Genomic DNA, 60,948 nt, shown 5'->3' with positions numbered 1-60,948 from the left:
AAATCCCTGGGCCCAACGCCAATCCTAAAGCTGTCTCAGAAGAGGCATCGATGTTATCACTCCTCGATGTGCACGCACGTAGGAGCTTGGTCTCCCTGGAACGGGAGCGGATCTGCTGACTCCAACTTTCCTTCCCAGCCCGCCTGTGGTGGGCTGACAGAGGTTTGGCCGCAGCCATCTCCCACTCCCACTACCCTGGGTTCACTGAAGTCAACACAAGGATCTGATTTTTGGATCTTGCACGAGCTCTGGTGAAGCATCCTGGGGTGCTGGCTCAGCACGAGCTCAGCCCCCAGCAGCCTCCCGTACCTGTTGGGGCTGGTGAGGCACTTCCCCAGGAGTGAGGTTATTACGGAGCCCGAACGTTTGTGTTGAGCTCAAATCAAGAAAAGAACTATCAGGGTGCGAGCGACACTTTCCTACTCATCCAAGATGTTCTCGCGGCCTTACTTTCAGGATTGTCCAGCTTCAGCACATCTTTCCAGCAGATCCTGCAGGAATGTTGCTGATTTTCAAAGACGAAATGTCAAATACTAAGGAAATTTACTTCCAAACATGCATACATGAAATGGAGAGAAGAAATCCTTTCCTATTTCATGTGCCCATTTTCATACACCAGTGTCTTAATTAGCCTGAGAGCATCTATTCCTAAATTCCTATCTCCTAAAACTCCTAGCACTGTTCCAGTAAGTTCACTCTTGGACAACGAACAATGAGAGACAAAAAACCTACATGCTGCAGGAGAAAAGGAGAAAAAAGAGAAAATCTATTGATCCTTAAAAAACCTTTTATTTCCTTTGCACCGAGGTGATTCTTTATGAAGGTGAATAATTAAGATGATGGAATTGAGAAGATCTTTAAAAAAAGATGATGAAAGAAGCCATTCATGGACTAATTAACAAAATGCTAGAAGCAAATGTTAACAGTTAACTGATTGAGTATTTCAAGGTGTGGTTCATTTAAACCTAGCACCTGATTGCTTGCTTACTTTAACACTTGCATGCTTGCTTGCAAACAATTGCAGTGTTCACTCTGCTTGTTTTCTTCCTCCCATCTCCCTGTGAGCTCTTGAATGTCCTGAGAGGGAGGGAGTCCAGTAACTTGCATTTGTGTCTATTCTGAGCTGTGCAAACAATTTAGGATTCTCCAGGAGAGGGGTCTCTGCACCAGGGTCTGCCTGTGCCCAGGTGAGTATCTCCTGAGATCTATTTGGAAGATGCTGAGAGGTTATTGGACTGCTTGTTGTAACTGTTAATCCATTATCTATTGCTGGACTTTAGTGTATATGATTTTAAAATGAAAACCACTTTAATGTTAATACTTGAAGGTGTACAGAACTATCAGAGCTGTTTGCAAAGTCTGCAAAAACTAAATACTCCTGTAAGAGCAGAGAAGGCACCCAGAGCAGCGTTTTTCTTATCTCCCTGGCCTTTGGGTGAGAGCTGTTTTCTCTGCATGCATCCCACCTGTCCCCTGCCCTGGGGCTGGCTCCTCAGCAGAGCCTTCTCCCACAGAAGATGCCATAGTGTACAGCTGTAGGCTCCAGCACATCTGTTAAGAATCTAGTGAATGTAGCTAACAGGATTTTTCACCTTAAATGAAGTTTCTGTAAACTAATCTGCGTGTTTTTGTTTGTGACCCTCCAGGTGATGAGGGAAAACCTAGCTGCAAGGCTTTAATGTCTATTGCACCCTTATCCCAAGGCGCTGAGAGGCCTAATTGTGTGAGATGTTACTCTGTTAAAGCAGTGCTTAGATTTTAAGTAGATTTAGATTTGCAGTTAAAATAACAAAGAGTACCAAAAGGGAAGGTTCCAGCCACGTTAGCCTGACTGTGTTGCATATCCTGTGTATTTTTTTATGATGTGAACCCTAATACACACGTTTTACTGAAACCCCCTGACTTTAATATCGGGTTGCTTGTAAAAACGCGTTCCATATAACATGAGTGAGGTGAGCCTGGCTGGCAGGGGAGCGTGGCTCCGGCAGTGCTGAGGTCCCCAGCTTGCATCACAGCTGCTGGGGCTCTGGCACCTTGCTTTAGGAAGCCTTGGCACCCACCGGGCTGAAGCACCATCACCCTCCAGCAGGCGGGTTTGCTGCTGCACAGATCTGTGTGCAGATATTATCTTGCTCGGGGCTGCTTCCAGCCCCCTGCAGAAGTGTACCAGAGGTGACTGGATTTGGCACCTCAGCTCCTTGTCTGTCCTGTTTCACCACCCTAAAGCACTGCTGGAGCACCAACTGGTGACGTAGGTGGTACTGGTGACAGTCCAATAGTGGTGATGGTAGTGGGCATTCACAGGATAAAGTAATGAGGTATAACAGCACAGGAGTAAAACTTCATCTCTGGCAATAAGATTTGTACTGGGGAAAGGGAATAGCAATATTTTTTTTTTTAAGAGTCACTATGAAACTTAAGAGTTTCTTAAAATAAATTACCTCGTCCTTCAAAGAGACTGACTTAATTTTATTTTTACTTTTTTAATAATGCAATAATCAATAATAGATTAAATCTCCATTCCCTTACAAATCCTCTTGCGCAGTAACAACAGAGGAAAAAAATCTCTGGAGGTACATTAGGAAAAGCAATTTGAACACAAACCTGGATGGAGTGAGTTTCGTTCCAGAGGTAGCAAGAGCATCCACCTGGCCCTTTTCCTTTTACAGGCTGCATGCTTGATGAAGCCCTGCCTGAAAAACTGTAGCCTGTGAATATTACCCACTCCATTTCTTTTCTTTTTTTCTTTCCTGCAAGAAGCGTGAAGACACTTCAGTGCCTGTGAATTAATTTTCACAGGCCCTTTAGTCATGGAAGCCAACTTGAGGGAGATTTGCTGCCAGCGTGGCACAGCGTGGGGGTGCCCGTGTCCTACAGCAGGGTGGGGACAGACCTACAGCCCCGCTGCAGCCTCTGGCTCCAGGGAACCTGGCATGTCTTTAAAAAACGATGTGTTTCTCTCTAGCTTCTGGCCATGGCTCATTAAACAGAGAGGTGAGGTACATGGTCAAGTGAGTTATGGCTGGGAGGTAGGGGTGAGCCTGAAGCGAGCAGAGCTCCGTAGCAGGGTGCTGGGGCTGCTGCTCTGCACTGTATCCCCTGCAAGGGCTGGGTGGGATGGGGAGGGGAGCGGGGGTTTCTGCTCAGCAGGAGGCTCTTCTGGGGTAGTCATCACCAGCACATGTAATGAGCGTGCCTGCTGGGGTGGAACGTGCTATATCTTCTGGAAGCAGAAAATTCTGCTTCTCGTGCCATCTGACTTGCATCTCTCCTGAGCATTAAGATTAGCTCGGAGAGAAGTGTTTGGGAAGGAAAATTTAAGTGCAAAACTGCTTACATGGTATTTTTTTTTTTAAAGTGCAGGGGAAGGAGGGAGTGTATTTGTGGACCTTGAGATTCTGACACATGATGATGCTAAAGTACATGTGTGATGTTTCTTCCGTTGACATCTTAAAAATGCAAAGTCAGCACTGGCCAGGATGCAGATAAGCGTGGAGCTGATGAATGCTTGCATGGGAGAAGCTTAGCTGGAAACCATATGGGCAATAAAAAGGCTGAGAGCACCGCAAGCAGGTACTTCTGCAGCAAGATCCATTTTAAACAGGGCTTTTGCTGCTTAGCCTTGGTGCAGGGGTAGTGCAGCCTGGCCGTACCCAAAGCAGCTTGGTTAATCCTTGTCTGGCTTGGCTTCAAATTGGCATTCAGTGCTCGTGCCATCTCGTATCGATTGTGTAAGATGCACAAATGATCTGCTGTTAGCCTCTGCCTTGCACAAACCCTGAGTGCCCGCTCTGCGCTGTTAGCCTCTGCCTTGCACAAACCCTGAATGCCCGCTCTGCACTGGAGCAAACGAATAATTGAGAACATTGCCGCTGCTCTCCAGGACACGTGCGCTCTCCTGGATGCAGAGGTTGACAAGTTGCATTAAGTGCAGGATGTTTTATTAATCACCAGAGTAAACTAAGACATAAAACCTCCAGAGCTCGCTGGCAGGAAGGCAAGTCACTGCTGCCCCAAGGCTGGAATAATTTATGCTCTTTTCTTTTAATGTACTGCCTTTTCCTCCAACTCCACAAGATTTAAAGCCCTTTGGAAAAGGGTGTGTGTTTGTGCATGGACTCCCAGCTCAGACAGTTCGAGCACCTCCTCTGGGGGGTCACTGTGGTGTGTATTTGCTGAAGGAGAAGCTGACATCTGTCCCTGGGACACACAGGTTTTATGTAGAAGTGCAGCCAGCTAAGCGCAGAGCAGGGCTGGCCGCTGGAGTCAATGAGAGTTTTGCCACTGACCTTGAAGGATCCAGGATTTCACCCCTGACTATACAGTAGCTGATCCAGCCCTTTTGTTCATCAATCTCCTGGAGGAGAGCTTCCCCATAAATCGTGTCTTGAAAGAGAAGAATGGACCTGACCTCAGGGTCCTCCTGGTGCTGGGCCTAGCGAGGCCCGGAGCCTCCTTGGTGCTGAGGGGCGCCTGGTGACTTGCAGCCACCTTCACCTGCCACCGAGATGCAGGAATTTATAGGTCAGCTTTTACTGCCCGTTTTGACCAGCAGGCCAGTCCGTACGTCGAGGCACCGCTTGACAAAGTGAGAAATTATTTTTAACACGTTTGTACAGGGAGGTAATAGATACGGTAGAGGGAGAGAGGCGTGCTGCCTGCGGGCAGCCCCAGAGCTCCTTGTGGGCAAAGGGGACATTTTGGGGTGCCGAGCCCACCAGGTGTGGGCTGCTGGGGCCGGGACAGACGTGCCCAGCCCCTGGGGCAGGGCAGCCTCTGCAGAACACCTCACGGACAGTGATCCTCAGTGCCGAGGAGATGGAGAGAGGGCCCCAGCAGCAGGGAAGGCTGCTCCCGCTTTGCCGACGGCGTTCTCGAGCTCTCACAACATCCTCAGAGTTGCTGGAAGTTTTTCCCCCGTTGGGAGCCCCCCGCTGACTTGTGGGCCTCTCGCTGGCAATTTGGGCAGAATCTTCTTTGTTCAACGGCCTCCTGCTGCTCTTTTCTTTCCACATTCCCCCCACCCCCTTTCTCTTTTCTTTAAAAGCTTTATTGCGAAGCAATAAGTCGTTTCCCACCTCCGTGCCTCTCCATTCTCAGACCCCTCTCCTAAGTTACAGGAGCATTTTCACCTATACATTTAGGTTGACCCCAATAACACTCACTGTTCTCGGCTTATGAAACAACTGGATTGAGAACTGGACAGTAAGGGAATCTGAAACCATAACATTTTATTTCTTTTACTCTTTAACAATCTCTGCTGGTGGGAGTGAGGGCTCTGCCGCTGCCCCTGCAGCACGGGCACTTGCCATCAATGCCCTGCGAGGGACTCGTGCTGCTGCATGTGATGGAGAGCTGGGGGCTCCAGTCCTGGTCACCCCTGTCAGGACTGAGAAAATGGTCAGGCAGAGCTACTTGAAGTATATGTATAAAATAAATCCAACCTTGCACATAATATTTTGTCCACTTCTCCGTCCAGCAGCTTAGCTCCATCGGCTGGGTGAGCCCGGCAGCAGTGGGGCTTTCCTGCTCCCAGCTGCTCCTGCCCACGAGTGCCTCATTTTAGAAGCAGATAATGGGTGAAATTAATGATGAAGCCAAGGCTTTCCAAAGGGATGCTTAATCTGAAAGGAAAAAGCAGCCATACCAGGCTGTTCTCATCTCTGGGCTTTGCTGTCTGCCTAGGGTTTGGTGCAAAGGCATTTATTTCTCAAGGCCCTGGGGGTGAAGGGAAAACACGCAAGCCATGTGTGGAGGCTGCAGAGGTGCAGAGATGATGGGAGGTGGGAAAGGAGCGGTGTGCTTCCTTCTTCTGCCCCGTTTCAGGGAGTGCTGCAATAACAAGGTGGCCAAAGCCAACGGGATGGAAGTGGGGCTGGTGTCAGGGTTGCTCACCATGGTGATCCATGGGTCTCTGTGCTGTGGGTGGGGAAGCACCTTGCTGTAATAGGGCTGTGTGTTAATTTGGGTGGAATAAATGGGCCAGTAGAGTCAAAATCTGAGTGAGTCTCTGCTATGGTGCAGTGCAAAGCAGTTACCTGAGGTCCAGGGCATGAAATCCTAAAAGCTTCACTTGCCTCTTTGCAGAGTAACCACTGCCATTACAAATCATTTGCTCCTTTCACTAAAGCTACAGTGAAAAGAAAATAGGCTTCAAAATTTCAGAGGTAAAGCACCTAAATTGGAGAAGTTAGCTGCAGAAGGTTACAGCAGCGCCCTTTTGGGGCAGTCTTATTAAAATCTCACAGCGTGTCACTTAGGACCAAGCCATACAAGCCTCCAAAAGCAGGAGGGAAGAACTAAGGTAGGCAATGCAGTTTGCACCTATTTAGCAGACCAGAAGCACTGTTATTATTTCCTCCTTGGTGAGGTCCCATTGCAGACGCAGGACTGATGCTCCAGTCTCCTCCAGGCACAGCTCTGGGTGCAGTTACATAGATGCTGATCTTTCTTCTTGAGCTAGTTCAGGCTCCTTCCCATTTGTATCCTTTAAAGGCAGTTTTCTGCATCAGTCCAAGGTGCACAAGATAACCTGCTCAGCGGGAGACATGGCCCTCCTGGGAAATCTGTGCTGGCTTCAGATAGACCTTAATTTATTTGATAAAGGCAAAAGTGTAAACAACCTAATCTCCCCTTCAGGCCTCACAAGTCCTTCTAATTATTAGCACCAGAAGGAAGCTGAGTTAGGTTCCTCCTCTACCAACCTTGGGAATTATATCAATTTCTAGGTCTCTCTCTTTTTTTCTTTTCTTTTTTTTTTTTTTTTTTTTTAACCAGTAGCATGTTTGGGTCTATTTTGGCAATCAATAACAAATCCTTGCTCTTTGCTGGGGCTGGGAGCACTACCGATGACTTCTGATGCTTTGTGGAAGTGTGTCCTGGGACCAGGGATTTTTGGCTCACTGCTTACTGGTTTCTGTGCGTCTTGGGGAAAATAAAGGATGCAAAGACGGTATGCTGAGAAACTTTTTTTCTGGTGTCCTTTTATTCCTCTTCTTCATACCTCCCAGGAGAAGACTACTTTTTTCTTTTTTCTCCCCTGCCTCTTTTTATCTCGGAGGCTTTAATATTCAGAACTAGAAAAAAGGAAGTAAATGGAAGAGGTAAATCTCCAAAGTCTGGGCACTACAAAGCTGCTGAGTAAGACGGAGCTGTGTGCAAATAATTGCAGGGGGATAAAGGAAGCCAGCCCTTGTAGCAGGGCACAGCTATTGGACACATGCTTCCTCTATCTTGTGACACTTCATGATATTCACAGAGTGTTTTGGTAGTCGGCTAGAGCCGTGGGGTGTATAGAAACCAGCTGTGTGCGTTTAGGAAATTCAGTTATCTGGACCCACAGGCCTGTACTTTTCCCCCGATATGAAAGGCTAAAGGTACATTTTCTATTGTGCCCATGGCCAGGCCCTTTTGTTTGCCCTCTGTTTTGTCTCCAGAACTACTATGGACTCCTAAAGTCAACACTGGATCCACATTTCACATAGTAGAGGCCTTTTTAAAAGGTGCCTATGGCAAATCGGAGGCTCTCGAGCAACCCTATTGCTCAGGTAGTGACATTCTTACCCCGCTCCTGTGCAAAATGCTTCCTCTCCAGTACTTGTAAGGACGCTTTCCCCTATCCTTCTTTTCTGCTTGCTGCCTGGGCAACTTCCTGCTCTTTTCTCCTCTTTTCTTGTGTGAGCCTTCATTGCACCCCTCAGGTCTGCTTTGGATTTCTTCCTAAATAGTTTATTTTTTTCTTTTTAATGTCTATTTTCATCTAAAAGCCCAAATCTAGCTCTTTATAGAAAACACAGGGAGGATTCCGCTCTCCATCCTTCTCCAATGCAAAGTTCAGCCCCCAAAGAGGGAAGCTGACAGAAGTCCACGCTTCTCGTGGAGCACAGGGCACAGCAGCACTCTCTGGGAAGGATGAAGGCAGCCGTGCCCCTTCTGTGACTTTCCCCCGGTGCACTCACAGGGCGTGCTGTGGCCTGGGCACCAGCCGAGCGCCCCAGGGGCTTCTCAGGGCCTGGAGGTTCAGCAGCCCACGTTACTGTCATCTTCCCCTCCCTGCCCCTTTTCTGCCAACCCCTGCTTCTAAATGCAGAGGTGGAGGAGGCGGTGAAGGCTGAAGAGTTTACAGTTTTTTAGGCAGGCTGAAAGATAGCAGTGATAGGCACCAAGCCTGGCTTAGGTTTAGTGACGCAGCTTGGCTGGGACCAAAAGATCCCATAACACCCAAAGGAAAGATTTCCATCAGCCTTAATGGGCTTTTGGCTTTGACCTGATGTGGAAAGGCTCCCAGTGACTCCAGTGGGATCTATGTGCTGGTTTCACACATTGACAAAGTTAATCTTTTTTTCAAAACAATAAAGAAAGATATCTTGAAGCACTCTTGTGCCTGGGCTCAAGGCAACTTGTGGCTGACTCCTGCTTTGGCAAAAGGGGCTCAAACTGCAAAGCTCCCTTGGAGAATGCGGGTACTTCAGACAAGGTGAGGTACAGCCCCTTATCCTGTGCCCATCCTGGCCGGTCATTTCAGGAGCTGCATTTGTCCGTGGCTGCTGGAAGTGGAGCATTTCCTAATATGTAACTTATTTCAGTGCTGTTCCAGAGGCTGCTGGAATGCAGGAGACTTCCAGAGTATTTTAATAAATACAAAAATTTAAAGCAAGTGCAGACATGCTGGTTCTTGCCAACTCTCCTTCCTTTCTCATTCAGGGTGTGTGTTGCTTTTATTTTTTTCGTGAAGTACCAGCTGAAGAAAGAGCAAAGCAAGATATAATGCGGGTGGGATGGAAAACTCTCTGTCCTGCTCCTAGTTTCCAGCAAGCTCCCTGAATTGCTGGTACCACGTCATTCTGCCCCGCTGCAAGTGACCGGCCGAGCTACTCCGCAGTAAGCGCCTGTGGGATTAGAGAGCAGAGATTATGTGCAGAGCGTGTTTGGTTCTCTGATCACCCCCCGAATATAATGGCCGGGTCAATCACTTGTCAGCAAGGCCGGGCATGGAGAGGACGCTCAGGGCCAGGTACCACATGTATGTAGGTTCTCCCTCCTGGAAGAGGGATGAAGCCACAGTAACATCCCTGAGCCAGAAGCTAATCCATCCCCACGCGACCAGAAACTTATGCTCCAGAGCCACAGAAATTAGCTTCCCCCCACCTCGTCTCGAAGTTAATCCTGCCCAGAGCTGGTTCAGCACAGTCTCGCTTCCCTGGTATCTATAGGCATGGAGACTCAGCCATTCTGACATTTCTGGCTGCGAATCCTGCCCTTAGCAAACACGCTTGATGCTGATACAAGGTCTCTTGGCTGCCTGTGCTCATATCCATCTGTCGCGGTGGCACCGTGCCCGCGAGCAAGATGGTGTGCTATATTTACTGGAGCATAGGTGCCAAGCGGACCAGATGTTTTCAGCAGGAACGTGAAGCGGGGAGGCAGGGTCCCTTTTAAAAGCACTGGCTCTCTTGGCAGCGCTGCGGGGCAGCAGCTCGTGGGGGCTCCTCTCCCATCCCTAAGGGCGCTTGCCAGGGGCGAGGCGATGTCGCCCCGGCCGTCCGCAGCCCGATGCTGAGCCAGCCCCGCGGCTGGTGCCTGCAGCAAGCATCCTTGGGCTGCCACAGCCTGAGGCAGGAGGGCTCCATCTTCCTGCTGCCCTTGGGGATGGCCGTGCTGGTACCGAGGTGAGGAGAGCGTGTGATGGTGCTCGGGGCTGCATTTGGCAGCCGGGAGCGCAGCCCTCAGCGAGGTCTCAGGAGAGGCAGTAAATAAGATGTTATTTTCCTCTCTGTCTGAGCGATGACTTTCTGCCAGCTGTGTGTGAGCCTTGCTGCGGTGCCTGATCACTGTCCCTTCTCCCCTTGGCTGTGCCAGGTCCAGCGTGGGCGATGGCAGCACCCGGATGGGAAGTGGCTTGTGGCCGTGGTGGCATGCAGGGCGCTGGGAAGGGCTGCTCTTCCACTGGTTGTTCTTGTTTTTCAAGCAAGCATTAAAAAAAAAAGCATCAGTATCATTTGTGAGTGTTTTGGGAACCAACTCTTTGGTATCTGCTCTCACCAGCTACAGAAAAATCAGCCCTATAGGATTACTGGCTGCTTAAATCCAGGAATCAAGAGTGTTTGAAGTTCCTCTCTATTAACAAAACCCCTGGAGTTTTTTCTTGATATCATTGTCAGGGAGATGTTGGGGTTTGAGATAGCCATCCTGTAAGTACGCCGGTTCAGCTATCAGATGGGGATCTGAATGAAATTTGTATGCCTTGAGTTTTTTTCCTCCTGCTCAAAGAGTTGAATAAGACAAACCCCAGGTAACTCAAAGAGCAGCTGCCTGTGGACACTTCCTGGCAGTAATGCCACCCTGCCTCAGAAGAAATGGGATTCTTCAGGGTTACTTACTGGCAATAGAGAAAAATGCATTTAAAGAATGAGGAAAAAAAGGCTAAAAGTTTAAGCAATTTTTGCAAAAATCTGTCGGTTCTATATTTATTGTTCTGATTGACTTAAAAACCGAACTGCATCTGTGTTATTCCAATTAAGCAGCTCGGTGCTTCTGTGGTGTCGTAGCGAGCATCTTGTCATGAAGTCGAACTCTGGAAAATAGTTTTTAAGCTCCTGGGACCAAAACCTGTATTTTTATTGCTGTTGGCTGCTGATGTTTGTGGAAGTTGGAGCAATGACCTGATAATTTGCCAATCACCACAAAACATGCGCTGCTTAACTTTTGTTCTTGGTGTCCCATGTGAAATCTGCGCTGCTTGAGATGCTCCATGAAATATAGCAAAGCTTTTTAAATTTATGGGGAGTTGTGATAGACCTGGGAAGCTGACGCTGCTGGATTTCATACAGATGAAGCTGTCTTTTTCTTCAGTGCAGAAAGCTGAACTTCACGCCTTCAGTGTTAGCTAGTGCCATGACTTATGAGGACAAAGCAAATACGCCGAGCCAACTTCAGAGCTTGCAGCATTTGTTTGTTTTTAAGTAGGGCTGGCCAGAAAACAAAGACTTTGTGATACTACTGTAGTGAGGTCTTGCGTTTTCTTACCTTAAATTTTGAAAGCCTAGGAAACTTTTTTTTTTAAAATTTTTTTAATAAAAACTGTTGAGAAATAGAGACCCATCTCCTCCAGACAGCAACCAGCCGCAGAAGCAGAGGTGCTGTGGTGGGAGAGCTGTGACCGGAGCCGGGGTGAGGGTGAGCATTTGAGCAGTGACAGGTCTTTGGGCGTCTCAGCAGCTCTGCTCTGAGCCATCGCTTCACACTGGCTCCGGGAAATCCTCACCAGAGATGCTGCTAATCTGAGCTGATGCATTCCCCCCAAAATCCCCAGTTTCAAGAGATAAAAACATCACCCGCACGCGTGACTCATCTTTTTTAATTTTTTTTTTCCCCTTTCAAATTGATCGTGGAGCCTGTGTGTACTGCTACTAAGGGAAAGCACCTCGGGCAGCCAAATGGAGGGGGCTTTTGGGGGAAGGAAGGGGCAAAAAGTCCTCAGTGAGTGAGGAGGCTGATGGGCACTGCTGGTCGGGGGCAGACAGACCCTGCTCACTGCACGGGATCCAAGTGTGACAGGCAAGGGGAGAGCTTGGGCAGGTTGGGAGGGCTCAGGAAGGCTTCTGACCTTCCCAAATAGACGAGGAAACCCCCCCGTGAGGCTCGCCCCTGTTGGGGGAAGGCTGGAGAGAGGCTAAGGGTGAGAGGGGCTCCTCTTGGCCAAACCACTGACAACCAGGTACAGCAACTCGGATCCTCGAGGTGTATTTAACGAGATTGAAGTTCCCTGTTTGCTCTCCCTTGCTCTCTTCCAGTCCTAATTAACTCCTGCTTAAGCTCCCCATACCCAGCCGTTGAGCTCCGCAGAGGCTTGGGGTCCTGCAGGTGGGTGCCTGTGGGGTGCCCCTGCCCTGAGATGAGGTACAGCAGCACCGCAGCACCTGCTCCCTTGTCTGCTGCTACTTCCATCAGAAGGCAGCATTTCGGAGCAGAGGGAATGTATATGTATGTAATATATATGTATATTTTTCCTCTCCCCACCCCTCTGTCTTCAGTTCCTCCCCTCCTCGGGGACTGGGCTCCTCGCTGTGAGGAGCACACCAGCTTGTTTTGGGGTACTTTCCTCTTGTGGCACGGCTGTGGGGATGATCTCTGACAGCAGAGAGGTGCTTTGTGCTGTCACCCTGTGCGGTGTGGGCACACGGGGACCCTGGTTATCCGTCAGGGTGTGGAGCAGCTGCCACAGCAGTGTCCCTGGAGTGGGTGGGAGAGGAGTGGTGTCCTCAGGTCAGTGGCAGATGGAGGAGACGAGGTGATGGAAGAGAAGTCACTCAGCTGTCTGTCCCCTGTGTCCCTTTGTCCCTCCCAGCAGCTGCTCATCCTCCCGCGGCTGGGACGTCCTGGGCTCTGCCGAAGGAGAAGCCACCTTTGAAGGGTATTTTTAACATCACCTTCCGAAAATGTAAAGGCTAAAATCTCCTGGCAGACAGAGAGCTATTCTTCTCTCTGATGAAGAAACTATTTCCTTGTACATCTGGTTCATATTTTTCTTTAGGTTTCTGCCAGAAACAATTCTGAAAACAAAACGCAGAGCAGAGTGAATGTATACATTCCTGAAGGATTCCTTCACCGCTCCTCTCTGACCCAAACCTACAGCCCTCCTTACCAACCTTTTTCATTTCTTTTTAATTAGTTTTCCTTTCAAAATGTGAAAACATATGGCCTGATTAGCTCTGGAACACTGCTGCCTGCATCATATAAAATGATCTACGTTTAGAAAGTAATTACAGTGAATACAACAAGAAAAATATTCTGGTGCAGAAACTGTTGTTTTTGTTTTTTTTTTCTACTTGTTTAAGCCCATTATCTCTCCAGTCAGATTTGTCTGGAAATCCTTATTAATGGCTGCATTACATGATTCTTGCTGCTCTGAAATGTTGCATTTTTCTCAGAAATCCAGGTTTTAGCCCCCAGAAGGGGAAGTGGTGCTGTTTGGAGACGTGGTTAGGCTCGGTGCGCAGCCCTGCGGCACCTTTCCTGTGCTGGTTGATGCCGCTGAAGTGCCGCGGACACGGTGCCGGGGCAGCATCAAGGGTGTGCAGCTGGCTGGGTAGGGGGTCAAAACCCAAAAGTAAACCAAAAAAAAAAAGCAACGGGAGAGAGGCATCCCAGTTCTGCTGTACCTAAACTGCAGTAACTGAGAGGGACGGGATGGGAAACGGGTGGGTCGGTACGTCCGAGCGCTGTGAGCACCTGCGCACGAGATGAGCCCCGTGGTGCTGTCATAGCACTGAAGTGCTGCCCCTGTCGCTGCTGTTGGGGAGGGAAAGCCTTTGACAGCCATTGGCCTTCCCTAATTGGGAACAGAGGTTGTGCATTAAGAAAGAAATGTGTAGTCCCAAATTATTTATGTTCCTAGTGGGAGCAGCGCGGTTGCTGCTTTGCAGTCAGCCTCTGCTCGTGTTTTTTTGCCAAGGTATCCAGAAAATGTCTGAGCTCAGACCACTCATTCTGCAGGCAACCCGACAGCAATGTTTGCAAACATCTCATCGAGTGGGGCTTGCGTTGTTGCTGATACAGAGAAAAAAGTCTGGGTGGGGAGTAGGATCCCCTCTGTCCCCCCCGAAGAGCTCTCTAATTTCTATTGGGGAAGAAATTCGGATTTCTTTAATTTCTAGCTTAGTTTCTTTGCAAAAAGAACGAGTGCAAAACATCTGTGGGCTTTGTGAAGGCGGTCTGGGCTGATCGCTTTACTGGGAGCAATCTGGTCCTGTTCTAACTCGACCTGAGGAGGGAAGGGTTGGCTCACACGTTGCAGGCGGCACGGCAGCTCTGGGTCCATCCACGGAGCTCAGCGATGCTGCAGGGTGCTGAGCCCAGCCCTGCGAGGACCGGGGACTGCTCCTGCCTCTCTGCAACTGAGAATCAGCCGGTCTGGGCAGTGGGAAAAGAGCTAATTTGCTGTTTCGTGTAGTAGCTGGGTCTCATTAGGCTCAGCTGGGCGGACGAGAGGTCAGGGCTCGCAGTGAGAGGGCCGGGAGGACCTGAGCTGCCATCAGCGGGGCTGCGGTTTCAGGTGGGGACGGAGGAGGGCAAGTGGTGGCGGCTGGAGTATGACCCCACCAGCACATTTCTGGTCACTTTTTAACCCAATATAGTTGTTTATTCAAACGTGCAAGTGCAGGGAGCTGTGCTCGCAGCAGGAGCGGGGCAGTCCTGGCTCAGACAGGGGGGCCGTGGGACGGGGCTGCTCTCTGCCACGGTGCTGAGCCAGAGCCTGCTGCCCTCCTGCAGAGAGCTGCTGCTTTCCCGCTCCTCATTGCTGCTCCCTCGTCCTGCTAAAACACTGAAACGACTGATTACAAAAACGGGAAAGGATTAAAATCGCTAAAAGCAATGCAAAGGGAAGAAAATAGATGAGCTAGCAAAGGAACGGGCTTATCGCTTCTTGAGCAAACAAACAAGTGAAAGCTAATTTTCCAAGCCAGCAATTGAATGATTAATGAACCACCTCGTGATTAACCCTTCATCACAAGCTCACCTCCTCCAGATAGCTGCTCTGCATGGCTCTTGCTCTCTTACACATTGGAATAAAGATGCAGTTTGATGGTCATAAATCTGCAGCTCAGGTTGTATTTCAAAGGACTTTGACATAGCAGGGATATCTGGGGAAGGAAGAAAACATGTTGTAAAGACGTTCCAGATGTACAACGTACAGCTTTGTCTCAAGCACCACCCGTTTGTATGTTTTTTTCCCAGCATGCCATCAAAATAACCTCTTTGACATAGGAACAACATTTTTAAAAATATGAACTTGTCTTTTTTACTGCATTTTGTTAAATGATTAATTTGCCTTATATTAACTTAAAATGAGCTCATTAAAAGATTTCTTTTTTTTTCTTTGAAAGCACTGCTCATTATACTATCATTTTAAGTAATTAAATCAGAATAAATGGCTCTGTGAAGCTATTTTAATGTAACATCTAATTATATCTGACCTAGACGCTGAACTATAATCATTAACTACATGAACTGTGTAATGTTCTGCAGACTCTTTAATAATTTATACAGGCTGGATTCAGCTGCGTGGCGTTGTAAGCTGAAGTCATTAGATACCACGCACCTGTAGTCTGCGGGGGGCTGCTGGTCAGAGGCTGATTTTTAGGCTGTTTTTCCCCAGCGCAGCATCAGGCTCGTGGAGCTGCCAGCTCGGTTTGGCCAGGCTGGGTGGCTTCTCCTTTATTTTGTGTACAAGGATGGAGCACGTGTGTCCTGGGCACGTGTGTCTTGATGTTTCCTTCTGTTGGACTCTCTAATCAAGGTAATACATTTACACCAGGTGTATTTAAGCTACATTAGACTATAGCTTAGACATTTTTCCATGTGTGGCCACAACGCTCAGTTCCAAGAAGCTTTGGCTTTTGCTAATAGTACCATTGCTGTTTCCCTTCCACCGAGGCTCAGGCTGTGCCTCCATTTTAAACAAAATTTTCTCATCTGTTTGCATCCAGACTTCTGTTCCCTGAAAGACTCGCTCACGTAAGAAGTACTCCTTAAAATAAGCGTGTGGGGGGAAGAAAGATAGGCTTGTGGGGCTCTGAACCTCTCCCTGACTCGAACAGAAAGAGGGGTTGGGTGCTGCCATCGCCACGGATGGCCCATCCATCCTCCCGTGTGTCGCCGCTGGGCTGGGTGCCTTGTGGAAGGGGACCACGAGCACCATGTTGCAGCCCATCCAAAAATTGCTGGTGCCACCTATTGGTGGAAAGCTGCCGGCTAGAACATGATTAATGCGTGCGGTTGTGCCCTCTGCATCTCGTTTCCCAGCGGGCAGGTGGGTCGAGCCAGTCCTGCTGTCGGTTTTGCCGTCGGTTACCGGTGGCAAGCGTTGCTCGCGTTCCTCGTGTACCTGGGGCGCGATTCGCAGGGCGGCGAGGTGGTTCGTGGCAGTGGCTGCGTGCGGCCCTAGGGGAGCGAGCAGAGAGCTGGGGAGGGCGCGCCGAGCAGCCGGGCTTGGAGAAATGGGTGGTTTTGGGTGTCCCCGTGAGCCTGCTTGGCTTAGAGATGGTGGGCGTTCCTCTGCCTCTGACCGTGGTCAGGACATTGGGAGAAGGCGGCGTGTTTTACCGTGCAGATGGCGACGCTCGTGCGGGGCTCAGAGATGGGAAATCGCCCCGAGACATCACCTGGAGAGGGATGCAGAGCCTGGGGGATCCTCCAGCCTCGCAACGGAGCTGAGCGAGAGCTGGATCCCTGCCTAGGGCCCTGCTTGCCGCTGCCTTGGTGCGCGAGACCTTTAGCCAAGCCCCGATAGGCAACAAAAAGGCACGCTGGCCTCCTGCCTGGTGTGCTTAAGGAGTTTTATAGCTGTCATACAGCGCAGACCTATATTAGCATCAGGTTTAATACTCCCGGGAAACATCCAGCCACAGCACTGACATCATGGACTAAAGGCTCCAAAGGTTCACTTGCTTAAGTGGCTATTTGTAACAGAGTCTTTTAATAAAAGCTCATTAAAGGGGAGCTCCTGCCTGAGCCTGGTTTCTGAGGCAGCCGGACCAGAGCACCGAGGGCCAGCCTCGCCAGACATTTTGGGAGCGTGGGGGGAGCAAGCAGGCCCTGCAGGGACCCGGTCGGGGCTGGAGAGAAGCGCTGGGTATTGTGTGGGAGCTAATTCCTACTGCTGGTGTTGGAAGGGCTGGTGGGAGGGAGACCAGAAGGGCTCAGGCTCATCCCCAGTTCCTCCTCCCCATCCTAATTGCTGATTATTTTAGCCCCCAAGCAAGGGGCAGAGGGTGCGGAGTGCTCCCGAATTAAGCCGCAGGGATGTTGGTGCTCCCCCTACACTGCGTCCCTGAGCCACGGCTTGCAAGGAGCAGCCCTGTGCCACTGCCACCACTGATGCTCTCGTGGCAGCCTGAACCTGAACCACAGACTGCACGCAGGGCTTTCTTATTTTCTGTTGCAGTTTGGCTGAGTCTTTTTTACCTTGTGCTTCAAGAATAATCTGAATTCTAGGGAAGAGTTTTTTTTTAACGCCTGTCTCCTCTGTAATTTTTCTGTCATGCCATGGAGAGGAGCTGCTTGAAAGATTTCAGCAAAGAAATTATTCTCTACTTCAATCCTAGTTTTTTGTTGTTTTTTTTTTTTAAATACCTAAAAAATTACTCTTTGATGTGAAAATTATATGCACTTAGAGATATGCTAATATGAAAATGATTCGAGAAATGTTGAGCATGGAGAACAGCTCATTTCCAGGCACTCTCCTTCCCCACCTGCATCTCAGACAACCTCGGTCTCATCCTTCCCCGCGCAGGTCTCTGTCTAAAGCCACGTTATTTACGTTGCACAAGCTACTCCTCTTTTAAATAGGTATAAAAGCAGATTATTTGTGTTTGTGTTAGGGGATTTTTTCTGTTTTCCAAGTGACGAGTATGCCAGTTTGGTGACTCTTTAATGTGTGGCTTTGCCAGACAGATGGTGCTGAGGTACCAGCTCAGGCGATGTTTAAGGAACAGCTGCACTTTCTGGGGGCTGCACACCCATCCTGAAGCCCTCATTGGTCACGGCAGAGCTAAAGCTCCTCCACCCCTGGTGCTGAGCAAGTTCAAAGCGGTCCCAAGCTCCCCCTGCTTTTCGTTTTGCGTGGATAAAAGCTTGCTGCTGGCTGAGCTAACGCTGCCGGCCTCGGCCACTGGTTTTGAGGGGCTGCAGCCTGGTCTGGTGTCCGTCTGCTTTCAGAGGTGTTCTGCCTGTAGGTCTTTACATATGCAAAATGTGATAAGCTGGGGAGAGCGGGATGATGGTAGAGCAGCAGCTGGGATCGTATCTTCATGTCTTCTTCCCTTGCTGGCTTCAAAAGTAGGATTTGGAGTCCGCAAAAGCAAGGCTGGTATCATCACAGCGAAGGAGGACTTTGTTTGCAGCAGGTGCCCTGCTGGGTGCCCGGTGTGGCAGCTGAGATAGGAAGAGCTTCGCAGGAAGCCTGAGAAGTGGGAGATGCTTTTTGCCTGTGAAGCTACCGAGTCCTGAGGTTTAACATGCCTCTGCTGGTGTCGCTCCTGTCCTTTAATGTCCCTATTGCATGGGGCCCGTTCCTTGCGGCTGCTGTCCTGGCAGCCACTCAACTCCAGCAAGTCGTGCTGGGGAGAAAACCCCCAAAGCCAGCCCAATATATCAATTTCCCAACTGTTTTACTGAGCGGCTCCAAATCCATTGGTTACGGTGATGAACTCAAGGCTCCCCAGAGGACGAACCCGAATTTCACCGAAATTTGCAAACCACACTGTGCCACAGCTGCGTCGCCTTGGTGTATTATGTGGTTCCAGATCTGCTCTGAGAGACACTGAAAACCCACATGAAATTTAAAATACGCATTTCAAGAAGTGCAGTGCCTTCCCACGGGGATGGCACCTGAGGAGGGTCCCCAAAAATCGGAGTAGATGACGCAGGCAAGCGGGGTTTCCCTTTAACAGGTGTTAAGGGTGCAGGATACAGAGCCTCGTGGGGCTGGCAGCTTCTGCTCGGAGTTGCGTTACACGTCCATCCGAGTCCAACAAAAGCTGGAATCCAGCAGCTGGGGGTGGACCTGCTCTTCACGCCTGGTTTCCACTGGAACCTCGCTGCAGGTTGGCTGTGTTTCTGGCACGCACTGAGGGCTCTCGGCTCGCCCCGATCCTGCAGCGTGGCTCAGATCCCCAGCCTGGAGCTTGCCCTTTATTTTGCATCAGTGTTAAACAGACTGCTTAATCTAAAACTCGCGTGCAGATTTGAGGGCTTGGGTATAGGCGAAGCTTTTCTGCTTTCTGTCCTGAACTTAAATAACTTGGACACATGCGGGCAGCGTTTTAGTCCTGCCAAGGGGAGGAGAAACATGAATTTTTCCTCCAGCAAGGCCAGTTCTGAATGGGCTTGGCTTATTCCAGGGGGGAAATAATGTCCTAGGGTAAGGCACTGGAGAAACTGGCCCTATCTATGAAGCCTTATGGTAAATAAATCAATTGTAACAAGCTTTGACTTTCCCATAAACGTGCCAAAGTATGAAGCATGCTTGCACGGGGTTGCGTGAGTGGTTTTGAAAGCTTAGTGTTAGCTGTTGCGTGTAAGCAGTCCTGATCCTAGAATGCCTGGGTTTCACACGGGAATGAAGACATCCTGGCTCTTGGGAGACCATTAGAGGGAAGATATTTTAAGTGTCTAAGATGTGTGTGCTGTGAGTGTATGTAAAACTGCAGGTACTTGGAGCCTGTTACCAGTGCAGCAATGAATCAAAATAAATAAATGCAAATGTCCAGAAGAACAAAAGAAACATTAAACAGGCACTGCCTTCTTTGCTGGGAAACAGCAAAGTTTCAGAGTCCATAAATAAAAACCTTCTCCTAATCTAATAAATGTTCCTGAGGTAACTGGTAGAAATACCGAACTGGTCACTGGGTTGTAAGGGAGCATATTTCACTCCTGCCCAGCAAAAGGACCTGAAGCCTGCGCAGCTGAGTTGATTCATAGCCATTTGTAATGTCCCGGTTATCCCCAGTCGCAGCAGGTTTTGTGCAGCAAGCATTCCACTATGTCAATGTCTTGTTAATATTTTGGGGGGAACAGAGAACAAACAGATCATAGTTCGCTGATTTTTTTTTTTTTTTCTGGTGAACAGGCTACTGATAATGCTGGAAGCCTGCACAGAAGTGACTGCTTGATGTGCTCGTCGGTGGAGGCCACAAAACTTCCTTTGAACTTCAGAGCGGAGGAGAGCACCCAGGTGGGTCACTGCCCGCGGCACGCCGGGATGGATGCGAGCACCACCAGCTCCTGCGGGGCTGAGGTGGATACGTTGAGACAACCTCCCAGCTGGTGTAAGCTGTGTTTTGCTGTGATCTGTGCAGAAAAATCAGAAAGGTTTGGTTTGAGCATCCCTGTTACGTCGGGCGTTTCTTCTCATCTTTCTGCCTATGACAAACACAACCTGCGTGACTGTACTTCACAAAATAAACCCAACAGAGAATCCTTGCGGTGTGTCAGGACAGATGACAATAGCCCATTTCCTCTCAGGGTGTGCTGCGAGGGTCTGCTCCCTTTGCAGCTCGCCCCTTGCTCAGCATCCTTTCCACTCGCGGGTGGCCACATCTGATGCTCCTTGGCCTGGAGGCGGTGCGTGGCCGTGGGCGATGTGGGTGCTGCTCGTGGGCTTTCATCCGAAACCTGCCAGAGGCCCTGCGGGCTGGGTGCTGCTGGGGAGGAAGGATGTGAGAGGGCTTTTGTTTGGTTTGGGTTCTCTTTATGCTGACCTGAAGGAAAGAAGGCTAAATGTGGTGTACAGTCTGTGCTATCACTCATGAGGATATCCTCTCAGTAATCCATATCTACACGGGCCCTGGTATTTTTCCAGGGCAGGATGGTTCCTGGAGTCTCCTTAGATGTGTTTCAGCTGTAGTATTTTAGAATACCATAGGTGATGTAGGGTTTTTCATATATACACAGATGAGAAAAGCCTCTTTACCTGAAAGAACCCAAGCGCACAAACAAAACGATGTGATTTCTGAACAGCCCTGCTTTTTAAGGACTTAGAGTCAAATTGTGCTCAAGTGTTGGTGGTTTGTGCTCTGGGAGCTGGGCACCTGGAAAAGGCATTGGCGTGGCGACCGGCTGCGCGAGGTGTCGATTTTGGCAGGGGGGTCTGGTGTTCTGCGGGGCTCCTCGGAGCCTGTGTTTTCATTTTATTTGGGGAGAAACTCAGCAAATATCTTAAATCTGGAGACGCCACTTCATGTGCAGCCTGTTTTCAGAGCTATGAAGAATAGCAAGCCTGTGCACACGAAATTTTGATCACGCAGCCAGAGGGTTTAGGTGGAGGATTTTAGGAGAAGTGACAGCTCTGTGCTCCATGCCTGTCCGCAGTGCAGGGTGAGCATCCCATGCATGTTTCTCATCCAGCTGCAGCTCCTTTGTGCCATACATGTTCCCCAGAGCCCTGGGGAGGAGAGGCATGGGTCTGCATCGTGGGCTTGGGGAGAATGGGTGCTGACAGCCTGATTTCTGCATCCGGCCAACGGCCCCTTCCCACGCTGTGCCAAGGCTTGGCTCTCTGCTTTCTCAGCCTTTCAGCACAAAGTGGTGACATCCAGGGAAGCACTAATGGGGAACAGCATTTGTAGGAGATCGTCAGGGAAAGATGAAACTCCAGGACTGAGTAGGAGTCTAATTCCCTTATTTCAAACGGTATTTTCTGAGTTAGGTGATAATCAGTAGGCCTTCACCGTTTAATTAAAGGGCTTTGTGAGGCAAATGATGCAGAGAACGTGCAGCCTGGGAGAGGAGCTGGAGGTAAGGGATGCTTGGTGGTGTCCGTGTGGTTTTAAAGTCTGACTGTCTTCCTCATTGGGAGGAGGGCCCAGTCCCTGTGAGCAAACTGGGCAGTTTCTGTAGCTCCTCTGGAAGTGGGGAGGTTCGGAAGGGGAGGAGTGGATAGGAAGCAGCATCACCAGCCAGCTGGGGAAGGTGCACCTAGAGAAGCTAATGGCAGTCTTGCTGCTCCTACCGGTGCAGTGGTAAGCGCAGGCGAGGCTGTGTTGTCTTCAAATATTGATGTGTGACCTCCAGACAGCGCTTCAGAAGTGTACACTGATGCTCTTCAAGTTTCATTAAAATCCAGGGGAGCTTTGTCACTACCTTCTATAGGAAAGATGATATGCCAAGATTGGTGCTTGAAGAACTTTTCAGTAGCAGTACTACAAAACAAATGTGTGTCTGTGTGTGTGTGTGTGTGTATATATATATATTTAAAACTCCAACTATTGCAATAATCAGTCGTGTTTTAGAGGAGGCTTCTTTGGTGACGCTTATCTTTCCACATTTGAAAAATGTAACTTAGTGCAGATTAATTCTGAGTTTACTTTTCATAGTGCCTGCTATAATTTCTGCAGTTCTCCAAAGAGACTTGGCCCCTTGGATTACGAGCCTTCTTGGGTATAAGTTTAATTCTTCAAACTTCTAAGATTGCTACTAACTTTGTCCGGTAAATGGTTTTGGTCCAGATGTGAAACTGAGAAAAGGAGAGCCTACATACAGGAAGATCAACCTTCATAAGAGCTTTGTCCCACAGCTGAACCAGATTATCTGGCTTCCATTTTCAGCCCATGTTTGGGACCTAGGTGAATATAGCAATGTGGGTAATTAGTGTGTACTAGGCAAGGAGGATCATTTGACACTAAGCTTTTACATTAAGATTGCAGGAAGCCTGCCTGGACTCTCAGCATGAATGTGATCAGATCCATATGAGGACAGGGATATCAAATTCCCCAGCTTCCCGCAAAAAATGTTGTGATTAATCATGCTGAGAGTTGCAATTAGACCAAATAAAAGCAGCATGTTAAAGGAGCAAAGAAGGAGGTGATGTGAGTGTTATTAATGAGCAGGAGTTTTTGGCTTTGTAGTGTTTTTTCAGCAGCGCTTGCCTGAAATGTGTCAAACAAATAGAAGCGAGATAAATGCAGAATCAGCTGGCTGCACGTTACCCACGAGGATTTAAAATGAGGGTTGGGGAGAGGAAGAAAGATCATAATTACCCAAAGGAAAAGGGCTAAATCCATGGAGTGAAATAGTTATTAATGTTAATTGTGGCCATCATTACACAGATGTGGGAGGCAGTGCCATGTGAGGCTTCATTCGCACACCGCACTGGAGAAATGGTTGATGGGGATGAGCGTTTAAGGCCAGCTAAAAAGGAGATGGGTCCATCAGGTCCCCTCTGAGCACTTGTCCCTGGTAGCGGTACGGACCTGTGGGAGGTGAGGAGACCGGAGAACCTTCATTAATTGGAAGAACCACACTGGAAAAAAATATCCTGTGCTGAGCTTGGCCGTTATTCATCTACCCTTGGAGCTCCTCCATCAGCAGAATGATGCATCGCTGATTGTGATCTACTGTAAGCTTAATTAATCTATCGTACAACACCTTTTCTGAGGCTTGCCTGAACTTTGACAGCAACACTTAATCTGGCTTTCGCTTCCTCTTCTTCCGTTGGTTATAACCTTTGCAGTGGGTGGGTTTATGTTGGTCCTTTCAGTAAGTTTTATGGCTATACAGCTTTCCTTATCTGTTTTTGTGCTGTGTGCTTGCAGAGATTTACGGGCTGAAGTATTAGATGCGGAGCAGGAAAAGGGGAAATGGAGCTAAAGGTATTAAAATCCTGGAATTCAGGCACTGAAGGAATTAAGTCTTTTAAAGAAATGACAGGAAAACCTGAACTAGAACCAGTAGGTGAAATCCCTGTACTCTGGCCTCTGAAAAGAACAGGCTGGGACTGCAGCCCTGGTCCTGCAGCTCATGCTGAGGAAATATAGAGACTGTCAGGGAACTACGTGAGAGCTGCGTGCCTTTTGCTGACAGCTACGGCTCTACCTGCGCTTGTAGATCTGGGTTGTGTAGGGCACGGTGATGGCTGCAGGACCCGGTGATACACACAGAGCCTGGTATATCCCCGGTGCTACCGGTGGTGCAGTGTCAGCAAGCTGTACCTCTCCTCTTGCCTCTGCTCCCGTGGCCTTAGGCCACAAAGTCCTGTAATTGCTTCTGTCTCCGGGCACCGGTGAAGAAATAAGGTCGGTCTTTTGGGATGAGCTGTGCCCCCGCCTCAGCTGCAGTGCAGGGCTGGCTCTGGGAAGCGCCTGGCCTGCTTTTACATCCCTGCTGCATCAGCCATGTGAGTGGCTTCCTCCCGCTTCCCTGGCCTCAAGGTCACGTCGGCTGTTCCTGGTCTAATGGAGTTTTTGTCATATTTATTAGGCGTTTGCGTATATCTTGCCAGTCAGCCTTTGAAGCCGTCCTCTCCCGTACCTGCGTCTTGTTCATTCATCTGCCCGGTTATTGGCTGTATTTGGGTATTATGTGGATCAGAGTGGTGTAGTTATTAATTTAGGCTTTGGGCTTTTTCATAGGGCTTTAAAAATAAACTTGGATAGTGCAAAACACTGAAGTAAGCAAGGCCTCGGTGTGTTGGCTTGTGGCCCCTTCCCAGCCAGGCTGTCTTTTAAAAAGTCTTTTAATTATAGAGACCAAGTCCGTGTGCTCATCTCCTGCCTCGAACATGGGGCTCTGAGTTGTAAAGCCTGGACTTCAGTTCTTAGCTGAAGTAGGCCAACAGCCGTCATCCTCTTTATTTCAGTTAGTGAGGACTTGGGAGAGCATTGAATATTTGGCTTTTTGTTGCAGCGATTCTATCCCGTGCTATCTGAGCCATTGCTGCTCCTCCTGTCCCCTGGCATAGCCCACGACGTGCTCTGCTGTTTACCTCTGGGGCTGAGCTACTTCCCTTGTCAAGTCCTGCGTGTCTGCCTATTAATGACTCTTCCTTCTGCTTAGGTGCAGCCGCTTACCTGCTTAAACACCTCCAAAATGCTCATTTTAACCAAAACAATGTTAATTTGGAGCAGATGCCTAAGTGCATCTTAGAGAAAATTGCTCATGACTATAGACCTGTCATCGCTCCGCTCACAGGCACATTTTCGCTTGCTCATGTGGTGACCACCTGCCGCCGCTGGTAACGCGCTGAGGGCCTCACGGCCAGAGCCCAGCCTCTGCCTTTGTTCTCCACCAGGGAGATTTCTTCCCAGGCTCCGGAGCCTTGCTCGTGTGTGGAGGCCGTACAAGCCCATCTCCCCAAATTTCGTTGTCTGAATGTTGATGTAGGCCCGAAGCACTCCTTGCTGCCTGAGAAAAGTCTTAAGGCGAGGCTTTGTCAGCTCTGTCCCCAGCAACGCTCGCTGGCTGCCTTACGGCCTCATCTAAGGAGAGGCAGTTGGCAGCGCGTTGGCAGGCCTGACTCCCGGCCCCGAAGGAGCAGGCGGGTCTTGTGTGGTCCTCAGCTCTGTGCATCTCTCCACGTTCAGCCTCTGACACGGGCCTTCCTCGTGGGTGCAGCCCAAGGGCTGCTGGTATGCATGGGATTTCACCCGGTGTCAAGGAACAGCCTCCGAGGAAGGTGGGACAGTGCAGTGCCCAGTGTAATAGCTTGGGAACAGCTCTCGAAAGGTGCGCGCAGTCCTCCAGGGCTGGGAACAGATGAGACATGTTGAGAGCTGCTTTTTATAAAAGGAGTTAGCTTTTTGTTCTCGTAAGTCAAGGGAAAGGCCCTGAGTTTTTAATCAATATATTGGTTTTCAGTGCAAGCCCCTCAGGAAAGTGGTACACGCTGTCCCCAGGCACTGCTCAGCTCTCTGTACCAACGGGGCTGCCGTCTCAGCGCTGATTTAGTTTTGATTCTTTAAAAAAAAAAAAAAAAAAGAGAGAGAGAAAAAAGAAAAAGAGAAAGTAAAGGCTCTATATAAAACTCCCTTTTCCTGGTATCTTGTCAATATTCATTGAATTCAGGGAGAAAACTGAGTACAAAAATCATTCTGGGATCATAAGAGACCGTTCCTGTGGACGCTCTGTGTCAGTCAGAGTTTTGTCTTGCACAAATGGCTGTGATGAGCGCGTGGTGCGTCTCCTGGAAATCGCCTGCAGCCAAAGTTTTGTCATCCTGTGGCTTTTGTCCTGGAGGGGCTCTGTCCATCCTTGACGGGTATATGCAACCCTGAGAAGGCAGAGAGCAGGATTTGGCCGGACACACCTGGTTTAATTTACCTCTGCTGGACTAGCCTGTACATCTGGCGTGAGCCCTCCCACCCCGTGCCACTCCTCAGCAGGCTCTCAGCCCGCTCCTGGTGCTGTGCCAGCAGGATCCCGGTGCTGCACTTCAGCCTGTGACCTCCTGCTTCCTCTGGGAAGCTGTGGGCTGCTTCAAGGAGCCCGTGACAGGCAGCGTGGTGAGGGAAGCTATTGCTGGGAAATCCCACATTCAACAGCCTCTGCTGGAAAAACTGTAAGTGCCCACAAAATTACAGAGGGTCAAAATCCACCTGTAATTGTAACTTCTTTCTTCTTAATTTCACAAGTGATAAATTCAGCTCCCTCAGACAAGCCAGCGTGGATCTGGAGTATGTTCAGTCATCTGTGTTTTTTAAAGCAAACAAAAAACACTTTAGGCTCATTTGGGGCAGAATCTTCTTACACCGTCCTATGTAGTTTTCTGATACAGCGTGCCTGGGATCCCAGGTGCATCTCCCAGACAAGTGCAGCCCCTCTGCTGGGAAGTGACGGATGATATTTGAATGCAGGAAAGAAAAAAATGCAATTGGGAAAGTAATAAGGAACGCTTCTTACCTGGGCAGCAGGCTCTGCTGTGGTTTTTCTCCCCAGCTCTGAGCTTGGTCAGCATCACTCTCCAGCCCTCTCCTTTGCACAAATTTCCAGCCCTGTTGGCTCCATCCCTGCCCATACAGTCTCAAGTGGTCAGAGATCTCTACCCGCAGCAGCTTTGATTTTCTGTCCCATCGTATGGGAGAAATTTAAGACATCTCTAGTGGACTTTGTTTGTTTATTCTGCACTTTGGCCAGCAGGGAAACTGCCTGTGCTGTGGTGTGAATTACAGTAAAATAAATAAATGCACTAATTGCTGCTGCTTTGCGTTGGAAAGGATTCTCACTTATGAAAACATCCCTGTAGGTGTAGAAAAAAGATGCGTAAGGGCCAGAGCAGGCAAATTGGCTGTCTGTCCTAATGAGCCATTAGAAAGGGTTGTTTTAAAAATAAATTATGAGCCCCGATGAAGTTCTCGTGTTGGCTTCAGCACGCTTTAGGGTAAAGCTCGTGATGTTCGTCTTTGTACAAGCACAGGAGCGGCGGTGAATGAAATTGTGTGCAGGGAAATGGAGGAGCAGCAAAGCGAGGCCGAGGTAAATGAAGTTGATGCTGTGAAGGAATTCGCACCCGCCAGAGCTGCGTGCGGGGCTGCAACCACGTTCTGCCGCACCGCGCGAGCCAGAAAATCGACACAAAAAGAAATGATGGCGGTGGGGGGGGAATGCTAATCGCCATCTTTCCTTTCATATAAATGTGTTAATGGTTTAGTAAGTGTTTCCAAAAATGTGTGTGTGGGATTAAAATAGAAACCACAGCCAAGTTTAAAACGAGCTCTTGGCTGGGGAACAGACAGTAGTGCCTGTCCTTGTGCTGCGCTGGGGGGAAGGTGCGGGTGTGTCGCTGGGGCAGCGGGATGGGGACGGGTGTAGGGTTTGTACAAGGGGCGTTCTGCTGGCTGTTTGGGGACCTCGGCCCTCCTGCTTTGTGGGAACAGCGCTCTGCATAAGCAAAAAGTAACACGTACCGAAGCATGCGAGTGTTGCCATGGAAATCGGGAGTTGTTAGTGAGAGCAGGAAAAACATGAATGATCTGAAAAACCATGGGTTGTTACAGCTTCCTACCCTCTGCTATGCGTAAAAAACCCACTGAAATAGTTTAATGAGCGGCTGGCAATCAGCTGTGCATGCATGCTGCGGCTGGAGCTGTGCAGGGAAGCAGGTACACGCTTGCACCACGCCAGCAGGACAAGTCTGGCCCACGCTCTCCATCACAGCGTTGGTCCTCAGCCGCCAGCTGGGGAAACTTTGGCCTGTGAGTGGGCACCCTGCAGTGGTGTGCTGGGCACAGACATCTCAGCAGGGAGCTCCAAGAGGAGTCAGAGCGGCATGAGACCACCCCAGCAGCAGGGCGCCCAAGGCACTCACAGTAACCCACCCCGACGGCTTTCTCGTCCCGGTGCTGGAGGCAGGAGCAGGATGCAGCTGGAGCACTGGGGGAACCCCTCCTGGTCCCAGCACCCGGGGGGACCCAGGGTGAGCGGGGAAGACTGAGAAATCTGCTCCAAAACCGATCAGATGGGAGCTGTGCTTAAATGGGCGCGACGAGGTATGGAAGTAAAATGGTTATTTTGGAACCGTGAGTTTAAATATATATACGGGTAAGGAAGGCAGGAGGCCTGCGTTGGAAATGCCAGCACACTTGCTGCTTCCAAGGGTTATTTTAAAGTCAAGATGCTGGAAACGCTGCTCAGCATGTTTCCCAGGAGCTGGAGTGCCTCCTGGAAGCGCTACGGCCGTGTTTACTGAGACAGATCCCGCTGGAGGCTGTTTGGAGCTGCTGGCAGCCCCAGGGGTTTATCTCCAGTAGTTTGGTGACCCGACTGTGCCAAGTGTCCCAGAAGGACCAGGCCTGCAGCTTGGACCGAGCCTGTGGCTCCGTAAGAGACGTGCTGTGCTGCGGGGAAGGAAATCGAATTTTCTTCTAAGGATGCTTCCGCGTTCTGTGATCCCGCTGTACATTTCAACTTGCTCTTAAAAACAAACCAACCGACCTCCAGCCACCGAGGCGTTGTTCTTCCTGGTAAAAGGGAAAGGCCAGGGTGTGATCGGGGGACTTGGTGTGAGATGGCCCCGTGGGGTGAGCGGGGCAAGGCTGGCCCTGCCACAGGCTCCGTGGCGCTCTGGCTGCGGGGACAGCGGTGGCCTCGCGTGTCGCCCGGAGGCTCTGCGGTAGGACATGGCTGTGGGGAAAGAGCCGGTCCTCCCCCCGTGCTGCTGGGACATTTTTGGTATTGCTGTGATTAACTTCTACTGTTGGCCTCCACCTGTGAGCGTATAAACTAGAGCTGTCCATTTATGAGAGGTCTCAGAGCATCATCTTACAAGGAGGGAAAGAATTTTCATTTATAATCCGTGCGCCCTATTCAGCAATGGGCTGTTCCCCCCCTCCCACTGCCCATAGACCTCTAAGTGAACAAACAAATGTCTGGAAATACAGGCAATTTAGCTCGGAAGAGATACCATCAGTGTGGTTCAGAGGTTAATGGGCATGGAGGATTTTATAACAAACCAGGCCTATAAAAAAAAAAAAAAGGAAAAGAAAAAAAGGGGGGGGGAGAGTAATCTAGTTGACATCTATTGTTCTTTGTGTAACAGCTCATCTGTATTCTATCTGGTGGAGGGCATTACAAAGGGAATTTAAAAACGTGTGCACACACGCACACACGTCTCCCTCTATACATACATGTGCACACACAAACTGAAATATAATGAGGGAAAAAGCCCCTGTAAGTTTGAACCAACAACAGCAATCCATATATCTTACTTGCTGCCAACATCCAAGCACTGAACTCTCAAGGAGCCTGGATCCCTGCCATCATCTGTCCGTGTCTGATCTCTTTGGTAAATACGACGGCTGCCAAGAATGAGGCAAACGAAAAGCGCTCGCAGATTAGAAAGACACACATGGCAGCCACTGACCTGCTGAAATCATAAAATACATCATGAAGTAAGAAAAGAGGGGAAACAATCATCCTCTCAGGGACTGCCCATCTGCTCGCATAAAGCCGCAATCATTATTGCAAATAAATACATTCAGACTGGAGAAGTCTGGGAATAATTTAGGGGGGGCTATTTCTTTCCTTTTTTTTTGTTTTTTGGAACCCTTTGGAAATTTTCCTACATAAACACCGTGATATCATCAGCCAGAAATAGATATCTATCAACTGTACCCTTTTTAATATGTAAGGAGCAAGTCTTTATTTTATAGGTGTCACTTAAGGAAAGAAATACTTCCAAGGCAGGATGGGGCCGTGGTGTTGGAAATGAAGCCCTGTGAAAATGGAAGGTCCATGTTTTTTCAATGAAGGCTGGATGTAGCAGTATTTACTTCATCCGGAAAGCCTCTGCAGAGTGAATAGTGTCTGTGTTTTGCTGCGAAATGAAGGGATAAGGGGGAATGGCTTATATTAGATAACTTTATACACAGCACGCTTTGCTTTTTTTTTTCCTTGGTGTTCCATAGGGATTTATCCAGGTATTAAATTCAGTGCAAAGTCCCAAGTTGGGTTGGATTTTTTTCAATTTCAGGCTTACCGGATTTAAATTTGACTCCTTCAGAGCCTGCTAAGAGGCCTGCAGTAGTACCAAGCCTGCCTAAAGCCCGGAATTAAGAGGTTGAAGGAGGGAGGGCTGGTTCACCACTCGGGAGGAGAGGGCTGACAGCAGGAGCTACTTACGAAGTTTATCGCTCTCCTTTTCTTCATTGTTTTCTCTTTCCCTCGCTCTTTTCCACCAAATGTGCTGGAAACCTTCGCTGCAGGGTTATCCTGTATTTTATAGCACTCGGCTTCTACGTGAGACAAAGGTGCAGTTGGTGAGGCGCTTGGTACCTCGCTCTGCTGGGGAGATTTGCTGTAATACGTGGGAGCGAAACTCCAGCGCACGGTGCATATCGGCCGGGGGCTGCGGCTGCGCTCAGCCCGCCGAGGGACACACAGCGGTCAAGTCACCGGCACTGAGCTGCCTTCTAGGGTGAGAGGAAGGCCCTCGGGTGCAGGACTGCCTGTGGAGTGCCACTGGGGAACGTGCCCCGTGCCTCCCATCTCCCACACGAGGTATCCCTGCTGTGCTCGTCAAAATCAGGGAAATGCCTTTTGTGTGTCACGGGTCACGCGTGTTGCTTATGAAATGGGTATAAGCGTTTCTGGAAGAGAAAAGCAGGTTTTCAAACACACCAAAATGGGCAGAAAAAGGTGATTGTATGGATTTATTCCCTTTCATTTGGATGCGCAGTTGAGCCTGCTCCGTGGGTACCTCTCAGCTCCCTCGGACCCGTGGGCGCATCTATCCGTATGTGCTCACAAAATTGAGGGGGGTGTCCGGCACTGGGCTTGGGGCACGTGGAAGCCCTTGTGTCACAGCTGGTTGTCCCCGGTTGTCTCGGATCAGCTGTCTGCCTGGTGCTCACAGGCACTGTGTGAATCCTGCCCTGTCAGAGCGGATCTATCGCAGCCGGGGGCAGCCTGCAGCCACGCGTCCATCGTGGTGCGCAGCCACCTCGTAGCTGCAAACCAAGCTACTTGTGGTGGCTTCCTTTCAGTAGGGGATCGCTTGCCCAGAGCTGTTTAAGCTAGGAGAAAAGAAATCACAAACCAACCCGAACAGGCGTCTGGGTGACGCTGCACAAACCTTCGTGCTCAGCACGAGACCTGTGCGCTTTTAACCCTCTGCTCAATGTAGTGTTTTGCCACAAGTGATCAAAACTGACAGCTCTGAGTGCGTTTTACCATCCGGTGATGTTAAAAACTAAGATTTTAAGAGGTTATGTTGCTGGCTGTTCGGCAGCATCTCTGGAAAGCCACGGGAAAGCTGCGCCACTGGCTCCGGGGCAGGATCCGTCCGGATGCACCCATCCATCCTTTCCCCTGCAGCAGGGGTGGGATGGAGCCGGAGACACATCCGAAGCCTCAGGGACCAAAACCCGCCACAAACTCATAACCTTCATTCTGGGGCTTCAAGAGTTAACCAAGGAAGGCTTTGCTACGAGATAATTTAGCGGAGTCAGGAAGAAAATGAGGAAAAATCCCTCAGCTCGGAAGGCAGACAGGCTGGCTGCGTGACCCCTATTTTCTGGGAAAGCCAGCAGGGTAGTTGGATCTTGTCACGATGTGTTAATATATAGGTTCCTCCCCTATATCTCAAACTGAAGATTTCATGCCTGGTGCCAAGCAACTCTAAAAGCAGAGGGTTTTCCTGTCCCTGTGTGCTGCTGCTCTTGTTATGTTGCCATGCCTCTAAAACTGCATCAGATTCCTGGCTTTCTGGCTTCTCTGAATTTATTTTTAATATTGCTTGTCTTTTCACTCCTCTGCTTTATACACAGATTCCTCAGGGAGTCTTTTCTGTGGGTAAATCCCAATGCAGACCGCGGTGTCCTAGGCTGCAGTGTGGTACCTGCTTGATTATAAACACAGACAGCATTTTGAGCGATCCCTGAGTATTTATTAGCACGCATTATTTCCCTTGGATTTATGAGTACCTTTACACACTTTGCAGTGGTTTTCTGATCTTTTAATTCTCAGCTTTTCTAGGTTTAAGTTAACACAAGAAATTGCACCTTCGCTTAACCCTTTGCCTCCTGTTGGCAAAGAAAGCTGGTGCTCCTGTGCTCTCCTCCTTTCCTCCTGTCCTGCAGGACTGGGATTTCTGGCTGGTGTTTTTAGTAGATGGCTCCTTACCAGTGCTTATTGGTTTGTGGTATGGCAGAAATTTCATTTTTCTCCTTTACTTGCTTCATGCCAAAGTTTCTATCCTTAGTGACAATAGGAATCCAGATATATAACATGGGCTGCAATATGTCATCTTCAGAAAATAATGATCCTGCCTATTTCATATTTTTAGTTTCCTCTTTATGGATCCCAGGGGTGCTCTGTTTTGTTTTCTTTTGCTTTTTTGTCTCCGTTCCAAGAACAGTGATGAAATGACATAACTTATCTTTCTTATTCCCTCAAGATACCGTGTTTGCATGCTTGCTGTGCTACAAAAGCTAAAGCTCCTCGTTCCCTCGGGGAACGTTGTCTCCCACTTGCTCGAGCCTTTGCGGGACCGCGTGCCAAACGGCGCTGCCTGAAACGCTCAGCTCGTGTGCAGGGGGGCAGATGCTGGGGCTTTCGCTGTGCTCCTGCTGATGTTTCCCCCACGAGCTTGTACCTCCTTGTAGGAAAGCCCATGGCAGATTTCCCTCTTTTGCCTCCCAAGGCATCATCTGGTGCTAATGACGGAGTGCGTAAGGACCGCAGCAGGTCACCAGTTTCACTTACGGTGTGGGCTCTGCAATGGGGCAGCACAACTGGGGGCAGCAAGCTTTGGTCCAGGCTTTGGCAGCATGGTTGGAGGCACCACGATTGCCCATTTTCCATACTGTCTGTAAGCAAGCTGGCTTTGGGGTGGTTCTTTTCCCCCCGAAACGATGATGAAGTTACTTAAGGCTGCTAACCTGAATTTTCAGGTGATGCTAGGCAGTTATTTAACTGGCGTTGCTGAAATGGTTGCTAGGATGGCTGTGTCTGGGGACAGGCTTCTTGCTGATAATAAACCAAACACAGTCAGGCCGGGGCTCCCCGGCTTGCCGCAGCGGTGCCCCCACCCCGCGCCACTGCGGGCAGTGCTGAGGTGAGCTGATATTGCACAGTTTTGGCCCAAAGCAGGGCCCACGGCCAGGTTTCGGAGCAGCACACCACAGGTGTGAATCCGTGGGGATGGAAAGGCGCCAAGGCAGGGTGCAAGAATTTGTTGAAAACCAAAACAGATCCTGTGTCTGTTTTCTCCCTCACCTCTTGCAGCCCGTCCGGATGGCTGAAAGGAAAGCTGATCACATGCCAGATCACATGCTGATGAACCATGTTGGGCTGTTAGGAAAACTATTGCATTATAAAACATAACATTGGCAAGGCTTTTCTTCTTTAATAGTGCATCCTGGGGAAATGATGCGTCTCTCCTCAATCGAAAGCGATTGCTTGCTTCGAGCCCCCAGCTATGGAGGCACGTTCCCGTTCCCATATGGTTGTGATTGGGGATGGGCATGGGCCAGAAACACAGAGCTGCGTTGTCCTCCCGTCCCCACGCGGGGCTGGAGCCGGGCCCTTTCCTCCTCTCTGTGGGAAAGGAGGCGACCTCGCTTCGCTCAGGAATTACGCTGACGTTGAGCCCAAGTGGTGGGTTCGTGAGGACGTGATGAACCATCCCGAGTTATTGGGAGAGAACAGTTTGCACGTGGACGCACGGGTGTCCCATGGCACCCAGGGCTGCAGCTGCCTCCGTCAGCACTTTTAGGAGAAGTTTGTCGCTCCGAAAAGAAAGTCAGGCTCTGCTGGTACCATACCTGTGCCGTTTCCAGCAAAGTGGAGCACGGGACCGAGGTCACCTCCTGCAATGGCTTTAGCAGGCATCCACAGAAGCTGGATCCAACCCCAGCTCCCGCTGCAGCACAAGACGAGGCCCAGGGAGGCCAAGGAGAGGGGAAGGGGCTGCCCCGCCGCCTGCGCCTGGGACAGAGCCTGGATCTGGCCCTTTGGGGACACAGGCTTTGCAGTGCTGTAAAAGGCCATTTTTAAAACATCACATCCCGTCCGCATTAGGGCTTTGGGCAGGTGTAAAGACCCCTAGCACAGACCTTGCGCATCTGCGTAGCGCTCCCGGGTCTGCCTGCACGGACCACCTGTCCCTTTCCAGCGAACTTTATTCTTTGCTTACCTTTTCCTAAACGCCTTGGGCAAACAAATGTAATTCTCTTAATGAAAAATGCATATATTGTTGTTAAATGGCTCCCGCTGTCACTGCGTGGCTGCGTTCCCCTCGGTCAGGGCTCGCTAACAGCCCGGGCGCCGCACATGTGCCGCATCCATCATCTGTCACCAGCGTGCACCAAGGCGTGCGAGGAGCCCAGCACTAACTCTATTTCCTAGCAACTGGAGGAAACCATTACACACCACTATTTTTCCTCTGTCAGCAGGATTGCTCCAATTTATGTAACCTACCAAATGTGTGTTATCACCACAACAAACCGTATATTCTGAGGCGTTATTTACAGCCCGGTAATCGCAGAGCTGCAGCCCCGGTGCCTAACACTGCCTCGCTTGGGACCGCAGTCGGTCGGAAACCTGGTACAAGTGTAGTGAAGTGCTTCTTTGACAATGGCACCGACTGCTTAATTATTGAGGAAGATGGCAAACGGCGTGTTGCGCGCTGAAGTCTGGAAAAATAACAAAACCCGAGCGCTGCTGAAGCCGTCTCAGTTTCCAGGCTAGGAAGGAGCTGTACCTGTGAGTAGCTGGGTGGGACGTGCTGAAAGGGACCGCTGGCAGTAATCATCTCACAAATGACAAAGCTGGAAGTATGGCAGGGGAAATTCATCCTGGGGAATGTTTGATGGGAGCAAAACCACTGCGTGATGCCGTGGGATGGGGCTCTGCCTTGACAGAGCAGTGAGGCTGGCATCACCGTGGGGCCTGCTCAAAGCCCCTGTGAGGCATCGTCGAGTTCCCTCCCCGCAGGAGGCAGCTGCCAGGCTCTGTCCCCAGGCTCTGTCCCTGGTCACCATCCCCTGGTCACCCTGGTCCTACCAGGCAGCCCCTCTGCAGTGCTGGAGTTCACCTGAGTGCCAGCTGCCAGCGAGGAGCTCTGATCCAATTAACTTTTCGGGAAGAAAAAGGGCTTCTGGCTCTTTGGCGCATCTGCAAATCGCAAGAAGCAAATGATTCAATCAGCAGCTGAATATCAAGCAACCTTAGCGAGTGGCTTCTGCATCACCAGCCCGTTTAACAGCAGATTGAGCTGCAGATTAGTGAGACATTAGAGCACAGTGTGATGCATCACGGCGTAAATGGGAAGGCTGAAATCAGCACAAGTTTCCTGGAGAGCTGCTTTATTTTTCTGTAATGCCAAGCCCATTATAGTCCAAAGGTTCTTAAATAACTCTTCTTACAATAGACAATAATACAGACTATGGCAGAAAATTAAAGAATACAAAAGAAGGCAGAGCTGCGATGAGGGAAACACCATTTGCAGAGGGTTCAATAGACTTAGGAGAGCAGTGCAGCATGAGAGCCCTCACAAATTCATACGGGCTCATTACATGGGTGCCGCGGTGGTCGAATCCAGAGCCAGGTGCCCATGGGACCCCTGCTCAGACCAAACACCCTTACGGTGCCCTACCCCTCCTGCCCAGTGTGAGGACACGCACCTCAGGTGGCAGAATCCATCCCCACGGAGCCTGCACGGTAACTGCGATGACGATGACGTAGCAGGAGCGAGCACCACGTCAATTTTAGGTCTGAGCCCACGGATGAGGGGCTGTGTCAGCCTGACCACAGCCCCGTGCTCGCCGCCTGCCGCCAGCCCCGCGCTTTGGAGTTTTGGCAGTGATGCAGAAGCCGCTGGGGCTCCGAGCGTGATGGATGTGTCACCTTCGGGATGCATAAAGGCATCTGTTGCGTCAGTTAAACAGGAGCGTGGTGGGCTGCGGAGTTTTTGTTTGTTCATTTGTTAGCTATTCAACTCAAAATAGTGGAGCCTATTTACACTTGTAGCTTATTATTTGCAAGTAGGCAGCATGATGCATAATGCAGCCTCCCAGTTAGAGCAGAGCATCGTGACAATGATAAACAAGCCTGGGAATGTAAGGTAGTGCTTATTTTTCTTGGCTGAAGCTGCTCCCGATTGAGGCAGTGGCTTTGCCAGCTGAAAGAGAGGCGAAGTGCCGAAACCACCGGAATAGGTGTTTGCTGCTGGGGTTTCAAAGGGCTGCTTACCCGGCTCTGGGAGTGTCGCAGGCTTATCCCATGCTGGCTGTGACAAGCTGGTGTGCAAGGATGGCTGTGCTGAATTCAGGCAGCTGACCCCACAGGTTGGGGTACGGCAGCTGGAGCCTGAGCTCCTCGCTCGGCGGTGGTGGGCGGCCCTCGCCCTTACGGTGCTCGCTTCGTTGGTGTCGGGTCCCGGGCAGGCAAAGCCAGCAGCTTAAAAATAACCCAACAGGACCAAAACAGCCAGGGGTTATTTTTAGCTCGCAGCATTTCCCTGTGTGATTCACCATGTGGCCTGTGTGCAGCTGAATCAGCCCTGGTGAGGATGTGACGCGGGGAGAGGACGGGATGGGGATGGTGTGGGGGCTGCTCCCTTCCCCCTGCAAGGAGCCCTGGTGCAATGAACCCTTTTAGCCTCAGCAGTGAGGCTGGCGTAAGAAAGCCCATTTTTCTCTGTTTTTCTCACCCGTGTGCCCTGGGCACTGATGCCAGGGCCAGGAGTGAGGGGGGGTGAGAGGTTGCAGCATCCCTGCGCTGAGCCCCGCACTGCTGCACAGGGTCCCACCAGGTCTCCTCGTGCCTCTGCAGGAGGCCTGGCATAGGGAGCAGAGTGGATTAACTGGCGTAAGGAGCAGCAAGGATTAACTGGCTGAAGCAGCAGGTCTGAGCTCACCAGGGTCTCCAGGAGACAGGGAGCAAGTGTGCGAGCAGTGCAGCCTTGGGCTCTGGGCACGGTGCAGCGCTCTGGGCTGGCACCTCCTCAGGAGCTGGGTGCACGGCCTTGGGTGATGGAAATTAAGCCTTAAGCCCACGCAGACGGGGGAATCGCAGCCTGTCCAGCCAAAACACAGTCATATGTTATCGTGGCTAAAGCCGAAACTCAGCTGGGCTGCAGCTGAGCCTTGGTGGCATCGGGGTTTTGCTTGGGGGCAGCTTTGATGCAGGGAAGTAAATTGCTTTGGTGGCTGTCAGGAGGCTGGGCCTGTGGATTTGCACTGGTTTCCCTCCAGGGAGTTTCAGCCCCTGCAGGAATCTCCTACGCTTGTGTTTGGAGCTAGCACTGGTCCAGCCAGGGATGTATCCCCCTCATGGCTTAGCAAAGCGTCACGCCGCCAGCGTTAGGATCCCTCGTACCCTTGTGAAACTGCAGGGCGTCTCCTCTAGTCGGAGCAAGGCAGAAAGCATGAGGCAAGTTGGGCAATTTCAGGACCCCGGCAGGAACCTTGGGCAGGACACTCAGACCCTGCTGTCAAATGGGACGGCCATGACAAAAAGTGCCTTGTGTTCTTACACAGACTTTAAATTAAAAACGCGTTCAGCGTCAGCTCTGCGCTGAGCTCAGTCCTTCAAGCACACACCAGGACTTGAGGAGTTTTTGCATCTCCTCTCGCCCTCAGACTTCTCCGGCAAACACATTTTGTAAGCTCTCTGGGGTGGTTTGGTGTTTTTGGAGGCTTTTTTCGCTTCTCCTTACAAAGCCCGGGTGCCAAGACCAGACCGGGTGCTGAAGAAACGAGGGGGCTCCTCCATGCCCGCAGTGTTTTCCGCTCAGTGTTGTTTTACACCGAGCAATTTCAGCGTGTAACAGCATTACCAGGGCTCGGGGTTTGTTGAAACAGTTGCAGCAAATTAAACCTGCTCGGGGCTGTGCGAGCGTGTGCGTGCTTGGAGCGAGCGCAGGACCTGCCACCCTCTCGGGCTGCGCTCCAGCCCCTGGGAGCCGGCGGCTGTTGGACGGGTTCCCCGAAGGATTTGTTTCCCTCCATTTACAGCTCAGCCGCTCGCTGGCTCCCCCCAGTTTTCGCGGGCACGGCTCGGTTGCTGGCAGCGTGATGGCTGCTGTGGGCAGGGGGATGCTCTCCCACCTGTTCTGCTTTGCATCCCCCTTCAGCGAGGGATTTACGCGCAGCGGTTCTGGGAACCATCGTGTTTCAGATGAGGGTAATCAGGCTGGCTCACTGCGAGAGCCCGAAAATAAAGCAGGAACTCCAGAGCGTGCTGCAATTCCACCTGTGGTCGGTTGCGTTTGTGCTTCTGGGGCAAAGTTTTGCAGAAATGGAACAGCCCGTTCCTTACAGAGATAGGTATTAATCACATCCTTTCCCCTCCCGCAAGCTCAGAACAACCTGGAGTCCCCCCAGGGGCTTCTGAGAGCTTTTCCAAGGAGGAAAGGATCAGTGAGACAAAGTTTGCTGCAAGTACCACATATTTTGAAGTGTTTCCATCTTGCACCGATACCCATCTGTGTATTTCTGTGTAAGCATCTTCAGTTCTAAGCTCTGATGTGCTAAAATATGTCCTAGACAGTTTTGATGAGACATCACTCCTAGATATGCATGTTAATGATAGGCTGGCTGCCCAAACTGCTTCAGCATACCCCAAAGTGAACAGTGAAGAGGGTGCACAACCAGGATGTAGAAAAGAGTCTCCCCAAGGGCCAGCAGTATGGAGCTGCATCCTGCAGCTGAGCTGCTCTTCCCGTGTGCAGGACACTAATGCAAAAATTGCTCTCTTTACTGCCCTTTTCCCCAATACGACCTTTTTAAAGAAATCCTGCGTTATACTTTTGTTCTGGGTTTTTGTTTTACTAGTTCCAGGTGACCAGTGTACACGAGAGCGGTTCCCTTAAAAAAATCACCTGTTTTTCTGTCTGTACGGGGCTGTGATGTACCCAGCCAGGGCTGCTCCTGCTGCCCCTTCCCTGCCAGGCTTGCAGGAGAGCAGCGGGCAGGATGTAGGCAATAAGGACCAGACCTCCACCTTCGACAGCTGCTTCATCAGGAAAAGCTTTGCCCAACATCCAAATGATCCAGAAATGGCAGTAAAAACATTCCGATTCAATCTGTTTCCATGCAGGTATGATGGACAAGAGCCCAAAATCTCTGAGGATATTGAGGGTCCTGAACACATTGGGGGGGGGATCTGGGTCCATGTATCTGACCCACAGCCCATTTTAGGAGAAAACAGATCACCACAATAGCTAGTTCTTAAAAATGAAATTAATTTCCATGCAACACGTGGTCTCTGCTGTGCCTGCAACCCTCACACTGCCTTTAAATGTCACGTAGGTGCCATGCAGAATTTCTGCAGCCGAGCATCTGTCGAAGCTGTTGATCAGTAGCTGGGTATTCCTGGTGCTGTCTATCCTCTGCCAATTGAAGGTGTTTCGCTGGTATTTTACCGTGATGCTTGTTCTGTGCTGCGTAAGGGAGGGGGGAGCACGGTGCAGGATGAGGTGGTGGGGTTTGCTTGTGAAGGGCTGCAGCCGATGCTGTGCAAAGTGTTAAGGGTGCATCCAGGATGCTCGTAGATGTGTTTATTGGCAATTAACTTCCATCATCTTCCTCGTTCGGGCATTTTCCTCTGTTCTGTTGCTCCCCACTACTTTCAGAAATGAGATGTTTTAAACAACAAGGCTTGTATCCCCGCCTTGCAGAGGAGATGTGATTGAACTAGCGGATATGGTCCTGGCTGGGCTGTAAGCTGGCTGGGAGCGAGGCAGCTCTTGCAGGGACGGCTGGCGTGGGCTGGGGGCAGGATCAGGCCCCTGTGCATCCCAGTGCGATGGGGAGGTGAGAGGAGGGAGCGGGCACAGCAAGGGGGACAGGCACTGAAGAATCCTGGGCTCCTCCTGGGCGTCAGCGTTGGCTCCAGGGTATAATCCCTGTCCAAACCCAAGCTAGCCTTGCCACAGGATCTCTCTGCCTCCGCTGGTGTCGTTGCTGTTATCATTAATAAGTGGCCTGCGAAGCGCTGGGAGCCAATCGATGTTTTGGTGGAGTTGGGCTGCGAAATTCTTCTTTATTTCCATGGAAACCACTCCCAGCGCTCGGAGAAGCTCAGTTCCCAGAGAGCGGGGCTGCGGGGACGAGAGGGCAGCGGGAGACAGCGCCGCGGGGCGAGCGGGCTCCGTGCCCTCGCTGCACCGCAGGCGGTGTCCCCCCGGCCCTGCTGGCGAGCAGTCCCGCACGGCACGTGGGGAGATCTCTGCTGCTGAAGGGTTTTAGCAGCAGCTTGAGCTGAAACAACGCGAGCGGGGCTTGGGGAGCCTCCCGGCTGATGGGGGCAGGCTCAGGGAGGGCGCTTGTTGTCGTCGTGGTGCTTTGTGCCCTTCCCTCTGAAGGCTCACCAAAGCGTACGCGTTTACACGGGCTCCGTACACGATTTGCTGCTAAACGAAGTGCAGCCACCTCTTGGGTGGACCTGAACGCCCCAGAGCTGGGAGCAAAAAATAACAACGTTGGCACGTGGGAGTGCAGGGAAGCTGGAGGTGGAAGCGGGCCAGGATGCAGGGCAGGAGCATCTCGCTGCAGAGAGCAGCACAGCTCCCCCACCTGCTGCCACCCTTGTATTTAAGGGGAAACAAGATTTGCTTTCTGAATCCTCTGATTTCCTTGATTGCTACGCCTTTCTATTTACCTCTCCACCTTCAGGAAATCTCCTGGTGGTCGGGAGGGACATTTCTCCCCACCCAGACCTTCTCTCACCCCATCTCAGGGGCTGGGGACCCCACCGAGCTGAGGGTTTTCAGAGAGGGCACCCACAGCCCTGCTCACAGCCTCTGCGTGTGTGCAAGAGCCTTGCCAGCACCGTTTGGCTCTGTGCCGAGTTACAAATGATCATTCAAATGGAAACGTCCGGAGTTAGAGGCTTTGGAGCACGCGGGTACAGCACTTCAGCTGTAATTAAACAAGGGAGCCGCAGCCTTGTGTCCTCACGACATCAGCGTGACAGGTTGAGGAAGCCCAGCCCGCTAATGGCAGTGGTGAACGAGCCTCAGACGGGAGGGGAAGGAGCCTCGCAGCTGGCAGAGCCCAAACCACAAAGCGTCGCTCCTCTCAGCATCGCGCTGCCAGCTGAAGTGGGGCTGAAGGAAGGGAGCCCCGAGCCTGGGGGCTGCCGGTGGGCCACGGAGATGTCCCGGGTCCCCTCTGGGCACAGCACTGCCATTCAAGGGTCCTTGATAAATGTGGAAAAGCAGGATTAGCTTGATGGAAATAATAATGGTCTTTTTTTTTTTTTTTTTTCCACTGAGAAGAACAAAACAATGAGTCTTGTATCAGATCGAAAGTGACATTTGACCCAAAACAAAGTTTTTTCGTAATTTTCTTCTTAATTTACCTTTCCATTAAAGGCTTTTCAAATTCAGTTTCATCATAAAATGCAATTTAACTTAAAAATAAGCAATTTAGGTTTAAAAAAATCCTGATTGTGTGTCTGTTTCCACAATCAGCCATTCCACGACTTAGCGAGGGCATTTCAGCAGTCTGGACTGAATGCAAATTTGCGAACAGCTTCAGCTCTTCTCCCTCCCTGAACGCGCCGTTTAGTGCTACCACGTCTCACCCCTCCCTAACGAGACCGAGACTATGAGAAATTTCAGATCTGGTTGTCCGGAGCTCTCTCACAAGGGAGGGTTTTCTATTTTCTGCGCCTTGCTGTGCTCGCAGCCCAGCCTGGCACCACGACGCCAGCCATGAGAAGGTTTGGAGGTGAAGCTGGGCGTGATTGAGACGGCATGTAGCCCCAAAGTGCTCATTCCTGTTCTTGGGGACCAATTCTTGCTTGCAAGGACCATTTGTGATGAGCACGGGGTGGCTGCGGTGAGGCTGCACTGGCGTCGTGGCTGGCTGCACGCTCAGCTCGTAGTCATGGATGTAACGCGTTGGAGCAGAGCTTCACCCGGGCCCACGCTGCTGCGCTGGATCCGAAGAGCAGATCAGATTACTGCCAGACTCGTGAGCAGAAAGGGGAATTATCCACACGTTTCCGTGGGAAAAGTCTGTGCCGGGCCTTTACCCCTGAATCCCAGCCTACCGCTATCGGCGAGCCAACGAGCTCACGCGGAAAGCCAGGGGCTCGTGCGCATACCAACATCTGCGTGATGTTTTAATAATGCATAGATGGAAGCGTTCTGTTTTTAATAACAACAAAGCTGTGAGTCACTCATCCATGACAGAGACTAGCGATTTGCAAAATTGCACACAGCCCCTCGAAGCGAGTGACCCCGTACAAGTGCCCCAGGCCAAAGTCGGTTGGGCTGGGCTTGTGCAAGAAGTTACAGTAGGTATTTGTTACGACTCTGCGCCTTTGAAGAAGTGCCTTAAACTTTAATGTTCAGGTGGTCTGCTCTCATAAAGAAGATGATGTTGATTAAGGGTGTGAGGGGTGAGCTCACTGAATGCTTCTGGGCACTGTCAGCACGGCAGCCTGGCTATCCACCTGCCCGGGGAGCAGCATCCCCTTCTGGGATGCTTCACTCAGGATCTCCAGCTCCCTCATGGGCGGCTTTAATTAGATAAAATTGAAATCAAGGGATGTGATGAGGGAGCATTATCTTCCCTTCTACCCTCACAGCCCGCGCTCATGCCCCACGGGGCTGGGTACAGCGCACCTGCCTCCCCGCGGCAAGGGACAGCCAGACGAAGCCACGGGACAGGCTGTGACACCGCGTGTGATCTGCCGGGGAGGCTTTCTGTTTGCACAGGGAAAATCTGTCCGTCGTCACTTCCGCCAGTGGGTAACCGCGCCTGTCAGACCTCGTTAGGGAAAAGGCAGCTCCCGGGAGGTGGCTGTGCTGTATCCGTGCGCTGCCACCCAAAAGGGAGCCCACAGCCCTCGCCGAGCGCCTCACGCTTGGGCTTCAATTTCCAGGCTGTGCCTGTGAATCGCTCCTCGTTCATAAAGCAAGATGACGATGCTAAGGGCAGTCAGCCTGGCTGTACGTGGGGTTATTTTGCTGTGCTTGTATTGCTCTCAGCCAAGGTCAGGTCCTCAGATAGTTTACACTCAGCTGTAGCAGACCAGGGCTTTCCAGAAGTGCCAGCGAGGACGTGGCTCTGGCACGCCTGCACTGCACAAGTGCTGGTGCAGTGACGTGCTGGTTAACGTGGGACGGCGCAGAACCTGCTCCTGAGGGTTGGTGGCAATAGTTTTGGCAGAAAGCTGTGATTAGAGATGCAATTCCTGTAAAAAGTTACTGGAACAGCCTGCTGGGCACCCGGAGCAGAGCGGCACCGCTTGTGTCAGTTATAGGGTGTTATGGGGACCATTGGGAAAAGACTAAATATATTTATGAATAAAGTTCCTGTTCTTTAAAGTATCAGTAGCTCATAGAGATGCGAGACCCTGCAAAACAAATACCCGATGTTTTGTGAAAGCCGACAACAGGAGAGCTTGTGTTTTCGAATGTGATCAACCCTCATCCTTCTCAGCCCCCCTGCCAGCGGGAGCCTTCACAGCTCGTTTGGCACAAGAGAGCATTTTCCTTCGGCCACTTCCATGCAGCAGCAGCCAGTGTCTTAAATTGTCCAGAAACATTGGCTTCAGAGGAAACTTTGGAGTTTGCAGGCAGGGTTTGCAGCATGCTGTGCTGCTCCGCTTGGTGCTTGGTGTCCTCAGGGCTCCTGTAAGAGGCACACAGCAGCACGCCCCGATGGTGCCTTCGCCGAGACCACTGCTGTCTGGTTAGGCCAGAGTTAACGTGCTTTCGTCAGCCGGGTATCGTCTTTCCAGGTTTGCTCCATTAATTGTTATAATTAATGCTTATTTTATCAAAGTGCCAATCGCTTCACTATGAAGCACAGGAAGCTCTTCACTCCGAAAACAAGGCAGGATATTTAATCGGTATTGAGCTGCAGCCGCGGCTAATGGGATTTTAAAAATACAATAATCGAAAGGAATCGGCCTGACGTGACACAGAGTTAAAATGTTCTGACATATTATTATCCGGTGACATGACCTGACATTACCTGTACTGCTACGACTGTTTGTGTCATGAAATAATATGGAAACAAAATTAATAATTTTCAAGCAAAATAGCCACAGAGCAAGAATAATCATTTTGGAAAGAAATTCTCTAGCTCTTCTGGTTTCAGTTGTCAAAAGCCATTTTAGTTCTCGGCTCAGCAGCAGCAGCAGCCAGGGTCAGCCCAGCAGAAGCTGTCCCCTGGCTTGTTTCTGGTCTCGTGCTTCACACCAGGTCCTCTCCCCATTGCACGTGGCGTTGTCGTGACTTGTTGCGCCTTGTCATGACTTGCTGGGCTGCGTCACCTTCGTGTTCCATCCCCGAACCTCACGGGGAGCTGTTGCATTGCCGGGGGCATCACCCCCTGCTCGAAAGTGCAGCTGGCGGCGTGTTGGGCTGGCATCCAGCCCTGGGATCAAGGAACCCACGTTTTTCAGCTGTGTTTTCTGCCACCTATTAACTCAGCGAATGCCAGGCTTGGTTTAGTCCAGTGGTAGAAAACAGAAGCGAATAACAAAATCCTCTTGCTGCTTGCATGTCAGCATGCCCTGGCATCCTCTCCCCCGAGCCTGGCATCATTATCCCAAGTTTAATGTTACAATCGCTTATTCTGCTAACCTGGAGTACGAAAATGAATGTTTTTTCAGCTGGCTTTAACCCTTTGTTTCACCTTACCCCACCAACGCGAGCTCCCGGTTTATGGGAGGGGTTGATCGCGTTTGCTTTGCCCTTCTCAGCAGAGGAAAGGACCCTGGAGTGCTGCTGGAAGCCAGAGGCTGCAGAGCGAATTTCCTCTTGGTGATTAGCCTCCTCAAGGCTTTTTTTTTTTCTTTTTTCTTTTTTTTTTTTTTCTCCTGTCCTCTTTATTGTGTTAGATATCACTCCCCAGCTATGTGTTACGAACCCTGTCGGTTTTTCCTCCAAGGTTTTCTCGAGGTTTTCCCAAGGCCCCCTGCTGCCATCAGAAACGCCCTCGTTGGGAGCGGGTGCTGAGCCCTGTCTTTGCAGGCAGCTGGATGAAAAGCCACGGAGGTCTCTTTGCACTTGGTCTCCGATTTAGCAAGCAAGAGCCATCAGCCTGGGAGCAGTCGCGCTGCCTGTGCCGAGCTTCAGCTCATGCTTGAACACTTCACTGAATCTGATGGACTAAACATGTGCTAAGTGCTTTGCTGAGCCGGGTCTTTCTCTCCTGATTTATGCCAGGGTAGATTAAAGCAGAATCAGCCCCTTAAGTGGTCTGTGCCGTGTTGTCAGCAGGCCGGGGCACGCGTCTGCGCTTGTGTTTTAATTAAAGGTCCCACCTACTTGCGTGGAGCCGATCAATCTCTGCAAAAAAATGTCTTTGCAGCTGATTAGCACCGTACTACAGATAAATGGCATTAAGCACAAATGGCTTTTTGGAGAAGTAATTTATCCACATGGAAATGAAAAACACCGTGATTTTAACCAATGCTGCTCCGCAATCAATCACTCTGGGCACGGGACATTGGCTCTGCATGGAGAGGCATGGCAGGCAGGTTTTGTTGCAGTGACAGTGCCAGCGGTGATGTGATGGGTGCTGGGGGGCCCCCAGCGAGTCCCAAAACCACCTGGGTCTGCACAGGTCAGGCTTTCAGAGCCAGGGCTGGTGCTGGAGCCCCTGTAGCCATGTTCATTAGCTCACACGTAGAGCAGAAATGAGCAGAACATAGCTTCACTGATAAATTTTTAGTGGGCTGACGGCTAATGGGTGCTTTAATGGAAAAGTGCAGCATTCCAGCGTGTTGGAACAGCAATAAGGGAGTCTATGGGCCATCAGTAATACTCCTGGTGATTAAAATACTCTTCTCCCAGACCCACGCTCTCTCAACACACTCAAGGCATTTATTAGCGGTCCATTATATGCCCACTTCTATCTTACTGCTTAATTTGAACGCTAATTAACATCATCATGCTTTCTAAAACACAAATGGCACTTGGTAGTATTTCATTAACTCCAGGCTGTCTGTGGGCAGTAAGAGCCCAGCTTCACCTAAAAACTCCCCTTGGTGGGCTCCCGGGGCCGCCGGTGGGAGAGGAACCTGTTTTGTGTGTGGTCCAATCCTCCAGCTCTCTTGGCTATGGGAAGCAAACCCAGGACTTCATTTCCCAAAATACTCGGGTGGTAGCCAGCAGAATTGCCTATATGTCTAAATATTCGCTTATTTATCTTGCCGAAGTGGGGCCTGGGGCTTGGCTTTGCTGCTGCTCCATGTTCTGCTCACATTAGCAGGGCAGCCTGGAGCAGGAGAGGGCAGAGCTCGCCCCAAACACCACGAACACCGTGCACTCCTGAAGCAGCATTTTATGGACCTGGGGACTTTCACAGGCTCTTCCCTGAGACTTTTTCTCTCTCTGAACTGGATAATCCTCATTTGCCCCACATGTCCCCATGAGGCAAGCCCTGATCTTCCCTGGTGCCCCCCTCCTCTCGCCCCTTCCTGCTCTGGGCACAGGTGGGGTCCTTACTGGCGTCACCCCAGCACTGGGTCCTGTTGGGATAAAAGGCTCTATATTTTGCAAAACCAGAGCACGTCTGCCCCATGCTGTAATTCCCACCTCCTCTTCTGCAGGGCTGCTGCCTAACCGCTCGTTTTGCATCTTGTCCTTGCACAGCCAGTTATTCAGTGCAACAGCTTCTCTTGCTGCTCGACTGCTGCCTGCTGTCTTTATCCTGCCTCTCCACTTCTCCTACTGAGCCCATCTTAGAGATCACTGAAACCTCTCTACGTCTAATCACCTCTGCTTGTAGTCTTTCTTTTGACGCAGCAATAGAAGACGGTCATTTCGATGGAGTCCCCAAAAGTCTGGACATTGAACAGGAGCCTTAGGAGCCCTGTCCCAGCACCAGGGCTCTGACCTCCCTGCAAGCATTTTGGGCATACAAAGCACTCTTTGATTTTTCATCATGATTTTAATATGGCTGTACCTGAGGGGAGGGAGTAGCGTTCTTTCTCCCACTCCCAGCCTCGCAGGAGCCAGTTCTCTGTCTCAGAAATGCTTTTGTCGCCACCTCCTTGGCACTGCTGTAAGCGAGGAGCCGGGGGGCCGGGGAGGGAGGCCGGCAGCGTGGCGGGGACGCGGCCTGCTCTCACCGCGGCCTGCTCTCAGGGCGGCTGTACTTAACGAGGATCCCTGTCGAAATCAGCTTAGCGAGCAAGTGGGCAGGCAGAGGTTCAGGATGTTGTTTTCCCCCCCGGGCCTGCTGGTCGTTGGCCTTTGGCTCGGGCCAAGCGTGGTGTTGTTGGTTCAGTGTCTGACACGTCCTCTGTCAGGAGAGCGCCCGGTGCTTCTTGAGGGATTTCACCCTGGATATATTTCTCCCGCTGCCAGCTTGTCATGATCCTGCCCTGTCATGATATGTTTTTTTTTTTTTTTTAACTTTTCAGCTGATGTATAGACTGGCAGAATGGAGCAGCAGAAAAATTAAGTTCCGTTTCTCAGCAAAGATAAGCAACAGAGCGAGCGGTGAAGCAACACAAGGCTCGCCGGCGAGCAAAGCTCTCCTGGAACGGCGCAGACAGGCAGGGCGCTGGTATGAATAAAAACTGGGTGCCAGGGAGAGGCTGTCAGTGACATTACTACCTGTCACACGTGTGTAAAAGTCATCAAACAGCAGGTGGGCGGCCGTGACAGCCCCGGGAGAGACATCTCTATTAATGCGCTCAGCACTGCGCCGGTACGAGGCTGGAGCGTGTTAAGGCAAGGCAGGCTGTTCCACTTAAGGTGGAAAATGATATATTCGGCAATCAGAGTAATTTGATTTGGCTGAGGTTCATGGCGTTTTGGAATCTGATGTGAATCTTCCTAGTATTGGATCCTGCCCCAGATTCCCAGCGCTGCAGCATATTGCATCTCCCTTTTGGGCTGCATGGAGTAAATGAGCTTCTGAGCCTGGTGGTGCGGATTTTGTACCCAGATGGGTGACTTCTCTCATCTTCTGTTATAAACTGGGTTTCAGGATTGCAAGAAAATATAGTAAGAGCGGTTTTCCTGCACCCTCTGACTTACAAAAGCAATCAGTGATTGCATCTAGCCACGCTTTTTCTCTCCCCAAAGTCTCCTACCCATCTCAGATTAGACCTGCTCTCCAGAAGCAGCCTTAGCCAGGGCTGGTTTTGTGCTGGAGAGGTGTCCAGGAGTGGGATTTTTTTGGTGCCCGTGCTGGGTGCAGGCGAGGAAAGCTGGAGGTTGCACAGGAGGTGGTGATGCTGGCTGCAGGTGGCTGTCCTGGTGCGACCACCACACACCAAACCTGCGCCGTGCAGGGACTGGTGGAGGGGCATCCAGGCTGCCTGCACCCAGGCATCTGCGTGCGCTGCTATGAATGCTTTCAGATTTTGTGCCAATTTTTAATTGCATGAATTTAATTATAGGGATTTTCTGGATGTAGTGAGGCCTGTGGGCATCCCCCCTGCAGCTGGGCATGCAAAGCCTCACTGCAGCTGAAGCAGTACCAAAGCCTGGGGAGCTCAGCACAAGGAGAGGGGCAGCCACAGCCCAGTGGTCACGGCATGCTCTGGTGATTCTCTTCAGCCTGGGACCTTGTGTATCTTTCTGCACTGGAGCAGCTTCAGCAGGGGACTGGCAGTCCTGCTTTTCTCCTGAGTGGGTTTTCTCCTGATGGCGAGGAGCCTGCTGGAGAGCCGGGGTTCACCAATGGACCCCTCTGCCCATTGATGGTGGTAGGGCCAATAGTGCTCCGGTCACTGCCATAGCTGTTCTCACCATGACCTGTGCCTCTCTTGGGTCTACAAGGTTTTTTAAAATCAGGCCAGCTCTCCCAGGCTGAGCATGGCTGCAAGAAGAGAGATGGCAAGCTGGGAGGAGGCTGACGAGGAGTAGCACCAATTTCTACTGCGTCACCAGGGATGAACACTTTATTGAGCTTTAGGCAATTTTAGTAATTCCTTAGCTCCTTTAAAGTTTCACACATCGCTAGGAACATTGGCTCCCGTGCCTTGAGGCAGAGATGCAGTTTGGGGTTTTCGCTTGTTGAACTCCTCCCCGTTCCCCACGGTGCTGTGCTCTGCTACCACTTGACCCCCATTTCCCTGCAGCAAGAAGGTCAGTGCGCCGAGCAGCGCCGCCTGCCTCCCCCCAGCCCTCCCGCTGCGTCGCTCCCTGGAGCTTTCACTGCTTATTCCTTCCATTTTTCCACTTTGCACTGTTTAAAAACAAGCAAGCAAGAGCTCCCTGGAGCCAGCCGCTCATTTGCTGGCAAGGACTGCCTGTTAATCAATTAAAGCTCTGCGAATGTATTTGCAGCAGGGTGGATGATTAAGATGCTTCTCTCTCTAATGCACGCCTGTTGGAGGCTGCCTGCATGGGAAGGGCAGGTGAGTTGGTCTCTGCTTCAGCCTGGAGCTCCTGTGCATTTTCTTCTTCAACCCCATTTTCTGGGCACTTACTTTAGAGAGGCACTTCTTGCAGTATTTCTGGGCTGTTCCAAACCCGTAGCATTTCTTTCTTGCACAGCTGGGTTTCAAACCTGAGCTGGAATTGGACGTTTGTGGTGGGTACAGGCTCCAAGGTGCTCCTGCCTGTGGGGACTGGCACTGCCATCCCCATGAAAGGGCCTGGAGGGTGAGGAGATCCCTTGGTCCCAGCAAACAGAAGCACCTTAAATAAGTGGGGCTGCTTTTTGAAGGTGGCAGATACCTGTCTTGGTGTAAAGAAGGAAGAGTTTATCAGAGGAGAAGGGCTAATGATGGGTGAGGGAAGGGGTGATCAGCAAATGCCAGCCTTTGCTGGGCAGGGCTTATCACCTGGGCACATTCCCCAGGGCAAGGTCTCCCTGAGTGGCTCTGAAGCACCCCTCGGGGAGCGTCTCCCCAGGGACCCCTGCAGACGGGCTCCTCACCATGTCACTGCATGTTGGAAACAGGCTGGCATCGGGGAATTCCAGGAAAAGCAGCAGAAGGTGTACCGATGATAGCGGCACTGAAGCAGCATCCGAAGTGTGCTTCGTGTTGGTGGTTTTGCACTCCCACTGGCCTGCTCTGAGAGCAAACCTCAGCTGATCTCCAGTCCTTGTAAATGTCCCTTTGATTTCCCTCATTGCTCTGCGTTTCCAGGCAGGAACTTGGTTTGTTTCAGAGCCGTAAGCAGGGCAATCAGTGACTACAAAGCAGTTCCCGTGCTTGGCTGACGGCAGGGTGCACCTCGCTGCCATGACTGCGGGCTGCAGGGTGCCCGCTGCCCGTGTTGGCTCCAGGTGTCACCCTGGGGATCACAACAGATCCATGAAACATCCTTTCATAACACTGGTGTGCCAGGAACTTTAGTGCAGTCTTCATGAAATGAAAACTGCGCTTACACTTGCGGGGATGGAAGTAACGTGGCCAAGCCTGAACTGGCCACTGGTCAGAAATCCATCAAGCCAAAAGAAGTCTTTGATGCTTTGAAGCATTTTCCTAACTGTGATTCTGTATGAGTCTGTCGGTGCTTTTTAAAGGGCTGAGAATGACAGGAGATGAGTGAGCTGCAAGAAAGTTTTCAGGGGGACAGATCCATGTGTCCCAGCCGTGCTCCGTGCAGAGGTGATGTGGCACAGCCCCAAAGGGGAAGCCCTACAAGCAAATTAAATCAGCACAAATAGTGATTTATATATAATTTCCTATTTGAATACTCAGAAAGCACACTACTGCTCAGTCCATAACAGAAACTGGCAGCACAGCAGCTGGGAGCAGAGTCCTGCGCACAGAGGCAGGCAGCTACCACCAGAGAGCAACCTTGTATACTTTTTCTGGGGAAACCACTGAGCTGGGAAGGAGCACATCTTCCACGAGTCTGTCTCTTTTTAAGTGCTTCCCAGTCAGTTGAAGGTACAATAATTGAAACTTGTCCATCAATCATGTTAGCAGACAAAACAACGTTGTTTCTCTTCTCTTTTTCTCCGAAGTGCTCTAGCTTGATCGGCTTAACAACAAGAACAAAGGCGCTAAGTCAAAAATCCCACTTAAATGTTTTCAGGTATAAAAGCACATCATCTGCGGGGAGGGGAGGTGCAGAATTCTTTGTTTAGAAGCGTTCTAGGGGAATACTCGAAAGGCAAAGAGAATACCAAGAATACAACGCGTGCGCGCAAAATAACTTTGGGATGAGCAAAAAAAATGCCAAGACATTTGCATAACGTCTGCACATCCGCAGCCCTCTCATCCGAAGCGGCTGAGGTATGTGTCCAGTGAAACATATAAAGGGATTTAGCAGTGACTCCTACGTGTGCTTTCTTCCTAAAAGCGGGCTTTGTGCTTTGTCATTCACTGTGAATGCAGGGGCAGGAGGGCAAGGATGGTCTGCGCTCTGCAGCACCAGGTAAATGATTTTGTTGTTGTTTTCTGGAGCAGGTTTTCTCTTTTGTCACCTGCCTGTGTGAGCTGTGACATCCCTCACCCTCCAGGCCCCCCCCAAAGGTGCGGAGCTGCCCCCGAGCTGCTCCCAGCTCTCAAGGTGCACTCTGCTGTTCTCACAAACACGTTTTTTCTCCAGAAATCCCTGCCAGGACAGTGGCAGGTGCTGATGTATGTGGGTGAAAACTGGGGCAGCACGGCCCCAGGATTCATGCTTCTGGGTTCTTCTTTTGCCTGTTTGTGCAGTAACATTGCACCGGGTCTGAATTTTTATGCATACGTTTATACAGACTGATTGAGCAGAGGATTCTGGAATGGGTCTGAGGTTGAAGCAGAGCAGAAGACAAATCTCTCTATGCGAATCTTTTCCCTTTCTACGTCCCTTGGGGAAAAATGTGTATAAAAAAAAAAAAAAAAAAAACTAAATAAACAGTGGGAGGCACTGACAAGTCCATAGCTGCTTGAGCGACAGGGGGACCAGTGCTGTGGCCCTGAGCCACAGCAGTGCTGCTGCTTCCCGCGTGCCATCGACGCTCCCATCTGCAAGCACCGACCGGTGGTTTTAGTGAGGCTTAAAATTAGTGGGCTGTTGGTTACTGCATGTACTGCTGTCCCCACGATGACTTATGTTTTCGGCTCTAGATGAGTATAGTTGAATTAGCTAAGACGTGGACATTAACACAAACGTGGTGTTGAGGTCCTCGGTACGTCGTGCCTGTGATGCCTGCTGCCGCCTCCAGGTGCTGTGCAGCTGCACCTGGGACTTTGCTGAATGCCTCCTGGGGTGGGAGGGGATCTTCAGGCTGCTCTTTCCCGGGTGGTGCAAACTGTGAAAATGCTTTGGTTAGTGTTAGGCCAAAGGCAGGTTTTCTCCTTCAGCTAAAATCCTTGAAATGTAAGACAAGTCCATCAGGGACCAAGCACGTTTCCAGAAATTCTCATCATGCATAGTTCTGGTCAGATGGGCAACAAGATTCAACCTGCGGTTGCTACGTTTTACTGTTTGTTTGTTTGTTTGTTTTTGATGTTTGTTTCTTTTTTTTTTTGTCCTTACAAAAGTTTTATTTTTAGATAATTTTCCAAGTTAATTCCGATCCTGTTGCAAGAAACTCATAAAGCTGCTATTGCTCAGTCACTCCTGGTCTCCTCGTTAAGATAATACAACGATAAGCAAAGTTCACGGAAGCTGCCTACACGGGAGGAATGGAACAAGAAGGCATTTCTGAACACCGAGGGGTTTTAAAAGCTTCTTTGTTCAGAGATAGGGAAAACAACCTGTTAAACTTCATCCTAACAAAGAGAGCTGCAGATTTAAGGCTAGTGAAAGGAGTCATCTCTCCAGATGTAGGTTGGCATGTGGGTTCACAATTGCAAATATGACTTATGATTCATCCCCAGCACACTGGTGATGGGGGGAGAGAGTCTATATTAGGACTCGTGCTGAATGGAGAGGGACAGCTCACAACTTGAAGAACGCCGAGAATGAGGTCATACAAGATGAAATGTTTCAGTATTGCCAAGCAAACATTCATTTGCTGAAAGGGAAGACATTTCAAGTGGTTTTCGTAGGGGCCAATACTCATTTGCCAGCAGACGAGCATCTTTAAGGTTGTTTGAGGCTCAAGCACCGTCCTACCAGGCCATCAGGTGCCGCTCCAGAGCACACGGCTGCTTCTGCAGCCTTGCCGCCCTCAGAGGCACCAGGAAACCACGTCTGGAAAAAAATGGTCCTGCCCAAGAGACGTCTCATGACAAGTGCACGGTAGTTTTCAGAAAAAGGGGAAAAAGCTACAAGGCTCCTGAAAAAATGCTTGTGGCGTAAATGCTAACCCTTGTGATTCAAGGAGTACAACATCCTCTAATTATTTGGGGCATAGGAAGATTTTTCTCGGATACTCTCTTTTTGCTATGACTCGAATCTAGAAGGCTCTTGCCTTGCACAGGAGTGCCATTTTAGGGCCAGAATACAGGGTGAGGAGAGCCACTGGCTTGATCATTTGGCATTTCCAGGGGTGCAGCACTGTGTGCTCACAATCAGCAGAGATGCTGAGCGTACTGTCCTTCGCCTTTTGCTTGAGCCGACCGTCTGAAAGTCTTTTGTTTGTTTGTTTGTTTTCCCCTTGAATCTCACAAAAAATAAACCCCCACCACCTTCAGAGGACCGTCTTGTCATGCCAGTGGCGTGGGCAAGTGGTGTCAGCCAGCTGGGGCTGGTGTCACCCGTGGGAATGGCCAACTGGAGTGACCAGAGGAAGCAGTGCTAGGGAAGAGTCTGGGGTGCCTCACCTGGGGAAAAGCAACGCAGGCACTTCTATTGGGGGTGATGGAAAGCGTCTGCCTCCCTCGTGTCGCTCCCGGTCCCAGGGTTGCCCTCTGCTTTGGGCAGCTCCCAGCGGTGGCCACCCCACGCCACCCTGTGCCGCTCGGATCTCCTCCGCACCGAAGCAGAGGCATTACGGTGCCTTTGAACACGCTTATGCAAAGCGGACAGTTAAACCCCAACTTCCATATGCTCGTAACAAGACATCTTCACTGGCTGAATTTGACTAATTTAGTGATTACTATCAGGAGAGAACAGTCTCTCCAAGCCCTCCAGCTGTTCCAGCATGGAAAGCCTCTTGCCTCCCTCTAAAGGGCTGCATTCATTTCCTCTGTGCTTTTTATCTAATTTTGTTGCAATAATTCAGCTAGTCCACTCTGACCAGCTGTTCTTCAGGCCTCCTGGCCTGCGTTGCTTATACAAGGCTGCCGGTGATGATGTTAAATCAATCCTTCCAACAATTTTGCATCTGTCCTCGGCTCTTGGAGTTGTTCCAGCTGTTCTCAATATGCAGCTGATAATTTAACAACCCCCCTCAGTGGCTCACCAGCTTCTGAAACCTCCCAACTGTGCTCTAGTTTCACGCTCCTCAGCCTGACAATCATCATCGATAATACGTACAAGTGACACTTCCAATAAATTAGCAATAGTTTAAGCTCTCGGTAGCAATTTACAGACAAGGCGGCCTGCCTGGGCTCTCTTTGGGCTCCGGGATGGGGATCTCTCCAAGCTCAGATGTGGCGTTACTCTGAAGGTCACCTTCACTGAAAGCTGGGGGACTTCTGGTGGCGAGGGAGACTCCTCAGGGTGGGCAAGAGTCCCAGCAATAGTCCTTAGGGTGTCTGTGGGGGTAAAGGATAGATCAAGAGGGTCCTGGCTCCCTTTTGTTCACGCCTGGCTCCTCTCCTGGGGCCGTTTCATGCAAGCAGGGAGAGCTCACGTGTTCTGTTCAAAATCCCCTTGATCCCACAGATCACCTCCCTTCTCTTCACTGTGTGTCAGCCCCCAGGGCAGTCCCCGTGCTCCTGGCCTGCTCCGATACTGGCCAAGTTTTCTGCTTTCGGTGTTCTGTTGTGAGTATCCCCCTTCTCCTCCTTCTCTGCATTTGGGCTCCGCTTCACAGAGGCACTTGGCAGCCAGCGCAGCAAGGAAGCTCTGGCTTTGCTCTCCTTTTTATTGCCAGATAGACAACTTCTGTGCTTTCCGTGCCTGCATATTCTCTTCTCGTTGATTGGAAAAATCTGGCTACGGCTTTCTGGATGCTGCACTGTCCCTTAAATCCTCCCAGAGATGCCGAGGCACTGGTCTGCACTGTAATCACCGAAGGATTACAACCAGTGTCATTCCACATTAGTGGGATTATGAAGTAAAATTGGCTTATAGGCTCCAGCATGCTGACAGCTTACCCCAGCTGAACAATAGCTCCCGTCCCTTCCGCACACCCGCCCCTACGCTGCCTCCCTGCCAGCCTTCGCATTGATTTTAAATTTTACTATTGACTTTTAAAGCACTCAGGGGCTTGGGGTTTTCCCGTGTCATTGATTTATTGCTTTCCTGGGAGCTGGGACAAGCTTCAAGATCTTCATCCATCGGCCTGCTGTCACTGTCGGGGTTTCGCCCTCGGATTTCAGCAATGACGTGCTCTGGATCTGGCACTAGTGGCGCTCGCTCAAAATTTGAAGCCCATTTGTTCGTGACAAGGCGGTTGTTATAAACTGTCCTTAATGCACAGCAGACTGAGACGGTTGCTGCAGCTTGCCCAGGTCCCTGCTGCGGCCGGCACCAGGGTCACGCAGAGGCACAGGACAGGTTATGGGAAGATGCCGCCCAGCAGGTCCCGAGTTTTGGAGAACTCATTAGAGACTGTTTGGCCCCTCAGTCTCCCGAGCGGTGTGCTGAGTAGCGTGGAGAGAGCCTTTTCTGAGCTCATTACTCTCATTTTTCAGACCTTTAGGAGGGAGAGGAAAAGCATCATTTTTTTTCCAGCCCTCCAGTCACTGGATGAAAGAGCCTTTAAAGCTTCCATCAGAGGGTGATGCTGTCAGGGATGGCTGATTGAGGATGTGTGAGGCGCGGTGCTGCAGGCAAGTGCTGTGCTGCGGTGGGTACTGAGGCAGATAGGGAAAAGCGTGGCCTCTTCCTTTCTGCAGCAAAGAAAGGGGCTTGCTGTGCCAGCTCGAGCTTACCTTTAATGAACTTCCTATTTTCCTTTTCATGTCACTGGGACGCCTAACTTTGTGTTTTTTTGTTTTTTTTTTATTAATGACGAAGTAATTGGTTACAGCACAGGCTCTGTGCCCGTTAGCACAGTTGCTCCAAGACAGTTATACTTCCTGATGCACCCTCTGCGTACAGGCAACGTGTTTGTTCCCCGAATACATGCGCTGTTTAATATCACACGTCTCCCTTTTGAATTTTAAAGGGAAAACTAATAAAGAAGATCATTGCATCATGACAGTAATGATGCTAATTTCTCACTGGTACAGCAATATCTTGGGGATGTTTCTGGAAGGTGCCTTGGTGAATTCTTAACCAAGTTAATGAGGGCTCTCTGAATTGAGTTCCTGTCTCGGACAAAGACCCCCTTAACTTGACCCAACCTGGTTGCATCTTCAGTATTAGCACAAAAGTTGTTAGGCTTAAGTGCAACCCATGTTTACTCTGACTTGCCGTACCCCTGTGTAGCCATGGCGCTGTGCCTGTGCCCCAAGGCCAGACGCTGTGCCCATCCAAGCCCCAACTCATGGCCCATGCTCGTTCCCATTCAGCCCCCTGTGCCCCAGGACGAGCACAGGAAACACGTGAGAGCTGTAACTCTTGGTTCTGAAAATCAGAGAGCACAGTTAAAATTAATACACTGCACAAGAGGACGGGGATGGCTCAGGTCTTGCCGAAGAAATTTAATTTAAAGCTGTAGCTTTGAGAAGGGTTTTGTTCTGGCCTTGTGCAAGCAGCCAGCATGAGGATTTCTGCAAGCACCAGGCTCTGCGAGGTCAGAGCTGCAGAAACCTCCTCGGTTGTGCTGGAGAGCTTCCCTGAGCTGCCTGACACCTCCTTGGGTAGAGAGGTGGCTCCATGCAGTGCCGAGGAGTTGCTTGGGGCCGAGGGCATCCCCTGGGCAAGGCCGGGTGTGGTGGGGATGGCAGCGTGTCCTGCGGCTCTGAGGCTGCACCCGAGGGTGGCAGCAGGTGCCAGAGGGGACAGAAGTGCCCAAGGTCGTGCTCCCAGCGCCACGGCTCTCTGGAGAGATTTTCTGAGCAAGAACAGCGTCCGTTAGGGTCTGTTCCTGCTCTGGTGTCCTTTTGGTGTAAATTGGGTAAGTGATGCATTTTCCAGACTTCTCTCTTCTCCTAGCAGCACTACAAACAAAGAGTACTTATTGCAGTCCAAGGGGTGAAAGCATTGCAAGACTTCCTTCATGTCATAGTATTTCTCGTCAATCCATCAAGAAAATCCCAGGAAAGTCCTGAATTTCACCACAGAGATGATTGTTGTGCTTTCCTTTCCCTTGCCTGGCTCTCTCTTACCCTTCCTGCTTCTGTCCACCCCTGGGGTGCTGCTCCCTGAGGCCGCCCCTTCTCTGCTTTGTCCTCTGCCAACTTTTGATGTGTCTTGTAGATCTTGTGGTCTTGGTGCTTGCCTGGGAGAAATTAGAGGCAAGGAGGTGCCATCCATCACCTGCTGTTGTGCTCCCCAAAATCCACAGTGCACGTAGCTGCAGCAAGACCGTGCCGTGCTTGTCCTCGGAGTTACAGCCCGTATGCAAAGAGTGTAACAAATGAATGAATAAATCATTGGCATTGTAACGCTGCAGACAACTGGAAACATGATACAACTACTGAAGGCTGGATCTGCGCTTCCCAGCAGTGTTTGATGTGGGACACAGAAACTTTACCCCAAGGGACTTCTGGTCCCTGGGGACCTGGTTTACGCCAGCGCTGGAGATCAAAAGCCAGGATGTGGTGTTGCACAGCTATAGTAACTGCTGTCCAAATTGTGCTCAGCTCCAGGTCTGGTGAGACAATGCTAAAATGCAGCCATTGGCAGGCCAGGAATTAAACGATTTGTGTTGGCTGGCTCAGAGAGGGGATTCACTGTTTTCATCACATGCCAGTACTGGTTCAGCTGCGTATGGAGGAAGAGAAGAGGCTTTCTAAGGCTTTGCGAATTGGCTGGACACCAGAACCTGAGCCCGGCTAGATGTAGATTTTATCCTTACAAAACTCATCTTCCAGTAGTGGAAATGAGCAGGGCTGGGTTCCCGTCACGCAGTTGGGGGTTGCTGTAACCGCTGCTGAGTGCTCTGGATCCTCCGAGAGTAAAATCATTGCATGAAGCACCGAAATGCCAGATGTGCTGCTAAAGATTCCTATAATGACTTTTTAATATCTGCCTATGCCAACCATCAAGCCCAGTCCGGGCCCTCACTGGGACAGGGTGAACCTGTTTCTTCCCAGACAGGAGCACCTGGTATTTGATGTTGAACCAGAGCAGCCCCAGCTCTAAGGGGGGACCACACCGTGGGCTCCTCCTGGAAACCGACACGACGCTTCTGCACTCGAGACCCCCACCGGGGCCCCTCTTCACAGCGTATCTTAACGTGGGAGAACCGGGAGAGATTTCTTCCATTTGAAAATGTGTATCCCTGCATAGTCTGGATTGCGCCCTCAGGGAAACCTTATCTCATCTGTAGATCACTGTATATTAGTCTACGGCTCCTACAAATATGAATTTAAATAGTCTATTGTCTCAAAGTGCTGTTACTGTTATTATTCCCACTTGTTGGTTGCATGCTATATACAGAATATGTTCCAAATTCATTACCTTCCATTTTAAGTTGCATAAATTTGTAGTCTGCCCTTTCTAAAGAGACGAAACCTGACTGTAAAATTTATTGAACAGTTGCTCCAATGTAGCTTAATTAGTAACTTGCAAGGATTTAGAAAGCCTCTGAGATGGCTTGAAATGCTTGAGTTATTTTATTATAGGATTTGGGGTTAATATTCCAGATTAATAATACATATGAGCATTTATTAAACTCTAGACAACACTTACAAAAAAAGAAAAAAGAAAAAAAGTTTATCATATTTGTAACAGCCTCAAGGGAAAGAAACTTGTAACTGGCTCGGGCTCTGCTCTCTTTAACTCTGTGCTGTATGGCGGCTGAAGCTTGGGGGAAGGCTGAGCTCCGTGGAGTAGGACAGGCTTCATCTCATGGGCTGCTCTGTTGCTCCTGAGTTTTCTTCTGGGGACAAACAGATTACAGCCTTTAAATTGGGGTGCTCTGCTCAGGATATAGAGAAGGGGCTTGGAAGGCAGCAGCTTTGTTCCTTAGAAAATGCAAATTCCTACAGATATGTTCAAGCTGGGCACTAAGCTTCCAGGCAGCAAGGAACACCCTCTGCTAAAGAAACCATGAAGCACCATTTGACATGTGCTTTGGAGTGACGATGGTCTCAGCAGGCCTGCTCTTGATGGCTCTGCTGTGCCACGACAGCCCATAACGCTGGTGCAGCACAGGCCTCGGTTTCCTTCAGCACTTGCTGGGCTGCACACAGCAACTGAGGTGCAAAAAAATGTGGGGTATTCTGTTAGGGCACGAAGACTTAGGGGTCGCTGGTTTAGAGAAAGCAGCAGAAAAGTCTCTGCGTAGGACGAGTTAAAACTTTCTTGACTGTGTATTCGTAACTTTATGAGAACAATCTTTGTACAGATCTAAGTGAGAGGTACAGCACCAAAAATATGAAGGTGTTCCCATTTATGCCAGCAATGAGTCCTAACCAGGCTCTAAGGCGCACCCCAGCCTGCTGCAGCATGAGTTAAATAAAGAAGGACTTTTCTAGCTTGGAAGTAGGCCCTTAGGAAGCAAATGTGAAAACGATGCCGAAGGCTGGTGTGCTGATAGGGCAGCAGGCAGGACCACCGGACAGGCCCAGCATCCCTGCAGGTGTGGGTAACCCGTGGGCTGTTCTCCAGCGCCCATGAGTAGGGACCTGCTGAGCCAGAGCTTTAGGAGAAGGCATGGATAAATCAGTGTTTTTGTTCTGTGGGAGGGGATCAAACATCTCAACCAGCAAGAGGAGGGTTCCACCAGTAACCTCTGCAATGTAACCGGCTAAGGCAGGCATGTGGCTCATGAAAATGTGGTGTCACAGCAGCATTTCTTGATGTTTGAGGCTTCATCCAAGGCACAAAACTCGTGATCATCCAAGTCCAATGAGCAAATCTGGTTTAGGTTGAAGGCTCTGTTGCATGAAGGACTTACCTCTGCTCCTGCCCATTCAGTATCGCCAAGACAAACAGCCTCCTGCAGCCATCCAAATCAATCTAATTGTAAGCAACATAAAGTGGTGCTTTAAATATATCTCATTTGCATACTGAGAAAAATGTCTCAGCTTACTGAATATGGAAATTACCAGTGGAAAATTATTTATCATCTCAGTATCAAAATATCAGAGGTTGCCTGGTGCCTTTGGGAAAATCAATTGTGATATAGCAATATTTCTCACTTCCCCATATATAATGTGATCTGCCAAATTTAATCCAATTTTGCATTTGATGGTCCCCAGTAGGATGAAAAGGTGATGCTAATGTCATATAAACAATGCCAAGCATCATCCCCCATGAAATTCTGTGTGACAGTTGAAAGGTGCCGAATTATCCCAAAATAGTCTGGGGACTTCACAGTTCAGGCAAGCTGGCAGTTTGCAACAATGCAAATATTTTGTTCTTCACTTTGCTTCTGTTCCCTCTTTTTAATTGTAAATTGTATATCAGTATCTGAAGCTAGTGGGTGAGGGGATGAAGGGGGTGCAGTGCTCTACACCCTTCTCAGTAACAAAATGACGTATAGCAAGAATGTAGGCGCAGAAACAAGGATTTGCTAGGGCCAAATCCTTGCGTCTTCGCTCACTGTTGATCAATCTAAATCTCATCTGCTGCCAATATAGGGTAATTTTCCCTAAATGTAGCCAAAACGAGAGATTTTTCCAAGGGCATATCATGAGCCAAACTGCACTCTGTTTGCTATTCCCCTGTGTTCCCAGCTCCTAAGACACATTTTCTATTACGTGGACACATCATCACTAAGGGAACTCCTTGTTTTTCTTGTCTGCAAAAGAAATCTGATGTACATGTAGGATGTTAAAAACGTGTACGTTTATGGAAAACTGCCTGGGTAAAATGAACTTCTGGTGAGGGTTTTTGAGTGCACCCTCTGAAATGCTGCTCGTTCCCAGACCAAGGGAAGGACTAGATGTGTTTTTGTGTTTTCTCCAGTTTGTCTTGGGCAGCCTTGCTAACTGCCACTCACTTTTGACAGCTGGGGTCTATCCGTTTCACTGTGAAAGGTCCCTTTTTGCTTATATCCATGTGGGAGCTGGCCAGTTAATTCTGGTGAAGGATGGTGGCATCAGTGTTGTCTAACTGTTCAAATTTGTCAGCTGCTGCATACCTGCAGCACTCAGGGCATATTTTAGTGGACTGAAGAGCTTCCAAGTTGCCTATAATGAGGCTAATTGTCAAATAAACAATATGTTGGTCTCCATCACACA

At 50.3% G+C, this 60,948-nt stretch overlaps 1 long non-coding RNA gene across 1 annotated transcript; it reads left to right on the top strand.

Annotated features, from left to right (window-relative positions):
- The first annotated feature begins 1,009 nt into the window (after positions 1–1,009).
- LOC121075445 lies at positions 1,010–47,693 on the top strand. The gene is made up of 3 exons (XR_005822968.1): positions 1,010–1,187; positions 19,631–19,735; positions 47,113–47,693. It is a non-coding gene; the product is annotated as an uncharacterized LOC121075445 (long non-coding RNA).
- The last annotated feature ends 13,255 nt before the right edge of the window (positions 47,694–60,948 follow it).

Source organism: Cygnus olor, chromosome 10 (assembly GCF_009769625.2).
Source record: "Cygnus olor isolate bCygOlo1 chromosome 10, bCygOlo1.pri.v2, whole genome shotgun sequence".
Classification (NCBI taxonomy): Eukaryota; Metazoa; Chordata; class Aves; order Anseriformes; family Anatidae; genus Cygnus; species Cygnus olor.
Note: the sequence above shows the minus strand (reverse complement) of the source record. Positions and strands in the feature narration are given on the sequence as shown.